The sequence below is a fragment of the Eutrigla gurnardus genome (genome assembly GCF_963514095.1).
Source record: "Eutrigla gurnardus genome assembly, chromosome: 9".
Classification (NCBI taxonomy): Eukaryota; Metazoa; Chordata; class Actinopteri; order Perciformes; family Triglidae; genus Eutrigla; species Eutrigla gurnardus.
Window position 1 is genome coordinate 9,105,692 of NC_139923.1, and position 72,089 is coordinate 9,177,780.

A 72,089-nucleotide genomic window follows, 5' to 3' on the forward strand; every position below is an offset into this window, starting at 1 on the left:
AACAACATGTGAACAAAGTGACGAGAATACTTTCTGAATGCACTGTGTGTGTGTGTGTGTGTGTGTGTGTGTGTGTGTGTGTGTGTGTGTGTGTGTATATATATATATATATATATATATATATACACACACACACATATACATAACATATATATTCAAGAAACCGTTCCTCATAAGAACCTTTAATTGTCACTTAAACCCTTAAAACATGAAAAAAGAATTGAAAACTTAACTCACAGACAAGACAAAGGCAACAAGTGGGAAACAAAAGTGTTCCAGCATCCAAAAACAAAAACACTGTCTTGTCAAACATTGTCCTAAAACATATAAAGAATATTTATATATATGATAAATCACGTGTGGTCATCCAAAGTAAAATATTCCGACAAGCTCGTCAACTGACTGACTAACACAACTGTCCCGTGGTTTTAATGCACATTCCTGTCGGCAGCTTTGTAAAGGAGCAAGAGGACGGCGGATCCGAGCGCACACAGTGCAACTATGGTCTGTGTCCTCATCCTCTGGTTGCCATGGGAACCAGGTTGAGGAAGCTGACAGCGATCTCCGGCCCCGTCCATCTGAGTAAGTAAAAAAAAAAATAGGATCACATGAGAAACACACACACACACACGGAGTCCTGTGGTCAGAGCAGCGTGACCTCATGCAGGAAGTGGAAGGGTAATTTTAACCTAATCCAGTCTGGATTGTGACTGGTGACTGTCTACTGGTCACACAGTTTCAGGGAAATATCAGCTCGGTCAGTACTGGGAGGGAATTAAACGGAGACCAGCTTAGAGGGTGAGGGCATGTCTGGTCCCGTCGCACCGCCACAGTGTGACTGGCAAAAAACCTGAGTCACCAAAACTTCCTTTGCCAAATCCTCCAGGATCCACCGGCCGAGTGGAGAGTCAGGTCGTGGTCACAGAGGAATAACGTGCTGCTTGTGAACACTCATCGAGTCCGAGGCTGAGAAAGTTCGAGGATACAACAAGTTTAACCTTCTGCTCTCTTCCAGTAAATGTGACTTTGGGAACTTGCAGTTTGGCAGAGAACCCAGATTTTTCACTTCCTGAGTCACCGACAAGGAAGTTCTTCGAGTATATGCTGGGAAGGCGTTATTCCCACAGGACATGAATGCAGCATAGATGACAAATTAAAAGACTATATATATATATATATATATATATTAAAAATATCAACTGACTGTTCCAAGCACAACTAAATAAACTACCATTCGTGTCTCACCATCGCTGAAGCTTCACTGAAAGTTGAAGCATTCGGCAATTTGCTGAGAAATAGTGGATTGTTGGGTTCAATTCTGGTTTAGGGGTCACGGTTCGGTGTGAAGGCTGTTGTTTTTTTTTGCATGTTATAAAATAAATACGACCTCACGTTTGCATACTGATTCAAAAACTTGTCTGTCAAAAGTTTTCGGAACAGGTTAAATTTTCTGCATTTTTCGAATCTGTCAAAAAGTGATAAATAGCTGTTTGAGCTATCGAGCAACAAACATCCAAAATATCAACAGCCGAGCTCGTCCACCTCGTTGCTCAAAGCACGAGGCTGTACGACAGACAAAGAAAGATGATGAAGATGAAGGACAGAGTGACGTACTGCAGCTACTGTTCAGGGTCAGTTGGATCGTGGAGATCCTCCTTTCTGATGTGGGTCCCAGTAGTGCTGCAAACTGGACCACCGACATCCTGAAGTCCCCCGTGACCTGATCGGGATCGTTGCAAAGCTCCCTGATCAGCAGGTGAAACTCCTTGTTCCTGGACCCATTATTTTCTTTTATCTTCTTAAGACGTGAGACGACAACAACATCTTCGTTGTTTTGCTTATCCCCCCACCGTTTTATCAGATTTATTCTGAACAGACAGCCGTGCAAATGTCAAAACTGCTAGAAAACATTTTAATCTCAGGGAACTATTTTCATGATAAAAATAAGGTACAAACTCCTCTGTATTACGCTGTATGAACACTGAACACTTTCCCAATGTCACGCCGGTGAGGTTTGTCTCGTCTTGGTTTTTGTCTTGTCATTTCCTGTTTTATTTTGAAAAATAACTCCCCTCTCGTTTCAGGTCACTTGCTCTTCCTCATGTGTTTCCTGGTCTGATGTCATCCCTGATCCCTGATTGTTTTCACCCGTTATCCCTCTGTGTATTTAAGTCTGCGTCTCCCCTTGTCTTGTGCCAGTTCGTTTCGTCTTTCGTCATGCCAAGATTCAGCCACGAGCCGTAGCCCTGCGAAGCTAAGTTTTTGTGTTTATTTGTTTCTAATCAGTTAATCCGTGAGTCCAAAACGCAAATTTGTGCCATTTGAAAAAAAATAGCTCAAGGCGTTCCAGAGCCTGCACGCCGAAACACCGTTACCTGAAACCAGAAGGCCGGCCTTAAGAGTAACGTCTGAGGCCGAACTCGCACTTGTGATCCTTGGATCTGCATTAAATGCATCACTCTCCGGACTGCCGACCCCTCCTGTCAGTCCCGTATAATTACAGATGTTGGTCTTTAACTTGTTGTTCTTAAGTGTGAGAAAAGAATAGTTTCTTTAGTGCAGTCCCAAAATCAACCCCCGGGTGTGTCACAGCTTGTGTGGTGGATCTCCTATCCCTGGCAGTGATGTGTGTGCTTTCGTTCCACAGACAAGGTTAGATTCTGTGTGTTTATGGGCCCCGGGCTCGGAGCCAGAAGGTCCAAATGGACTCTATTGGCCGTCAGATTCTTGTCTGACACAACGAAGGACCCCCCCCCCCCCACCTACCTACACTATAACCCACCTCACCCATACGTACCCCCACCTCCCCTCTTAAACTCCCTCACCCCGCCCTCCTGAGTCCTCTCCCCTCACCCTCCACCCCCTATCAGGCCCCTCATCCCTCCGCCTCATCGTCTGTGTGCTGACAGGTCGATGTCACAGCCGTGCTGACTTATGGGCTGTGAGGATTCTGCCTTGTCAGGAACGACTCTCTCCTCTTGGAATACGAACGCAAACACACACACACACGGCGTCAGGTGCACACTCCCGCACATACCTGTCGGAGCTCGCCAAGGATCGTATGCACCAACACCCAACATACTCTGTCCTGTTCCTGCTGCCTGTAATCCTCAGCAGGAGGAGCAGAGCTCTCAGGGTGGAAGACAGGAATTCAGATCGACCTGCCTGAAGTGCGAATGTGTTCGAGCCCGAATGATATCAGCAGCTTATCGCACACACATCAGTATGGGTGTCGACGGACGCAAGGATAAGTTGTACTAGCTGTATTTTTATGTATCGCTATGGCAACATGTTTCCATGTATATTAGAGGTGTAACGATTCATTCGATTAATCGATGAATCGATTGTCAGTCCTATAGATTCTACTAAATCGATCTGCTAAAATAAATAAATAGAATGAATCGTTTTGGCTTCACCAATAATCGATATAAATGCATTTAATCGGATGAATCGTGATTCTTACTTATGATTAATGTTTTAATACGTTTAAGATGCTCTCTCCCCTGCCAGCATGTAGTCTATTGAAAATGTTAAAAATAACTGAGCAATGTTTAATTACATTTTTGTATTCAGCATAAAATATTATGCAGGACTACTTTTATAGAATAAATATGTTATTTTTCACCTGTCAGAAGAATACAGATAGTCTCACTCGCATTATTGCATGTTTATTTCATGGATATAGAATTTTGATTACAAGTTACTGAATCGAATCGTGGTTTACAGAATCGAATCGAATCGTTACAAAAAAAAAAAATCATCCTTGAATCAAATCGCCAACTAGTGCATCTTTATTCGAATCGAAGTGAAGCCAAAGATTCACACCCCTAATGTATATGATTTTGTTGCTGCCGTTTGCATTCCCATCGTGGAACTTTAACTACAGGAACGCACCACGATCAACGAGCTACGTTCCGTTGTGTTGCAAAATGACAATAAATTATCCTCAAATTTTATTTGTGCCGTTCAAAACATGTATGTTTGACCTCTGAACCCTCGAGACCACTCATCCAAAACCACTTCACACTCAACACGGTGCTGCCATGACAGATATCTGTTTGGGACAAGGCTACTTCCTGGTGCATCCATTCCAGAAGTTACCTTGCGTATGCTTTACTTTAATATAATGCGACACCTATGGTCTCACTTTCTTCAACCTTCCCGTCTCATTTCACCATACAGGGTGCACACTAGGGCTGAAACGGTTCCCCGAACTGGATTACTAACAATCACTGATGAGTTTTATAATACATAATTATAATTATAATTATAAACATAATTTTTTTGATCAAAGCAAAAACTTAAACCAAAAATTAAATCTTTAAATTAATGTATCGCATCAATATCATATCAATAATGCAAATAGATGACGATAGCAAGTTAAAAGGATATCATTAGGGATGGGTAAAAATATCGATTCAGCAATGCATTGCGATTCTTTTCCCCGCAATTCAATATCGATTCAGCCATTTTCTGAATCGATTCAAGCCCCTGGCCAGTGGGGGCGCTGTGACCGACACCCTCGTGTGATTCGCGCTGTACGGACGGGGGCCGCACTAGACCAAACCATTACAATATGGCGACCGGAGTGAGCACAGCGTTCACACCGGCCGCGGAAGCGCCGCGAATAGACGCGTAGCGGAGCCCGCTTCCTTTCGGCGCCCGCTTCCTTTCGGTGCCCTTGTTAAGCGATAGTGTAGTTCACACCAGACGCGGAGCGCCGCGAATAGGCGGGGCCGTCCCGCGCCGTGAAGCGATCGTTTCGGCGTCTGCTCTATTTTTTGCGCGTGCCGCGAGCGAACGCGTCAGTTCTGGCAGGAAATCACACAAAGAGACACGAGACAATCCGGTCAATTTTCAAAATAAAAGCAATTTTCAAAATAAAATACCGCGATTGACAAATGCGGTCATATTTGTGTATCTCAACTCGCACTGGGAAACAGGAAGAGACAATACATTTAATAAATGTGAAGAGTAGATAAACAAATATGTGCATTTCAACGGTATATCTGCACTACTACTGTCTACTACCATAGCTTCCGCGGCCGGTGTGAACCCGTTACATGCACTGTAGTTCAGTGTTTAAGCAGTGTCCTGTTTTATCATGCCATGAGTTATACCACGGCTGTTCATAAGGCATGAAACTAAATAAATTATTTGAAAAAATGATCTGGTACTCTTACTTGTGTATTTCTACTTGATACTGAATCGATATCGAAGCATTTCAATCAATATCGAATCGAATCGATATTGAATCGAATCGTGCAAAGCTTAATTCATCCAGGGAATACCTGCAACAATACCCAGCCCTAGATATCATGCAGAATTTTGCAGATGCAGATGGTTTACATTGATTTTAAGATGGTTAGAATTATTTTTGGGGCGATGGTGAAAAAAAAATCTGAATGCCATAATGCACTAAAAGCACTGAATGGGTTAAACTTTGAGGTAAAAAAAATGAAGATGGAAAACCAAATCAATGTTCAATCTTATTTTATATTTTCAATATTTACTTTAATATATACTAACTCTGTATTTTTTATCAGAATACTGGAATAATCAATAGAATACTTGATAACTGAAATAACCGATAGCAGCAGACCTTCCGTACATAAATATGTAGCGATGATCTCAAGAGGTCACACTCAACACGGCAGCAATACATCTGTCAAGTGTTGAGAAAAGGACATCAAGATGTCTTCCTCACATAATTGAATGTGAGGTGAGACATCCAAGTCTGCTGTCATATCTACAATCTGCAATCATGTATTTTCCAAACTTGGCAGTGATTTATTTAAGTGCATGACACCGACGCGTTTATTTTTCACTTGAGCGGCTGAAAACGTGTGTGTGTGTGTGTTGACCTGGCAGAGCAGATGGCGTAGGCAGGTGACTTCCTTGTGCAGGTCTTTAGTCTGGACCACCAGCTTGCTGCAGACTGCCTGGGCCTCCTTCTTTGGGTCCAGAGAGAAGACCAGCTACATGGAGGACCAGAGAGACCCAGTTATGAATATAGCTATATATGTTTATTAACTCCCCTGATTCACCTCCCACATCCTAGTGTCACTTTTTTTAATATTCCGTTTTTATTCTAAGTCTTCATCAGTTGTGTCAGAGAGTGAGCATGACGAAAAGACACACACACACACACACACACACACACACACACACACACACACACACACACACACACACACACACACACACACACACACACACACACACACACACACACACACACACACACACACACACACACACACACACACACACAAAAATAGACACACACAGGCAGACAGACATTAGCTCTACAGAAAACAGCAGAATCGCTCGTTGGCCGACGTGAAGAAACGTCCGGTGTGAATAGAAGGCACCTGACCTTATCCCAGTCAGGTGACAGGAAGGGACACTGGGCAGATCTACAGCCACGGGGGCAGATCACACAACGAAGCATTGCTGTTTTTCTACAGAGGGGTGCGCCCGGCGTGAACTCCTCTCTTACTTCGTGCACCATGTTCAAATCAAGCAGAAAGCTCCTCGATTCAAGTATAAAAGTTTTACAGAAGTAACACATTCTTCATCTTCTTCCTTTGAAGCAGCGCGTGACCACATGACACGTGACCCCCGAGAACAAGTCCACCACTTCAGATGACGTCAGCATACCTGAGAGGACTGGCTGGGAAAGCGGCTGATGACATCATGAACCGCCTCCGTCAGGTAACAGCACTGCTGCCTCAAGCTTATCAGGAAGTTCAGCAGATCCTCACTTCTGCAAAACACGAGCAACTTAAATATAATACGTATTTATATATAACATACAATACATATACTGTGAATAAATGTTCATGCCTACAATGTAATGTGTATGCTGTATCAGATGAATGTTAGACAACTAATTACTTAGCTGATCAACACAAAATTAATTAACCATCACAATTTGAGGCATTTATCAAGAAAAAAAAGCTGAAACTTTTCTGCTTCCTTCTTCTCAAATGTGAGGATTTCACATTTTGAATGTTTTAAATCATTGTAGACATAAGATTTTTGGTTTGGGCACAACACGTAGTTTGAAGGTGTAACCTTGGAGTTTCATCCATCCATCAGCGTGTGAATGAGTTTGATTCAATCCTGATGGGTAAGTGACACCTTGCATGGCAGCGTCTGCCATCCGTGTATGAATGTGTGTGTGTGTGAATGGGGTGTAAAGAGCTTTGAGTGCCCAGAAGACTAGACAAGCTTTTTATAAAAGCAGGTCCAAATACCATTTAACTTGTTTTTCAAATGGCGATTAATATTTCAAAAGCCAAATCTCAGTCTGCACAAAATACGCTGTGTAAAGATGGCGAGGCACATAAATGCAACGCGTTGCTCTTCTGACAAGTCACACACCTAACGCTGCTGGAGCTTCAGGGTGGAGGTCAGTAGGTTTACCTTCTTTTAAAGTGATCCCTAAGACGACGTCTGCATGAAATAAGGCGAAGCCTGCTGAGGATGCCCACCGATGACAGGGCAGACAGATTGATAGTTTGGACCGAACTCTGTGTTAACATTCTCTATGCATTTTCCTAGAGACCACCTCACCAAACTCCAGAAAACCCGAGCAGGTGGCCAGGCCCTCGCTACGCCTCCTCCCTGTGCTAACCCCATGCTGTCATCCCTCCCTGAAAACATCCACCTTAAACGATCATTACTTACACCCGTCAGCCTCTCTTCCCTTCCCCGTTGGTCCCGTGGGATATTGATAGCTCTTATCTTAATGGTACATTTCCCGTGGTGAGGGGACTGGGCAGCCAGCCGTCCCGGCCCTCCTCACACTCTGTCAGAGGGGCGAGTAAACACTGTCAGTCAACTAGCGCTGCACCCTCACCTCCCTTCTGCCTGCTGTTAGTTTATCTAGGGAGCGGAGAGTGATGATGGGCCGCTGGTGGGAAGATTGTCGAAGGGATCTGTAGATGTTGTGTTATGTGGGAAGAAGATGCACGTCTGTGCTACTTTGTTGCAAAGCTTAATTCATCCAGGGAATACCTGCATACTGCCCCTTTTCCAGCAGCAAGTGCCTTGCTCAACGGTGGCTGCTGAGGAGAGGGGCGCACATTTACTTCCAGTGCACACGTTTCCTCAGTTTCAGATTCAGACCAGAATAAATAATAATAATAATAACAACAATAATAATAATAATACATTTGTGGTGCCTGGGCCGAGCCCTGCGGCCTTGGAGGTGCCGACTCAACAGCAACAGCTTCACATTCGGCGACAAGGTCACACTCAAGGTCACAGAGTCCGAAGAAGCCAGACGACGATACGTTATTAAAATCAAAGCACGCTGGCTGAAGACTTTGTCAAATCACAACACAGAATCTGCAACAAGGTAACACTTTGCCCACTAAACCTACATACATGTTACTGTCAGAATGCAAATCCAGTGGACAGGGTCTTCCATCCCCTGTCCATGGGCATCGTTCTCCACATGGCCTTTGGGAGGCACTTTGACAGAGACCAGACAACATTCAGGATTTTAGTGGTATTTGGGTGAATCTGGCACCAGTTTCCTCTTTTCTTCCAGAGCCATGAGCAAAGCATCCTCCAAGTCTTTTCAAATCCAGGACCTCCTAACAGTCGAGGTCCACACATCCCCACTCCGAGGCCCCGTCTCCCCTCTACCAGAAGCTGTTTTTTCCAGACCTCCCCACACTCCTCCAGCACACAGGTGTCTGCATTTGCAACCCTGCAAAGCTGCAGTCCTTTTGGCCCGTCAGATAACCGAGCTGGAAAGGCGACATGTTTAGCTTTTAGTGTTTCTGCCCTGATGAGCAGCTTCCTCTCACTAAAATGACCGAAGTTTCAGGATAAATGCAGCGTTGAGTTGCTGCAAAGTGGCATTTTAACTATGAATGGACAGACGTTTCCGTTAGTGTTCATTATAGTCTTCCGTATGATACTTTATTACAATTTGACATATTTTTCCCCACAGGACCCTGACACGTCAAGAAAATGTTTTAAGATGAATTCTATGTTTTCCATGTCTGAGTGTGAAATACGGACCCAGAAGGAGCTCTAAAGGAGGTCTGGTTGTGATGAAACCATCCATCCCTCTCGTTAACCTTCCCCTCTCTCTATTGGACTGTGTCTCATCCGGCCAGCGAGGGCGAGTGCAGCCAACCAGCCCATCTTTGCGGAGGATTCATGAAGTGATGGGGTGCGGCTTGATGTCTTTGTTTGGCCCCCGACACTGGCTCTCCTTTGCTCATTGCAACCTCCCATCGCCTCTCACCTTACAAATCATTACAGCTCCGCTTAAACCATTAGGGCCCAGCTCGGGGCCTGGCTACAGCGATGGAGGGGGGGAGCCAGGACAGCGAGATGCTCACTGGGCTGATGGACGACTTCCAGTGGAGGAGGACAGATGGAGCATTACGGGGAGATGGAGGAGGACTGGATGTGGGGGAGGGTTAAGGTGTGCAGCTGACAAGTGTTTAGAGTTTTGCTTCTATCGTCAACTTTGTTTTTGGCTTTGTGCAGTGTTTGTGGAATACCCTTTTTTTGGCAACTGACAGCTTGTCAGACATTTATAGCAGACTGAAACAAAGATTTTCAAATACTGTAAAGACGTTCAAACACTGTGATAAACGGTCTGTCAGCCTCATCTACGATGATACTTTGTTACGGTTACTGTAGACAGGAGAGGACAAGTGTGCAGAGAATGAAGCCTCAGATCATCTCAGATATTATTCAAACTGAGTCACAGTTTTCCTGTTGAGCTCAGGTGTTGATGGTCCCAGGTCTGCTGGACTTGAGGATGTGGTTCCCTACCCGCTGTCTGCCGTGTCCGGGAGGCTGATTTTGTCCAAGTCCACTTTGTCCAGCTGCATCTGCTGCAGGGCACTGAGCAACTTCTGTTGGTCTCCGGGGTCTGTGATACCAACCTGAACAAATGAAAAAAATATATATATTTTTTGTTCTCTTGTTATACACAGGTCTGTCACCATTTGTGTATTGGTGAAACCACCTCCTCGAGCGACATCCCAGCCTTAAAAACATATCAATGGGTTGCCACTCTGAGTCACGTAATATGGACGTGGCCGTGCGCGACGCGGGATTGAAGTCGCACATCTGTTTTGCGCACACTATAAATCTTGCAACCCAAGTTGGCCTCGGTGTTCCCCGCGTCACTCGTTTACTCGGGCGGGTGAGACGTGTGACTGCTTTTTTTCATCGTAGTTCAGCGGCTACCGCGGTGAAAATGTCCAAGCAGAAACGGCTACAATTGCCATCACACAAGTTAACGACGGGCACGTTGGATATGCTGGCTCGTTACCTTGAGCAGCAAGCTGCCATAGCAGCATCACCAGCCCAGAGATAAGACAAAACTCCCGAAGTATTGATACACTTGACAGCTGCGATGTCAGAGATGCTGAAGATGCTGTAGTTGCAGCATGTTGTTCATGACATACTTGGTCAGGCTCCGTTTGCACTATTTGCACTCTGTATTGACAAAGTAGAACTTTGATTTGGTTTTGCACATATTTACACTTGGAAAAAATAAATATTTAATTTAATTTATTTTATTTTGAATTTTTATACATTTTAGTTTCAGTTTAAATTTGTGAAAGAAGAAGTTTATTAAAAGATCATGCTTACATCATGCATGTAAAGAGTTATAATAAAATATTTCAAAATGCATGTGCAACTCTGTTAAATTAAAGTCTGTTGGTCCAGTCATATATTTTGTCATTGTAGTTTTCTTAAAATCTCGTCTCGTCTCGTTCTCGTGGACCCAATATCGTGTCTCGTCTCGTCTCGTGAGTGGAGTGTATCGTCACACCCCTAGTGCCCAGATATAGGTCTACAGATGTATGCGGATGACACAGTCATATATGCATCTGGTAAGACCTGTACTCTAGTGGCTGAGAAACTAAATGCTAATCTAGACAAAATAGCATCTTGGCTAGCACCGTCTTGCTTAACCTTGAACACTAAAAAGACAAACTCTCTCTGCTTCTCCATAAGAAAGCTAACTCTAACAAACCTTCTGAATATAAAAATTAATGAGGAGCTCATTGAACAAGTTTCTGAAGTATTTGGGCATAATCATCGACTATCAGTTAAACTTCAAAAGTCATATTAAAAAAATTTGTAAAACCCTTAAAGCAAATCTAGGCTGTTTTAAGATTATAAGAAAATGTTTAACTCTTAACTGTGCTTTTGTTTTCATGAATTCCATGATTCTCTCACATATATCTTATGGCTTGACCACATGGTCCCAGGCTCACCAGTCATCAATTAAGACTATAGAGTGTCTATATAATCGAGCCTTGAAAGTCTTGGACAAGAAGAGAATAAGATATCATCATTGCAAAATTCTGGACAAATATAAGATTTCAAATATAAGGTTTTTTAAATGCTTAAATACTGCTGCCCCCCGACTGCTCTGCAAGACTATTACAAGACTGCAAAGCGGTACCAGATCCGCCACCCGAGCAACATCAAAAGGCAATTGTAGTGTCCCATTCCGGAGAACATCTTTTGCCCAAACTGCCTTTTCAATTAAAAGGGACAAAACGATGGAACTCTTTAACAAACTCTCGTTCAGCAACAATCTTGTTCCCATACTTAGTTTTTACTATTTAGTTTTCATATTTAATTTGTGATCTGTCTGTGATATTATTATCATCATTATTAGCCTTTTTTTCTTCATTCTCTCCATTTTTTCTTATTTTTAATAAAGGTAAATCTGTATTATTGTTTTTAACTAACAGCCCAACTGGGGAAAAGTGTTGTGAATTAGCTTTGGCTATAAACACTATGATGCACACATCAGATGACTGTTCTAGATATCTATGTTTCTGTATCTGTCCCTACACAAATAAACCTTAATAATAATAATAATAATAAAATAATCCAGCGTGGGGAATAATACATTTGGATAAATGGCAACTACGTAATATTATATAATAACATGCTACAAACAAAATTCTGTGATATTGCAGAAGTAAGTGGGCCATTATAACTGACGTTTCAGAAATACTGAAGCGTGCTGCATTTAATGCACTCGACAAAGCCGACGTATATGTTGTCACTGCCCACGACTAATTTAAAATTGTTTCCTCCAAACTTGCTCAATGTTACTTCTCGATGTCTTTACATCTTCAAGCTCCATGTTGCACTTAAGCTACACAAACAGCACAGCAGCCCGGTGTGATGCCAGGCCTGAGGATAGTGGCGGGCCGGGTCGTGTCAATATGTCTGTAGCTGCTTCACTTATACTAAAGGTAATATGTAAAAATGAGTTTTTTTTCCACACAGTAGCACCGCAAGCATCGAAACACGGGGTGTGAGGGGCATTACCTCATCTGCATCTGCACCTTACATATACCACCAGTAGGGCTGTACGGTATGGACTAAAATTGATATCACGGTATGATTTGAGGCATAGACGGTAACGGTATTATATCGCGGTATTTTAATTTTTATCTTTTAGTTTCTATGTACAGTGTTTTCCCTAGAATTTTTTTCAGGCCCGGTGGTACCCACCGAAAAAACCCTAAACAGACAAGACGCGTGGGATGGTGTATTGGTGCAGTTGGATTAAGTCAGGTGGCACAGCAAGCAGTCTGCAATCCTGCAATTATTATATTTGCATTCAACATTTTTGTTCAACCTGAGTGTATTCAAGGTTTTCAAGGATTAAAGGAGAGAGTGACTTATTAAGGTGCCGGTTGATGGAAATGATCCAAAATTAGGGTCCGGAAAAATATGGCTGGAAAATGAGGAGCATCACATTAATAGCTACAGATACTTTTATACGTTATAAAACACTATAACGAGTGCATATATTGTCTTATTTTATCAAGTAAAATATAAGTTATAGGTTTACTCAACAGCCTGGTAGTTCATAGAAATTCAGGTAGAAATAGGTTAACTCAGAGTTCCACAGCTTATCAAAAACAATCCTTATTTTATTAGGCTGCCTATGGCTTGATGTTGTTTTTAAGGAGCGCCGTCTCTGCATATATTTCTCGACAACACTCGACCTGCATCAGCAAATGTGCGCACGAGCGGATCTGTGCGAGCAGGCAGCGCGAGGAAAGTGGATTTTGGACCGAGACACAGCGGCATTTTTCTTATAAATGCACCGGTCCGGTTCCGGTACCGGTCCGGTTCCGCTCACACCACGAGTCTGAAGAGTGCAACAGCTTGTCAAAATACAGTGTCAACTCCGTGTTTTCAAAGTAGAAAGCGACATCGTGGTGGTTGAACGAGGCGGAACAGCATCAGAACAACATCAAACGCGTAAAGTACACGAAGAAGAACGTAGCGGGAGCGCGCGGCGAGGATTGTTGCGGCCGTGCGTCTTGCGGAGCAAGTCTACTGTGCTGCGCGGAGGCGCTCCTAATGTAAATGATTATTGCACCAAACCATGTTCAGATAATGGAATGTGCACCCTTCTTTTTCACCAACTGCTCCTCTTCCTCGCGTGCTGCGCTTTCAGCCATATCTCCGTCTGTTAAGCCACTGCCGCTCTTTCGTGCATGTTGTACACATGGACATGTTTGTAAACAGTGTGATGCTTACGTGGGCTGCCTGGACGCATTGCGGTGATGTCTGTTAAGAAGTCTGTTATGTCTGTTATGTCTGTCGCAAAAGACGAGCGCTTTTGCGCTCGTCAAAATAAAAGGGGGAAAAAAGAAAGTGTTCATCTACTGGTCACACCGGTCCCACGGTAACGTCAAAATCCATACCGTAGCGAAATTCATACCGGTATACCTTCAGCACCGTTTATACCGTACACCCCTAACCACCAGACATTCAGTCAGTGTAATATCACACAGCTTCCTTCCCCCAACAGCTCCCCTCGCCTGGTCTCGGGCCTGAAGCCTGGCAGTGAGCAAAAAGAGCTGACGGACAGACAGATCTTAGCGTGATCCTCTACCTTCTCCAGGTCCTCCTTCTCCATGGTCAGCAGGTAGCTCCAGGTGATGTCATTTTCCTGTGCATGTATGTATGTGGAGAAAAAGAGAAAACATCACTCAGTAGTAGGGTTGGGCATCGTTTGGATTTTACCGATTCCGATCCCGATCCCGATCCTCTGTTTCGATTCCTGTTCTAAAAGATTCTCGATTCTGATTCTTTGAGGTGCAGGTCAACAGGTCCAATGTTGCCACAGTTACTTTGAAAAAGTAATCTGACTACTGACTTCTCCTTTAAAAAGTAACTTAGTTAAGTTACTGACTACTTGATTTTAAAAGTAACTAAGTTAGATTACAAGTTACTTTATTAGTTACATTCAACAGCTGCCGACTACCGATTTTGCCAATACTCACTTTATTGATGTGTTTTTTTAACGGTAACATCAACAATGTATCCACTGACATTTTAAGTTGCACTTGAAAACTATGTCCTGATAGAAAATACATGTTTTTTTATAAAAAAATAAAGACAGTCTTTCTTGACTTCACTTAACTTAAATAATTGTTTGCATATTGTAATGGCAGTAACATCATGAATGAACATTTTATAAATATTGAACCGGCATTAGAGCAGCAAGGATTGGTTTTATGAAACAAATGAGCACAGTCCTCAAGTATGAGCGGCGTGATGACGAAGGGAGGGGGCGGGGCCAGCAAGCAGCAAGACATTTCTCCACTAAATACTCTCAAGAGAGACTCCGCTCGCATTTCAGCACAGACTGAGTTAGCAGGAGCTCCGTGAAATCGAGAACTTGTCTTGTTTATTCACACCTTTTCACCGCCCCCGGCGGGATCTGCTCTTTTAATGTGGTTGTGCCATGCTGTGACTCTAAATGTTTTTTCAAGTTTGACGTTGTATTCTTGAAAGTAGACAACACTTTGTTGTTAACACAGAGTGTACAACGAACCTTTATGTTGCCATCTTTTGCTGAGATGAAGTTGAAATAATGCTTGTTTTTCCAGCTGGAAAATGTGTATCTCTCCCCCTCCATTGTTTACGTTTCTGCCGGAAAAGCCTAAAAAAGGATTGCAATTCCAACAGCTTCTTAACGGTTCCGGAACCGGAGGTTAGGAACTGGTTCCTATTTGGAACCGGATCTCGATGCCCAACCCTACTCAGTAGTCACCGAATCAAAACTTCTCCAGCTGAACCAGATGTGTGCCTGCATGAGGCAACGATCTACCTGCAGCCATCAAACCCATCAAACTCACATGTCAAACGGGGCCAAAAACTCGAGCTGACCCTCAGTTTGATTCGGGGGCCGAGCCAGTCGGGCACACCAGATCCACATCGAAGTGCGTGAGAGTGAAATATGTAAACTAGTCATCTCGAGACTTGTTCCAAATCAGCTAAATGTCATTCTGCCAATGATGTTGTAGCACGTTAAGGATTAATCTCGCCCACAGATCTAATACTGTGTGTAACAGCATGTTATCTCTGTGAGATGAGAAAACAGAACTCTCTCACATTACAAAAAGGCACTGAGCATACAAAAATATACATATTTGATAAAAGAAAACATTTGCAATTTTATTAGAGCATGCAATCGGTACTTACAGTCATGATGTCTGTGAGGTAGCCAAGTTCAAGGCCGTGCAGGAGGAGCTCCAGTTCATCAAGCTTGGTTGCACTGAAGGGCAGAGAGTTCACTAGTTACACAGAGTATGAGCCAGATGGGACTACGATTGCACTAAAACTCCAGGTGAAACTTTTTTCTCCAACATGGCGCGCTCCCTGGATGGTAGCATCATCGGGTCATCATTGACCAGATTTGTTGTTCACAATGTATTATGCATTATCAGGGTAAAAATAGGGGGCTAAAGTGACTTTATGGCATCTTTTTGGAGCGTAATTCATCAACAGATGCAGGACTGATTTATATGGGTGGGAAAAAACTCAATACAGCATAGAGTTGCAATATTTTGAGTGAACATTTTATATTAAGTATCAATCATTTATCATAAAGTATACATTTTGCCAACAAAAATTCAACATTTTCCTAACAATTGCTTTTTCAGTCCACTAGATGGTGCTGATTCTCCAGTTCAGGTCCAGTATTTTGAGGTCCAGTATTTTATTCAGGCATCTGACAAATGGGTAAAATATCTTGCATTGTTTTTCTTTGAGAAAAGATGAATTAATAAAATATTGAAATATGAATATTATCAGACACATTTTTGATATTTATTTTGGATAAATTAATCATTAAAAATCAGGAATTTCAAAAGTAATTGATAAAAACAATAATCACAGGTGCAGCTCTTCTTATTCGATAGAACATGTTGGAAAAAAGGTGATATATCGCAATATATGTTGTGGCAATACTCAGCATATCCCAAAATGCCAATAAGATCGTGTCATGACTGAAGCATCGTGATGGTGACTCTCATCCCTACGGATTTAAATGTATTACAAAGATTTCCTGAGTTGTTTACGTTTGATCATTATTCTGGAACCTGTAATGTTCATCTGTAGCACTTTTTTATTCCTCCGCCTATGTGTAAAAGTTATTTTTTCATATCATAGATAATGATAAAGTGACGCAAGTAATGTGCAGGGGTGCTGCACTGTACTGTAACTGGGCTGCGGTTATAATATATTTCTCATTATCGCAGGTAAGCCGAAATGTAATGTTCTGATCCTGATTCATCAAATTGCTTAAAACAATATATTAAATATTTGTCTGTTTCTGCTGCCAAAGCTAGAGGAGGAGAAGGACTTTAAATGATAAAAGTGGTAAAGTTTGAGTGCAGTGAGCATGTTAACACATTCTAGGTCGCCTCACATTTCCTTGGAGGATGGCGGTTCAGAGTCCTTCTTGAAGAACTTGCTGAGGGTTTCCTCCATGGAGCTGAAGGCCTCAATGGAAGAGATGTGGGATGAGGAGGCCAGGATCCTGCTCAGCTGTGAACAGATGCTGTGATTTAGAAATATTAGTCCAGTACTGCACAACTTTAACTGACCTTCACTGAACCATTTCCCACGAGATAACTAGACACTGACGATACGTGTAAGTACCAAACTGCATCATATAAAGCCCTTCAGGTACCTGTGTGTTGTTGAAGATCACAGCCAGGTCGGCTGGACTCTTGTCGGCCTTTGTCCTCAATGTTTTGTCGGCTCCGAGCTGGAGAAGCTTTAGCACCGCCTCCTTTCTGTCGTACTGCACTGCTAAGGATAAAGCCTGACAGGAAATATTATCAAGTCAAATGTATATAAAAAGTGTGATTGTATCTTTCAGAGCTACATCAATATCTGCAGGTTATGACTGAAGGAACCTGCCATGACAGTAACCGTGACGTACCGTGTACCCCTTGCCGTCTTGGACATTGATGTCGGCCCCGTGGGAGGCCAGCAGGTTGATGACCTTACTGTAGCCGTCCCTGGCCGCCATCATCAGGCAGGTCATCTGAGACCTGGGAGGGGGCAAGAGGGCAGGAGAGGAGTTGAAGAGCCGTGATAGAACAGGAGTGGCAATGAAAGATATGGAGGGACCACCAGGGGGCAGCACACACCATTACATTACAGGTAGCCGGCACTTTGATTCACTGTTTCTACTGTGACACAACACAAATAATCATACGTTAGAGGAAGAGTCACAAACAAGTTGAATCACTTGCAGGCTTGAAATGCTGCTCTAAAAAGGTTAAAGTGGAGCCAAAATTATTAATTGATTAAGTGGTTGACTGAGGGAAAAGTGATCGACTATTTTGATGATCGCTTCATCATTCTCTGGTTACAGCAGGTCCAAAGTGGCCTTTCTTTCTCTCATCACAGTAAACTGAATGTCTGAGTATTGGTGCATTTTCATATACTTTCTGACCACTTTGACCAGTTCTAAAAATAGTTACAGTCCTGAGCCCGGTTTCCCGAAGCCTTCTTAAAGCCTTCTTAACGCTACATCATTTGTAACCCCTACTTAGAGTTCCTACTTAACATTTTGCGTGTTTCCTGAAACGTTCTTTGCTACGAATCTCTTTCGTACGTCATATGTTGGTAAGAGTGGTCTGGAGCACTCTTAGAGCCTTCTTAGCTCTACCGTAGCGATGTTTCAGCTCCTGGCGCTAGTCGCCGCCACTGTACAGTAACCCAGAAACCCCCGCTGCGCATGGAACTGCACATTGCCAGTATTGTGTTTCACCAATGGTTTTACATCTTCACTACTCCAGCATATTACAATTAAAATCAGTCATAATAGAAAAAGGCTCCAACTCTAAAAAAGATGCATAGTTTGACACGTCCTTCACAACCTCCACTGGCTCCCCATCCCCCAGCGCATCAACTTCAAACTCCTCATCCTCACCTACAAAGCCCTCCATAACCTGGCTCCCCCCTACCTGTCTGAGCTCCTCCACCGGCACACACCCACCCGCACCCTTAGATCTGCTGATGCAAACCTCCTGTCCCCCCCCTGCAGGACAAGCTATCGGTCCTGGGGGGACAGGGCCTTCTCCGTTGCTGCTCCCACCCTCTGGAACTCCCTCCCAAAAAACATTAGAGACTCCCCCACACTCACTTCCTTCAAAAAATCTCTTAAAACTCACCTCTTCAACACTGCCTACAATCACTAACTCCCATCCCCCCCCCCCTTACATTGATTTTGTTTTTGTTTTGTTTATTGATTGTTGTTTTGTTTTGTTTTTTTCTATGTCAAAGCGTCTTTGGGTTTTAGAAAAGCCCTATATAAAACGAATGCATTATTATTATTATTATTAAGTCATTCATGAAGAAAATAATTGCTGGAAATACACAAGCACAAAATAAAATGCGCATGCATTTCATCACAAGGCTAAGCTTTACTTCAACCTCAGAAGTAGCCTAGGTATATTACAGTGTCATTTAATTAGCCGCATGTTCTCCCCGTGTAAGCGTGGGTTCTCTCCGGGTTCTCCGGCTTCCTCCCACAGTCCAAAGACATGCAGGATGGGGATAGGTTAATTGATGACTCTAAATTGCCCGTAGGTGTGAATGTGAGTGTGAATGGTTGTCTGTCTCTACATGTCGGCCCTGTGATAGACTGGCGTCCTGTCCAGGGTGAACCCTGCCTTCGCCCAATGACAGCTGGGATCGGCTCCAGCCCCCCCGTGACCCTGAATACAGGATAAGCGGTAGACAATGGATGGATGGATTTAATTAGCCCATTAGGCCTAGTCAATGTCAAGGCATGCACAATCCTGCAAGCAATTGCCAAGGGAAATTGGCACATCGTCAAACAATTAGGGTCTGAGTGGTTAAATGTCATAAATGGACGCCGGTGACGGTTGTGAACGGTGGCAAAACTGTGGCAGCGATACAACGTATCCTCGTACTGAACCAAAGACGTCGCCGTCCTCGGAGCCGTTTAGTTGGAATACATAATTTCATAAGGATCAACTTCAATCCCATGGATATATTGACCGACGCGGCTATATTGCATAATTTTCGACTACAACAAATATGCATGTAATTAAGGATTTAATTGGCTCAATCTCCTCCGCTGTTTCTATATTTTCTATATCTTTTTTTAAATCAGTATAGGCTATGGTAGTATGTTCGACCATGGTTAAATAAATGTTTAGACCTAGAAGGATTTATAGCAATGTTTTATTCGCAAACACTGCAATAGCCTACATTTTACAATATAGTGATGTCATGCCATGAAATGGAAAATCGAACTCTGAGCAATTGATTTCAGCACTTTCTTTCTGGACAGCGCCGTGTACGAACGACGTAAGGAGTGTTTCTTAAGAAGACTCCTAAGAGACCGTTCAGGAACCACGTCTATAGAAGTAAACAACTTTGGTAAGTGATAACGTAGGAGTCTTCGTAGCGCGCTAAGAGTGGACGTTATCGGGAAACCGGGGCCAGAGCCCTATTTGCACAGGACCAGAATTACCAGGGGACCTTGAGTGTGTGGATAAGCCAAGTCTGTATGTTTATTGTAATTAACTGACATTATCCCACCTGAGTGTGACGTTTTAAACTCTGCCTAACATCCGCTTATTTTAAAAATAAGCGGATAATAATAAAAATATTTGCAAAATGGTATTATTCTTTTTTTTTTTTATAAGGCTCCATAATTCTGAGCCAGGAAAGAGGGTTAAAACGTGCAAAAAATTACATTAAAGACATAATCTGACTGGACTGGATTAAGATCACAGACAACCTTTGGGTCTCTGAGCGGTAAACTTCAGGGCTACGTTTCAAGTCTACTAGATTTTCAGTGGACAACAATAAAGATAAGTAATCTGCTGCAGCAGGGACAGACCGTACGGAGCATCGTGTAACCGTATGCAAAACGTTTTGACGTGTCCTTCAACAGCCGACGATTGTGACACAAGGAGAGAGACCTGGTTTTAATGGCTTTGACCCGTCTCACCGATAGTCACTGCTCTGTTTACTTCCCATGTTTGTTTCTATCACGAACAAGCGCCGCTACAGTTCTTCGGTATCTTATCACTGCGGACTCAAACACGGAGGGTGAGAAAAATACACACATCTATAGAGGGCTGGGAAAGTCCAGGGACTATCCATCACTTCACTCGACGCTTTTACAGGAAGCTGTGTGTGTGTGTGTGTGTGTGTGTGAGAGAGTGTGAGAGAGAGAGAGTGTATGTGTGTGTGTGTGTGTGAAAGAGATGAACACAGTAAGAGGGACAGTGAATCCATGGTTCACATGTAAACAACAGAATAGGAATCAGTTAAATCGATTGACTGGTCTTTTAATACACAAACTGGACGACTACTAAATTCAACTTAACTCTTTCTACTGCAAATGTATACTGACTTTAATATGTCCTGCAAACTTCTCTCAATTTTAAATACTGTATGTTGAGACAATAGCACTGTTTGTGAGGAAAAGTTATCAGGCGGAGTGACTTGAGCATCAAAAATGAAGACACCTTTTGATCTTTTTTCAGTAACACTATGACAAAAATACCTGGACACATCATTGCTTATCAAGTAAATGGAATCCCAAATCAAACACGATACTTATAATATTTATAATTAGAATTTTTCAGCAATCCCCAGTATAGAAGAGATTGCTATGTCATTATTTGATTAGGGTCAAGCAATCACCAGGGGGCGACGGCGTGACTAAGCTCTGACCAGGCGGCAACCTTCAGGTCTGAAAAGTGAAGCCAACGCTGAAGTGCCTAACCTGTTATTCTCCCTGCTGCTAGAAAAAGTCTGAGATCTTCCATTTCAGCTCGTGAAAAATTGGAGCAAAAGCAAAAAGTGTTGCGTTTATATTACTGTTGAGTGTAGAAACACACAGCTGCTGTATCAGCTGTATGCAGACCTAAGTGGCAAAGGTTTAATGTGAGTAACCTTTGATTCATGAAGGAAGGTCTCCCATATCTCAGCGACCCACCATGCAAACCTGCGCATCCAGGAAACTGGTTGATCCGAGTTCAAATCATGCAAAGTATAGAAAAAGCAACGCAAATGTCTTGGAACACATTCAACACGTGTACGTGCAGCCCAGAGAGGCACATTTCTCAGCCTGAACGCAACTGCAGTCAACACAGATCAGATCAGTGAAAAGGGACACATGGAGGCAATGGACCCCACATCGTGTTCCTGCAGGACTTTGAGAGATGACAGAGAATGATTGTTTACACAACAACTGAGGAATGAGCAGCTGGTGTTAATCATCGGTTTGATACTCAGACGTAAGAGGCGATGAGGAGGAGGTGGTTTATCCTCTGCACCCACATGACCCTCAGATTCTTCTTGTGCTCTGGATGTTTAGGGACTGTTTGCGGCTCCTCCTCCTCGTCACCCCCCGTCATCTGCATCCTTCCGTGTCTCGTCACCTTAAATATTTTAGTCTGGGAAGGAACTGATCGATTTCAAGCGACTCCATGTGTGTCGTGCATAAAATGGCATAGTGGCGGTGACAGAGTGATGGGGGATTAGGGACTAAACGAGAAAACCACTGGGGGGCTGCATCCTGACGAACTCCCTTCATTCTTTTCAACAAGATGAAATCTTTTTGTCTTCCTCGAGAGGAAGCAAGCAGGTTTTATATCCTCTGGTTGCAAAGGCTGATGGATCCCAGACTCACAAGTACCTATATATATTTTGAAATAATAACTGAAATGCAAAGGAAACCTCTGTGTGTGGTCAACATGGCCGCTTAGGTCTGACACACTTCCATTGTCAGAAATATTACACTACGACAAATGGCAACTAAAATGTAAACATGCTACAAACAAAATTCCTTTATATTCCAGGACTTGGCCCCCAAAATGATCAAATCCGCTGACTTTCCCTGTCTGGAAAATTCTTTTAAAAATTCCCTAATATTCCAGAAATTCCCTGACTCATGGGAACTGTAAATAATGTTGACAATGTCCTACGCATATGCCTGAAGAATTCCTTTATATTTTAACAAAATTTAGCCTGGTTCTGTAACCTAGACGCCGAAGTCGCTTTTGGCCTATAAATGACCAAAAACACCAGATTGCATCCAAGTTCTTAAAAAAGCTTCTGAAATCCTCCTGCCTACGCCTCACACTCTGTGTGTTTGTTTGTCCGCCTGTCTGATACCAGTCTGTGCATGCACATGCCATAACAGGACGTTCCAAACAAAACACACAAATATACACATACACATAATGCTACCACATGGCAGCTCAACATAACAAGAGCCATCAAAGGGAATCTGATCCAGCACCTCTGTGTTTTTTTCCCCCTCCACTGTTCAAATCCAGTCTAGACTGTTTTCATTCGGCCAACGTCAATACAGGTTTGACAGTGCGCACTAAGCTGAAAATCCTATAAACATTTTGACCTGAAACATATCTGTCTGAACGTCCCCCCTCACCTGTCCACCATGTTGGGATCAGCATTTCTGGATAGCAGGATTCCAACACAGCGAGCAATTTTGTCTTCGCTGGCAGATGCTGTACAGCTGGCCATGAGCACCGTCCAATGATCTGTGGACAAGAACACACAGTGAGGTAATGCACCATCACAACTGGAAAATTACATTTTATAATCTTAAGTCGAGATAAAATGGAGATCACAGCCCTAGACACATTTTTATTAGGGGGGGGGGGGGGGATTCTCATGTTAATCGTGATATTTTATGTATATTCAGATATACATATCATCCCACCCCTTATATACACTATATTGCCAAAAGTATTCACTCATCCATCCAAATAATTTAAATCAGGTGTTCCAATCACTTCCATGGCCACAGGTGTGTAAAAGCAAGCACCTAGGCATGCAGATGTTTCTACAAACATCTGTGAAAGAATGGGACGCTCTGTGGAAGCGATTGGGAATGACAGCAACTACCAAAAAGTGGTAGACCAAGTAAAATGATGGAGCGGGGTCAAAGGATGCTGAGGCACATAGTGCACAGAGTTCACCAACTTTCTGCAGACCTCCAAACTTCATGTGGCCTTCAGATGAGCTCAAGAACAGCGTAGAGAGCTTCATGGAATGGGTTTCCATGGCCGAGCAGCCGCAGGCCGCCACTGGACTCTAGAGCAGTGGAGACGTTTTCTGGAGTGACCAATCACGCTTCTCCATCTGGCAATCTGATGGAGAGTCTGGGTACTTGTCTGACTGCATTGTGCCACGTGTAAAGTTTGGTGGAGGGGGATTATGGTGTGGGGTGTTTCTCAGGAGCTGGGCTTGGCCCCTTAGTTCCAGTGAAAGGAACTCTGAATGCTTCAGCATACCAAGAGATGTTGGACAATTCCATGCTCCCAACTTTGTGGAACAGTTTGGTAGAGGTGTAACGATTCATTCGATGAATCGATGAATCGATTATCAGTCCTATAGATTCTACTAAATCGATCTGCTAAAATAAATAAATAGAATTATCGATATAAATGCATTTAATGGGATGGATCGTGATTCTTACTTATGATTAATGTTTTAATACGTTTAAGATGCTCTCTCCCCTGCCAGCATGTAGTCTATTGAATAATGTTAAAAATCACTGAGCAATGTTTAATTGCATTTTTGTATTCAGCATAAAATATTATGCAGGGATACTTTTTCTAGAATAAATTTATTTATATTTTTCACCTTTCAGTAGAATACAGATAGTCTCACTCGCATTATTGCATGTTTATTTCATGGATATAGAATTTTGGTTACATATCGAATCGTTACAAAAGAAAAAAATCGTCCTTGAATTGAATCGCCAACTACTGTATCGTTAATCGAAGTGAAGCCAAAGATTCACACCCCTACAGTTTGGGGATGACCCCTTCCTGTTCCAACATGACTGTGCACCAGTGCACAAAGCAAGGTCCATAAAGACATGGAGGAGAGAGTTTGGGGTGGATGAACTTGACTGGCCTGCACAGAGTCCTGACCTCAACCCGATAGAACACCTTTGGGATGAATTAGAGTGGAGACTGAGAGCCAGGCCTTCCCTCCAACATCAGTGTGACCTCACAAATACACTTCTGGAAGAATGGTCAGAAAGTCCCATAAACACACTCCTAAACCTTGTGGAAAGCCTTCCAGAAGAGTTGAAGCTGTTATAGCTGCAAAGGGTGGACCGACGTCATATTAAACCCTATGGACTAAGAATGAACAAATACTTTTGGCAATATAGTGTGTATACAGAATCTTTCATTTTTTATATTTTTTTGTATCGACCTAATGAAGTATCGGTTCTTGTGAAATCCCTAGTTCTCACCATTTTCCCCACAGGTTGAAGGATATAGATATTAATGGTGATGATAAAAACCCAGTCTGAGTACTGTCCTAGTGTAGTTCAGCCTCATAGAGTGAAAACAAGGTAAAAAGTCTTCATGGTTAGTAATTGTACACTATTCACCAAAAGGAATTAGGGGTTAAATGAGTACCAGTTCTCAACACTATGAAGTCATACATCATGCTGTAACAAGGAAAAGTCTGAACGATGACCAGGTGATGGAGATGGATAACCGTTTATCTGGCATCAGGAAGTGTGGAGGCCTTTATGGGACCGAGTGACTTCAGAGAAGCGGTTTCCTTATCTTGTCCCGATAAGGCCGGTCTGAGACCCGTGGCAATACACCCACTTCCTGTTAAAGTCTTAAACCTGTGTGTATCACAGTGTGTATCCGAGCGTGTAATGGTGTGTGTTTCCTGCATGTATGTGTTTGTGTGTTTGTGTTTGTGCATACCTGAGTTCTCTACATCTGTATATGTGGGTTCCTGGGTCTTCGTGGCTGTACATGTTTGTACATATCTGTGTGTGTGTGTGTGTTTATTCTGTGTGTGGCTGTAAACCAAACTGCCTTGTTTGCACCCACAAAGAGATGGAGGGTAAATAAATCGGAGGCCTGAGAATCGGTGAGGGGTTATGACAGCAGCGCGGCGACCATCATCAATCACTCTCGCATTCCTCCGCTCGGCTTCGCCCGCTTTGACAAATGCCATTGGGACGTGACCACACGTCATCCCTTCCGTTTAATTACTTCCTTCACCTGCCTCGGGCATCAGATGCCGAGACCGTGCAGATTCGGTCACACGCACAGTTTAACTCGACTTTCTAGACTAAGAATTAATTGACATCAGATATCGAGAGCATGACCGGGTCTGGGGACGTCCGGGGGCACCAGGAGGGCTTTCAGTGGGTCCCCGGGGATATTAAAGGACCATACCTACCTAATTCTGACTTCTCTCTATCAGCAGAGGTTCCTCCTGTGTTCTCCTCTCCGTTTTAAACTCTGTTCACTGACGTCCATGTAGAAACGGTGTAAAAAAAATTCCACGAGAGTCTATGGGTTTAGATAACTCCAATATTAATAACAATCTGCCAACATCTCAAAGAATCAACATTACAGCTCCCTGGCAGGATACCTTTGATCACTGATCATTCAGTGCGTGATCAAGTTTAACTTGACTCCTTTGTGCATAACTGAACTCACTCTAACAGCAAACTAGTCACAGGTCACAATACGATCTTATTGCGATAGCCTACATAGTCCAATCCAGTTGACTTTACCCACGCACCAAAAAATAAATCAGCACCATCTAGTGGACTGAAAAAGCCATTGTTACCAAAAGGTTTAATTTGCATTTTCAATATAACTAGATAATATAATCAAAGATTGTGCATCAATACAATATTACCATGCAAAATATCGCTACCACTCCAACAAAGTGATTAATGTTTCTGGGGATCTGTAACTGCGTTTTTTCCCAACAGGATTCACGGTTTTATGTGTAAATAACTGCATGGAAGAACCCCCCCCCCATGCTCATTTCACCCAGACTAACCTTGATCCAACAGATGCCTTCAATTTCTCTTGCTCTGGGATGGGTGGGAGGGGGGGTGGGTCCATGCAACTAAAAACAACTCCAAGGATCAGCGGCGTGTTCCTACAAGAGTTCCTCTTTGGCGTCATCGCCATTAAGTAATGTCAGATGAAGCGTATTGGTGCAGAGGCCCGATTGGTCCCCTGGTCTTTTGGCTGCAGCAGGTGGGGAAATTGAAAAAAGGTGCCACTGGGAAGGACAGCTTGACACCAGCGCAACAGGGACCGTCAGGAGGATTAGGCATGGCTGTTTGCTATTCAAGCCTGGAAGGCAGCAATGTAATGGTGTTGCCTAATCAAACTATCCCTTAGTTTGCTTTTTCCCCCTGTAAGAAGTAGTGGGTGAGGGATCACACAGAGAGCTCAGTGAAGCCTAAACTTGCATATCATATCAACCACGATCCAACATAGAATGAGTCCAGGTTATTTCTGTTTCCACGGTGTGTTCTCAACAAAGAACGAAATATACTTTTTTATGAACCTACTTCATTTAAAAAAACAGGTCAATGTCTTTGCTGTGTTTTACTGTCATGCCAGTTTCTCGGCTCTCCTTTTCACACATCGTGTGTGGATTTGTAGACATTTTTACACAGAGATCCCATTATTATTTAAAAAACAAAACCTTAAAATGCTGCAAACACACTGTTTATACCGAATTTTAGTTTGCAACGGTGTCGACTTTTACAGAAGCATCCCAGCTTTGAGGAACCAGAGAGGCCACGACGTGCAACACAACGGCGTTGGTGTGATGTATTGAATAACTGTCATTAATACAATTCCCCCTAGCACACCAAAACACCAACGGAAATTAAACAGAGTTGAGTTTAATTTGCATGTCGTGCACATTTACACAACTCTTCAAGCAAAGTTGCAGTTAGGGATGCAAACAATTAATCGATTACCGATTAATTGTCGATAAGAAATTACTTGATTAAAATAAATTAATTGCAATTAATTGCGTTTTGAACACGTAATTCCCTGTAAATGGACTTAACTAGCGGCTCTAATGATAATCCTAAACAGGAGGGCAGCAGCGCGTATTATAAGGGGAAATCCTCGCGGCTGGTTTGGCTCATCAACGTTCTGTTTTCCCCCGTTGCCATGGCGAGATGTCCCCCGCGCCGCCCCCCCCCCCCCTCAGCTGGCCAGTTTGACGGCGCGTATAGCCCCGTTCACATATGTCGCTACTCGCCCGTCGCTCGCTTTCTCGCTGAATTATAATCGCTGGCAAAAAAAAAAAAACTGCCGCCGACGGCTAGTTTCAAGCCGCAACTCTGTGGAACTCTCTGTTGACGTCAACTGTCAATCATCTCTATTCTACATTCTGATTGGTACTCGCTTCACTCGCATCGCAGGAAGTTAAAGTTATTTTATCTCCGTCCCCGCCCACATCGCATCGCCTGTCCTGGCCACATTCCTAGAACACATTCACATCCATTGACAGCTGTCACTCAGAGATGGGCGAGTGGAGACGTATGTGAACGAGGCTTCAGTCAAAACCAAAACACCAAGGAAGGCTGAGGAATAGTCACCCACTTATATTAATGATAATAGTTATAATAAACTAATAGTTTAAAGGCTCAGCACTGTGTTTTAGTCATTTTTGTTTTCATCTTTTCTTGAATGCTTAAACTCCTCAACCCCATTTAGTATGTCAACATTTGTATCAGAACCAGCAGTTTGTAAGAAATTGGTCAGGAAACGACATGTCATATTTTGGTTCTCAAAATTCCCCAAATTATAAGCGGTAGACAATGGATGGATGGATGGAAATTCCCCAAATTGATGCATTAAAATGAAATTATTCAAAATATGATTTGCATTTTTCTTTATATCATAAGGAAGTTAGCATTTTATGTTACGTATACAGTAGATAGAACCTATTCAGAGGGAAATTCAGCTTCTCAGAAGAATTGCCGCTTATCAATTAATCGATCATCGATCGATAAGATGAAACAACTATCGATTAATGAATTACTCGATAATTTGCATCCCTAGTTGCAGTGCATCATGTACATGTTGATGTTGATGCAAACAATGACGGCCTTATGTGAACGACTGCTGGCTCTCTCCATTCTTCTTTGGATAAAGGTTCTGAGGCTTGTTAAATCCCCTGGTGGCGGGTCGGCCACATAACCAGGGCTTGAAGCAGGAAAAAATCCTGTGCCTGAAATTTTTTTATGCATTGGGGAGAAGAAAATTCTGAACATTTGCAATCTAAATGAATTAATCTGGTGCACTTTGAGAGTAAACCCACATTATAGTTTGAAACAACATTCAAAACACACACAGCCAGTATCACTAAGCATAAAGTCCGCTAGCTTAATGCTAACGTATAATACCTCAGAAATTAGCATCACCAAGGGCGTAACTTTGAGTTGAACATTGGGGTGGTTGAGATTTCCACCTGTGAAGCAGGTGTGTGTATATATATATATATATATATATTCTTTGGCCACCAGCCACTGCGGCAGGTTTGGGTTTACCAGCCCAGATATATAGTTTGTGCCTAAAATAAAGTTGACCGACTCAGAAAATGCATAAAAATGGGTCTTGAACGTGTACAAAATACACATTAAAGTGTGTGCAAGTGTTCTTGTTAGGACTCATGGTCCTTAATTGTCTCTAACTTTAAGTATTTTGTCCCGATTACAAATGGGTTTGTAGTGTTTCCCACAGGATCTTTGGAGACTATGGTGGGGGGATTGCGATCCTGTAGGGGGGTCCGGGGGCATGCCCCCCCGGGAGAAAATTTTGAATAATTTCATTTTAATGCATCAATTTGGTGAATTCTGAGAAACAAAATATGACATATCAATTACTGACCAATTTCTTACAAACTGCTGGTACTGATACAAATGTTGACATACTAAATGGGGTTGATGAGTTTAAGCATTCAAGAAAAGATGAGAACAAAAATGACTAAAACACAATTCGTTTATTATTATTATTATTATTATTAATAATGATAATAATAATGATAATAATAATAATAATAATAATAATAATAATAATAATAATAATAATAAAAGTGGGTGACTATTCCTCAGCCTTCCTTGGTGTTTTGGTTTTGACTGAAGCCTCGTTCACATACGTCGTCACTCGCCCATCTCTGAGAGACAGCTGTCAATGAATGTGAATGTGTTCTAGTGGAATGTGGACCAGGACAGGCGATGTGATGTGGTCGATCGGAGATAAAATAATTTTAACTTTCTGCGATGCGAGTGAAGCGAGTACCAATCACAATGTAGAATAGAGATGATCGACAGTTGCCGTCAACAGAGAGTTCCACAGATAGTTGTCGCTTGAAGTCGCCGCCGGCGGCAGTGAGTTTTTTTTGCCAGCGAGTAGAATTCAGCGAGAAAGCGAGTGACGGGCGAGTAGCGACGTATGTGAACGGGGCTATACGCGCACGCACTGTCGAACTCGCCGGCTGGGGGGGGGGGGGATTAACTAACTTTTGTTCAGTAACATGATTTGACTCGTGAGAGGTGGCACTGGAGCCCTAGCAGTAGCTACCTCCTGTTGGGAAGATACTTTTATTCTTTTGCTTTTTTTCGCGTGCTTTCTTCATACCACCGCTGATGCGGGGAGAGACCGGGAGAGACCGGAGAGACAGTAGAGAAGCGCAGGTCCGGCAAGGTGGGCGAAACCAAATCTCAGAGCGGGAGGGGGCACAGACAAACGTCACTATTTTTTACTGGTAAATTGAGAAAATCTACCACACTGTTGTGATTATAATGCTGAACATTCAATATCAATAATTGTGATATCATATTGGGTGGGTTGTGGTGGCTGGTTTGGATTATTGGGTGGGTTGCAACCCACCCATCCCCCCCATAAATTACGCCTGAAATCTAACAACTGTGGCAGTCGCATTAGTTTGTCTGAATGAAAAGTGTGCAGGGCTGCCTTTGGGCTGATGTTATCAATCGCTCTGGCTACGTTGTCCCGGTCCGAGGTGCCTGGAAACTTAAGGCCCGCCCTACTCTGCTCTGATTGGCTAGAACTCCTTGGTTACCTTGAGTACCATTGGTAGTTGGAACTATCACTTTAAACGACTGGTTACAGTTAAAAAAAAAAAAAAAAAAAACACTTCACCAAAATATTGCTACGCCGGATTTCCGGCACCGTGCCGGAGGTCTTCAAGCCCTGCATAACACGTCATGAAAGGTCACTTCCTGTTCCTGATTCCTGGCTTTCCTCATTCACACTGAGGTGCTCTCTCCTGGTACTCTGAGTACTGTGGGCCGCCAGTAAACTACGAAGTAAACCAACGAATAAAAGCAATGGAGGAACTTGGAGGAACTTGGATCCAGATGTCCCATTTCAGAGGCGTCATTTAGATACGTTTTTCTTCATGAGCAGTGACAAAAATAAAAACGTAGTGATCCATATTGGTCTGACCTTTGCTGAAGTTGGCACTGGCCCCTCTTTTCAGTAGCAGTTCGGCCAGGTCGTAATTGGCCAAACTGACAGCACACATCAGAGGAGTCCATTCGGATCCCAGCCTGGTCTCCACGTCCATGCCTGTCCACACCAAACACATCAGACTGAAGTGAGCCAATGAAATGACTTCATCAGAAGGAAATCTGCCCTCCAGCACACACATGCCTTCACAAAATAATATCAATTTTGAAATTCTTGTTTGAGTTCAGCAAACCCTGTTCTGGCAAGACTGTTAGGGTTGGGGGGAGAACAAAATCACAACCAGCCGCTTGACAAATGTTGGTCAAAAAACGATCACGATTGCCTTCATACAACAGGCCTCATCCAAGAACACTTAATTATTCTTATCTTGAACCTCTCTTAGTTCGTCCTCGCACTAGAGTTTAGAATTAAAGCTCTTATCTCGAAAAATCTTTTAAAAAGTATGTTGAATCTAGTAATTACAAATTAGCATAATCTAAAATGGTAACAGCATTGCTGTCAACAATGTGTTATTGGAGCAGTGCTGTACTGTGGATTTACTGTCTGTTATACTAAAATCATCTTTCAAAAGCAAAGCAGTCATGTGACAGTTCGAGAGGTATTAGACGGGCTGATATTATAGACCTACAGTAGGTGATGCTAAACCGTCGGGTGCAGCAGAGGGCGATACTTGACAGATAACTGCGTTATCAGAAAAATAGGTTAAAAAAATCAATCAGAAAAAAAAGAAAAAAGAAAATTGACATGCTATGATGACGACAAGTTTAACAGAATATGTATACATTTTTGCCAATTAATTACATTTGTCTTGGTTCTATTTTTTAATCTTAGATAAAGGTTGATATCATTTCAAAACGAATTAATCCAGATCAAAGCATCCTGGTTTCAGGTCAAATTATTGTTTTTCCCCCTGTGAAGAGATAATTGTAAGTCATTTGGAAATAATTTGGTAAATTGAATGGAATTTGGTAAATGCTTTCCTGAGTGGTCCTTGCATGACTCACAATATCTTTAAACTGCTATTTATAGCTAACTATGAAGTTGCTATGAATGAAGCAACAAATAACACTGATCACAAGTGCACACACGCCCACACAGTCAAGAAATTAATTGCTTAATAAGGGTCATACAGAAAATTAAGAGAGTACTTGCCATTGTCCAGCAGCTGTTGAACTTTCCCGATGTCGCCTTTACTGATGGCTTTTTTCAGCATGAACTCATTATCTTGTTTGTGTGGTACAACATCATCCTGATCCTGAAAATGAGAAATTAATTTAAAAACGAAAAATAATATACAATTAATTATGTGCAAACCTTGTCACTTGCATGTGTGAGGATACAGCAATATCTAAATATTATAGTAATGGTATTCATAATGATATATTATGATACTATTTATTGTGATTTCTTACTATAATAGCTAAAAGATTATAGTAATAAATACTAATAAATACAATTGTCCACAATCGTATATATTAAATTTGTACCAATATTCAGCAGAGAAATGTCCTGCTATAAAGGTGTGAGCAGCAGTTTTTTAAATGTCAAATGTGACTGTGAAAAACTGAGGTTAATTTGTGCATGTACAAAGACAACTATCTTCCCTATACTAGTATCTACTCACTAATATGACAGTAAATAATGTGTACAAATGTTCAAAGTTTCTGTGATAGCCATATGGCACAATTAATGTATCTAATGTAGTTCAGGGTCTGCAACTAGCAATTGTCTTCAGTATCACCATTGATTATTTTCTTAATTCCTCAGTTAATGTCTTCAGATTGCTTGATTTGTCCAAACAACACTCAGATATCCAGTAAGCTATCAAATGACAGAGAAAAGATTCAAATTGGGTACTTGCATCTGATAAGCTGGAAGCAGAGAATTAATGGCTCTTTTGATTAATTTTTTTTTTTTAAATGTTCTGGTCACCCCAACTCGGGGACGCTATATACACTCTTGATATACACCAATGATATTTATTGTTCTATGCATAATACATAGACTATATAGATAGTGTTATAGTTATTTTTTCCCATTCCGTCCGTGGCATTCTTGTAATTGACTTTACAAATTGGAAGTAGGACCTTCCGACTAGCACCGTATAGCACATAGAGGCACATTAAATTATCTCCGCCTGTGATCAGCTCCACCATCTCCAGAGACCATCGTGTACACTAGCTGAATGACTCAAATGATTTACTCATTAACAGATGTATTGAAGAGCCAACTGTCTGCGTGAAGAAACGCTGGTGGAGGTTGAAAAAAGAGCGGCAGTGACGTTCACGATGACTCTACCCTTCTCACGATTTTCACTATAAGCGCAGACATACCTATATAAATTACACTACTTGCTCATGAGTAACGACACTTTAATTTGCTCCTCTCGTTTCCATTTCGCTGCAACAAAAAAAACGAGCGACATTAGCTGACTCGTCACAAAAGCAACTAAAGCTATTCTAACTTGTTGTAGCTAGCTAGCGAACGCCATCTTGTTTTGCCCTTCCTGTTCGGGGAGAAAACAATTATGAAGCGGGTTTTTCTAGAGTCACCTTTATGGGGGGCGACTGTTTATCCGAGCAACACCCGATGTCCCACTCGTCGCTGCTGGCGTCGTCTTCGTCTCCCGCGGGGAATGCGTTATCCATCATGTTGGCCATTAGCTTAAGATAAATCTGTGTGGCAACGCAGGAAGTGACCTTGTAAGAAGCGCACCCCGCCACAGTGAGGCGCATAAAGGGGTGTTTCATGATGCCCTCACCGCAGCCCGCGGGAAGGCGGAGTTTAACCTCCAGACACGACAACCCAAACTGCTTTTATGACCTATGAGTTTTAAACTACGTGGTAAGCGATGTGTGTAACTTGATTATTCATTGCTGTGGTATTAAAACACTCCGTTTGTAGATCACTTTGTTCCAAACTATTGCTGCAATGTGCTAACATTATTATTAGCTTAGTAAGCTAACGGTGGCCTATTAATATTCAATCGCAGAGCTTTGACGCTTATACGAGCTCGTGAGCGCAAATTAAGGTTCGCTCACATTAGCAAGACAAATTGGCTAAAGTTAGCTTTGAATGTTTAGATGCTATCTTGGTACCGAAAACACAAAACAAAACGCCCAGATTGTTGTTTAATGACCTGGACGTTTGTTCACTGGAGGTTATGCAGGTTTTGCTTTCAGGATAAGGTTTATGGTAGTGAGCTAGTTAGTTAGTTAGCACTAGTATTTTATTTCCTCCTTCTTTTAAGTAAACTCATATGTAACGTTCATGCTTTTGGTTTTGTTTGTTTAAAAGGCCTCTGGAAAAGTTAAAGAGCAGCTTCAGGAGATATGGCAGGTGAGTGGTTGGGATCTTAATTTATTAAAACGATTTAAATATATGATGTTAGCGAATTTGTTTCCTAATTGTTATGCTGTCAGTAAATATGAAACATAATGTGAAGCTGGTTATGTAAGTATCTGCCTCATTAGTACAAATACTTCGTTACTGTACTACTGTACTGTAGAATTACACTGCAGGAGTTTTCAGGTAGCTGTACTTTACTTGAGTATGTATTTTATATTACAATTTAACTTTGTTACCCTTTCTTTTTTTTTTTAAATATAAAAAATAAATGTGTACTACTTTACAGCTGGGATCGGCTCAGCTCGGCTCATTCACCCATTATTGTATAGATAATTTAAATCCCCATAGAGTAAGTCATAGAACAAACCCAGAGTAAGTGCTATACACAATGCTGTAATAAGACAGCCAGTCCTTCAAAGTGTACTTTCTAAATTCTGTACATTTCAGAGCCTGTACTTTTTCACTTTTACTTGATTAAATAGGTTGAATCAGTACTTCTACTTTTACAAGAGTGTTTGTAATCTGTACTTCGACTTGAGTACAGAACGTCTGTTCTTTTGACACCTCCATGCTTGATTTACATCACATGTTCCTCACTTGCATGTTAACTTTGTTGTAACTTGTTCCTCATTGTTCTCATTAGTACATGGAGCTTTTGTGCCATCACATAACTGCCAGCATCAGCCCTGCCAAACATTAAACTGAGCTGTCCTCTAATCAACCAGGATAAGTGAAAACACTTGAGGACGTGCTGTGCCTTATTAACTATTTTATACTTGACATGCTAACATTATATGAAAAGTATTCAATATAAGTTATTCATCATTTATGTCAGTCTTGCATTGTGTTCCTACTGAGGCTCAATATTGCAGGTGCTTGGACACAAACCACTTTATATTTGAATGTATAAGAATAACTGACAGTCTTCTGAAATATCAGACTTTGGGACAACATCCTGTCTGGCTTCAAGGGACAGTAAATGCCCAGCAGAGGTCACTCTTACCTTAAGGCAAAGGCAAGCAACCTTCGTGTCCCTCAGCAATAATGACTCAAAAGTTCAGACAAATTGCTGACAGTCACCGGTCTGACTTTGTTAGTTTCTCCTCATCCCTCAGCTCCATCAGAGAGCTCAGGCCTTCATCCCATCTCTCAGACACGATCACAAGGTCCAAATAACCCTTTTAAGAAAGAGGCACACTTCTCTGTTAAATTCACTCAATCCCTCGCCCAGCCTCTAGTCAGATTTGGTCAACACGCCACATTGGTATTCTGTATATTCAGATTTTTATAGGCACTGTTTTATAGAAGCAGTGTGCTGGTTGAGCATTCCATCTGTTTTATTCAACTTAATTCACTGCTTTCAAATGCATTTCAACAACAAATTGGACTTAAGATATTTCATATCCTGTTTCATGTTTGCCCTACAGATAATTTCTTATATTGCACTGAGGAATGCCCCCCCTTGGTCGTTCTTCTTATACCTACAGGGCACACAAGTGTTTTTCTTTTTCAGTGTGTTTTCTGACACTGAGAGTGGTGGAGTTGTAGTTGGGGAAATTCAATGACACACATCATACCAGTGTCACTTTCCGTGCAGAGTTTGATCATGTGTTGAAACCTGGTCTCTTTTACACGACTTAAAAGTAAGGATTACTTGCTTTCCTGCTGCAAGTAAAATGCCACTCCTGGTTAGTAAATTAGTAGATCTGGCAAGTGGTTTAAAAAAAAAAACCCTCTGGAAGTGAGACATTTCACTTCCTTCTCATCACATGTTCAGTATCGATCGGGCACTCGTGAGAAAATGACAGCAAGTAAAGACAGAGTTCATGAGCTCAAGGAAGCATTTCAATTATTAGTTGGGTGGTGTTAAGTGATGCAAGCAAAATTAGCAGATTTATTTTACGTAAATGATGATTAAACATGACAGTTAACTTTATTCTTATTCGATAACTGCAAAGAAAAAAACAATTTGTAGAGGGGCAAGTGAAAATTTACTTTGGGCAAGTAGATTTCTGACCCATTTGCCTGGATATCCACAATAAACCACGTCTAATAAAAAATACTATTCAATTAAAAAAACCTTATTTCTTCCCGGCGGGGCAATTAAGGGCACAGAGAGTAGCTGTACAACAATCAAATGTACAGATTAAAATGAAGAAACAGCATCAGTCCAAATGTTTAGTGCAAATAAGTAAACAAGATAAGATGTATGAATATAAACTGTTAACGTATCCTGATGTCTCATAGCTGTGGAGGCAATACCATGACTCTATAGCGGGGGGACTGTAATATTCCTGTCTTCCAACAGATTTAACCAGCCTGTGTCTCACTCTTGAACAGCTGAAGTGCTGATAGCGAAGATAAGACATGGTTTGTGTGTCGGGATACTCTGCAACTAGAAGCTTCCCACATCTCCAGGTGCTATCTCTGTTCCCTTCAGGAATGTCTGGAGGTTTTGATCCTCCCTCTTCTGAAACTGATTAAAAATAAAGTGTGAGATAGAAGTTTCAAGTTATGTTTTCAGACCTTGCTATTTTGTGAATGATAGTGAGGCAGCAGAGTGCGGTAAAATAACAAAGTTCGACGTCCAAGTTTTCTTCACTTGTCCAGTTGGGCTAGTGGGTCAGAAGTCTACTTGCCCAAAGCAAAATTTCACTTGCCACAAATTGTACAAATTGTTTTATTATGCATGAACAAAGATCAAAGTAAACTTTCATCTTTTAATCTTTGATTTATCCATATGAATGTGCAGTTTTACAAACGCCACTCAACTGAACTTATGTTTCGAAGATAAAAGCTTCAGCTCCTAAACTTTTTCTTAACCTGATGCATTTTCTTGCAGGTCCCTGATTTTCTTTCTTATGTTGTCCTGTAATTGTTTTTATCGCTTGAATTGTGGTTGTATTTCTGTAAACTGTAACGTAGCTCTCAACAGTGACAAGAAGGGAGAAGGCTCATTCCTTCACATTTAATTCTCTTTTCTTTTTTTCTTTTTTTTTAAGGGAGTTGCTAGATTTACTAGCCCAATGTTGAATGTTACATGCCCCGGGGAATAAAACCTGCAGCAGCTTCTGGGATGAGCTTTCCAGCTCTGTTATGTTTATCTGGCATGGTTCCCACGGGTATGGACATTTCTGGATTATCTGGGAATTTCTGGAATATTGAGGAATTTCTGTAAATGTCTGAAATATCAGGGAATTTTAAAGTATTTTCCAGACAGGGAAAGTCAGGGGATTTTATCTTTTTTTTTTAGAACAAGTCATGGAAAAAGAGGGATAGTTGTTGCATGTTTACATTTTAGTTCCCATTTCATCAAAATGTAATATTCCCCACACTTTTCTTTATCGGGTTATTTTGCGAGTTTCCCCTATTTCCTGTCTGGTTGTTATAGTTACTTGTTATTTCAACACAAGTTTACCCCTCATCAACAACAGATAATGGTGATGATTAGTAATGCATTTGTTTGGGACCACTTGCCATTTGGTTTATACATATGTTATGTTTTTTTTCTAAATGCCACTGACCCCTAAAGAACCCACGGGGTTTAGGAGTTTAGGATGTGAGTTTAGGATGTGAATGGGCTGTAATCGGATGTAAACCTGGGTTAAGGACAAAAACCAAAGACAAATCCTACATAAAAATCTGTCTTTCTTCTGAATTAAAGCGGAAGAAGATATCCCATATTGACCCGTGGACCCACATTGTTTCCTTCTGTATACAGATCGGATCAGCTGGCTTCAACACCTCCTCAGCGTGTTGTCACAATACGCGACTTGGGGGCCCGTCGGCGTGGAAGTGACGTGCGTCTCCTGCGAGGTTTGGCGAGCCCATAAAGGATGGACTGTCCTCGGTGTCCCGTCACACCGAAGCAGAGGGCGAGAGACCGTCTCGCGCTTCTCGGGAGGAAGAGGAATATCCACGGTGACAACATATCTACCGGAGGCACAAAGTGGAGGGGGCAGGGGTGATACAATCCGGGAACACCGTCCAGTAACAGTGGGAGAGGAGAAGGGTGAGGAGAGGAGGGGTTGGGGGGAGACACACAAATGTGAGGGACGCGCGCGGATCGGACTCAGGAGCAGAGAAACCAAACTGGCGGCGCACTTAGGATGCAGAAGTCACCAGTGGAAGATGCAAACTTCCTCTCCAAGTTCTTCTTCTGGTAAGAGCCGTCTCCAACACTGCAGTAGGGCCACTTTGTGGAGCCGCGTCACGGTGCACATGCAGCTCCTCTGTTGGGGGGAAGTGTGTGACGGTTAATTGTTATTCCGGGTTTAATGGCGACTCGTGTCCGACATAGGGGCGTTAAACGTCGGGCAGGTGAGACGCTGATACCCAAGGAAGCGCTGGGATGGCGATGAAGTGCCGTTTTACTGCCACGGACCCTGCACGTGTCTCACTTCGTTTCAGAAGGAGAGAACGATATGTGCCACTACCGTGCGTAAAAGGCGCACCTGACCCGCTTTGAAACCGTGCGCAAAACGAGTCGTGTTGCGGTAAGGCAAGTTCTAGAAAGGGAGTAGACGCCATTGAGCGTTTCATAAGTCGTCAATGTTTGTATTATTATTGCTAACGCCATTAAATCATTTTCAGTACCGTTTGAAAATAAATGTCACCCTCATCAGAATTCCTATGGTTAAATCCTGTTTGTAACTTTTGAATCACTTCTGCGGTTTTCAGTTCCCTCCCCTCACAATAATTAGAGTTCCCAAAGAAAGAAGCAGACTTTAAAAAAAGTCCAATGATGTAATGTGAGCTACAGTGTGTCACCTGGCTGGGATGGTTTAGTCACAAGTCCAGTTCACAAACATCTGACTGTGTGTTCCTTCTCTGTCATTAGTCTGACCGTGAAGCCGAAGGGATTACGTTCTATTACAAGTAGCACCAGTTTACAGACGCTCAATCACGGGCTTGTAGGCCAAAGGGTTCTAACTGATGGCACACAAATAAAATGATTTAATCTTTCAAATATCTTCACCTCATTAAAAAATCAGCTCGATATTGGATGGTGATTTCTCTGCATGTTGGACTACTACCTGTGAGCACGTTGTTTGAGTGCGCATTTTCTTTGCTGTGGCTTCAAACGTGTGATAGCAACACTGTTGTCTAATGTGGTCTCGGTGCAGGTGGGTGACACCGCTGCTGAGGAAGGGCTTCAGGAAGAAGTTGGAGCTGACGGACGTATACAAGGCTCCTTCTTTTGATCTGGCAGACAACCTCTCCGAGAGGCTCGAAAGGTTAGTGGACTTGGAGTAGTCTGCTCCTATATGCTACCACCTGCTTCATTGCTTGTCACAGTTGGTCCTAAGATGTTGGGTCCATAGCATGATAGCAGAGGTGTCAAAAGTACACACGTTCTAAACTCAGAAGTACAGATGCTTGTGTTTAAAATACTGTGGTAGAAGTACATTCAACTTCTTTACTCAAACTAAGAAGTTTCCCTATGAAGGACATTTCTACTGGATGTTTTTTTTTTTTTTTTTTTTTGCAAGGCTATCTGAATCTCACATATAATTAATAAATACAATTATAATATAAACACAAAAAAGTAACTACCTGTTTTGGAAAATGTGAGGAGTAGAAAGTACAGATATTATTTTTTAAATGTAGGGACAAAAAGTAAAAATAAAATGTCAGGAAAATAAATACTCAAGATACCTGAAAATTCTACTCAAGTACAGTTAGGAAGTATTTGTAATTTGTTAGCTGAAAATTCTACAGTAAAGAAGCATTTGTACTTCATTACCTGAAAATTCTACCTAATTACAGTAATTAAATATTTCTACTTTGTAACCTTAACATTCTACTTAAGTACAATAATGCAGTATTTGTACTTTCCCTTAACATTCTACTTAATTACAGTAATATAGAATGTAAAGAAAGCATGTGGAACATTAGATAAAGGTTGTATTTTACTGTGGAGGGTTGTACTATTATCTAATTATGTAAATCAAAAGTTACCATTAACTTGAGATTCACCTGTTTGTGGTTGAAGATAATGTTGAAGTGAAGATGTTACTGTTGTTAGCTAAACAAAAACAATATGAATACTTTAACGTATTCAATGCATCTTCAGTGAAGTTTGCCACAAGCAAACAAGTCATCAATCTAAAACGGCAATAATAAACACCCGGTTTTGGTGTAAATCTAAAAGGCTTTGAGAGTCACCATTTCTACTACTACTGATAACATTTTTTATTATTTGTTCATTTATAAAGTGCTGACAAAGTGCTAAATTAATACATTTCGTGGCGTAGGCGAATAAAATTAGGGAAATTAACAAGATATGTTGAAAATAAAACGGTGCTAAAATTACTATTGACGTGAATACTTTTACAAAAAGATACCTTTTGAGAAGGGATTTCAGAGATGTTACTGAATCCGCGAAGCCTTGGAGCCTCAAGCGAGGAGTTCCATTGAACCGAGGGGCCCTGACCGTAGATGCTCGTTTTTACACCAATCTTCAGTTATCACACTCCGGGGCAGAAAACTGACCAACATGTAACACAGCAACAAGTCACTGAACTAAAAACTTCAACAATAGCTCTGTTCCATTCAAGTAGCCCAGTAAGCCCATTCAGAGGCATGCATGTTATAACTAAAAAATGAAATGTAGCCATGACATTTGACATGAATTAGGTTTTAGCTGGTTGTAAGGCATTCTGGGCTTCTTCAAATGATGAAAACATGCACAGAAATGGTCTTCAACCATCTACAAACACCTGTTCTCTGCACAATGTGTAAGTAAGGCGTACATGACCAGCTTACAGGAAGTAAAATACAATTAAAAGGAGGAAGAATTCATAGATCAACAACCCAGAATCTGCACCCTTGTGTTTTCTTCTTCTGTGCCCTTTCACAGTTGTTGATGGTCGTCACCCTGCCGCTTGGAGTCCAGGTAAAATATGGGCTGGCACTAAAACAGGGCTAAACATTAAACATAAACAAAACCGTGTGTGCAAAACAAACAAACAACCAGGAAGTTACCCCCCCCCTTGCCTCCGAGTAATATAACATGGTAGCACATGCAGGTTGGAAGACTCTACATAAGTTTCTCTCTCAACTTGTTGAATAATATTAAATGTTTTGTATGTTTTGTTCATTTCATAAGGTTGCCTGAATGAGAACCCAAATCACTGGCTAAATACTGGCTAAAAGTGTCTTCAATTGCAATGCTGCGTTGTGAAAGGGCAATTCAACCCACAATTAAATAAGGAAGTGTTGGTGTACGCCGTGATGTCACCGTCTGTCATACCAACTGGATCATCATCACCAGATCTTATGTCTAGTTTTACTTAATTTTAATCAAACTAATTATGTATTTTTGCATTTTTCAACATCCCCCTTTTTTCTTCCTCCTTTCGTCAAATGGCACTTTTTTTGTTGTTTTTTTCCATCCTTATGTTGCTCCCTTCCATTCATCCCCGTCTCTTCTTTCTCCTCAACATCCTTTCTTTTACTCTTCTCATAGCACCGGGCAAATGCCACATCTTTTACACATTTTTGTTTTCTCAAAAAAGAAAGAGAGATTTAATACTTATGTGTCTTTTTTTCTTTTTAACTGTGCCCAACAAAGTAAAGAGCAGTGTCCCACCTTGGCCCCGCCTCCCGGTTACCCGGGGCCCGCGTCACGATGAACGATGCCAACAAGCCGGTACGCGGGTGTTAAAAAGTCGACCTTTTAGAAAAGTGGCCCGGTGCCCAGCGGGTGATGAATGAGCAGCGGTGGGTGATTTTTGCTCTCATTATTCCGATCAGCCGAACACCGAAGGCTTCTGGGAATGTGAACTTTACCGTCCATTAAAGAGGAGTGTGAACTGTCAGCCCTTTAATCACCCTCAGTTCAGATCAGTTCACTGAGCTTTTCTGGAAAAGGATTTCCCTATTGTAGTGAAAAGATGATATTGTATCAACAAGAGCTGGAAAGCAATATAAGTAAAGAAATTGTGTTTTAACGTTAAAATGTGACCATGTAAAATAAGTACCAGCCTACATGTGTTGTGAAATGCTACATTGCCATGGTCTGTGATTGTATTACAAAATATTGCAAAACGTTACCAAATATATATATAAAAATCTCCGTGCCATACGTAGGCGTTGAGGTGCTGGTATAACTCAGTCTTTCTGCTACTTTTAGGATCCAGACAAAAATCTTTAGTGACGTAGTCAAGGGGCAATATGAACATTTCTTCCATGATTATCCCGGCCAAATTAATTGTGATTCACGGTATTATCCTAATAATCACCAAGATGCGTTTAAAATGGCATTTAAACATATCACTTAACATTTGTTAAGAAACCATTATTATAATTTTGGATAACAGAGAAAACACACAACTTTTTTAGTGAACATCCTTTTTTCCTGAAAAACTCAATCAAATAATCTTAAATAAGATGATCTGAAATCATTAGGTCTCCCTCCATAAATAAAGGATAAATCATTTTTTATTTCTTTATTTAGTGTCTCTATTTTTCATGAGATCACAAGTAAGACCGTTTTTTAACTCATGACAATATTTCTGGTTATCCCAATAATGAAATTCACCATACATTTAAATTATGTCGGTATCTGTGCCGATACTGATCTGCCAGATCAAACAAGTGCATCCCAAACTCGGTGAGTGCCTTCAGTTTTTAGGGCTAGCTAGAGACCATTATTATTTAACTTCAGGATATCAATATCTATGATGGGAAAACACTTTAGACCTTATCATCTTGTTCGTCTCCCCTCCGTCCTTCTCTTTCTCCAACCATCCTCTCTTCCCCACTTCTTCTCCAATCACTCACTCTTGGACCAGTCGGCCAAATCTCCCCGGTTATAAATGACCCTTGCAGAACAACGCCGCTACTTAGTGCAGCTGGGACCGCCTGCCAGGGCAGCTTGTGGGAAGTTGGGTTCGGTTGTGTCAAGGGCAACATACTTAAAGCTAGATAGGACATTTTTTTTTTAAATATTTCAAATGATCTAGCAACATTTATATTTGCCCTATTTTCTCAATTAAATCCCATCAAAAAGCAATAATACTGATACATCTTTAAATTAGAAGAAGGAATAAACAAATGTTACTTGTAATGTAATTTTACATGTAAAGACTCCCCAACGATGTTTCCAATGAGGTGAAAATAGAGAAACCTATGCACCACTAGCTTCTCGTCTGTGACTCACTCACCAGCCAAAGTTAAGAAAGACAGCTGTTTTCAAACAGAACAGCCCTACTGGCTGGTGGATGTGCTATTCTCCCAGTTAAACTGTGTTGTAACTATGTCCTCCCTGCAGAGAATGGGACCGAGAGGTGGTGTCAGCCAAGAACAAACCCAGGCTGATGAGAGCGCTGGCCCGATGCTTCCTCGGCCCTTTTGCCTTCTTTGGCGTCCTCCTCTACCTCGGGGTGAGTCTGTCCCAGACCTCAAAACGTCATCCATACAACAGGAAAAGCAGCAAGGCATCTGAATTGTAACTCTACTATAACCAGAAATTGTTTTGTATTTTTTTACACTATTGAATAGAAATTTGAATCCCACTATATAAATGCTGCAACAATAAGATTATATAAAACATTGTAGTCACAGAATTATTGTTATTTTGTCACATTAAAACAAATACAAGAGTGTTTTCACGTATTGTCCTCTTAAAGTTGACAATGAAAGACTCAGCTTTTTCTCATTCATTCCCTCTAAATTATCTATTTTATATTCATGTAAAAACTGGGTTTATACTTGCTTTATTTCAAATTTGAACACATCATGATAACGTTAATAAGTATCACCCAATGCTATTTGTTGCTGAATAGAGCCTGAATGCATCACGATGTAGTGCGACCTCCGTGAATGTGGTTAGCTGTTAGCTCCGTTATTTAGCCATTTAGAGCCCCGGTGCCATGACGTTCGCTAATCACAGGCATGTCTCACCATAGTGTCGCAAACCGTCTCTCTGGCCCGGACTCATGGGGAAGGTGCCGGCGACGGCAGCCGGTTCGTCAGTTAGTGCAGTTGATGAGGTGGCTGCCATGACGACAAGAATGCCTGTTAGATGTTAAAGAGGCTGTGTGTGTGTGGGGGGGGAGCTCAGGGGAATCGAGGGATGTTTCTGGTTGTTCCAAATGTGGATTCCTAATTATATTAAGTGTTCTAAAGAAATGCTTTGAATCTCCTGATGGTCTATATAGAGTGTGTCACAATACCAGGCAGGGTAATGCACTATTGTATGTTAAAGGTGAAGAGTGACTAGAAGTTGCCTGTTACCTGTTCCAGGGGCCTGATTTTTTTTTTATTAATATAAAATCTGATTAAATCTATCATCATCTCTTCTCCCGTTGTCCCTCGTCTTGGCGCAGGAGGCTTCCAAGACGGTGCAGCCTCAGCTCCTGGGCCGCATCATCGCTTCCTTTGACCCGTTCCACGCTCCGGAGCGAAACCAGGGATACTTCCTGGCCCTGGGCCTCTGCCTCCTCTTCACCGCCCGCTTCCTGCTGTTGCAACCCGCCATCTTCGGCCTGCATCACCTGGGCATGCAGATCCGCATCGCCCTTTTCAGTCTCATATACAAGAAGGTTGAAACCATTTTCTACATCTTACATTTCCCTTTTGTAAATATCTGCTGTATGTCTGGAACATGTTGTTACCATGGCGACACAAAAAAATAATCTTATCGCTTTAAAATGTTGTGAAGCGTAAAGTCAGTGACACTACGGCCCCATGCTGTTCTCTGATTACACGTGTATCAAATACACTTGCTACTTGAAGTCATTGCTGTAACAAACCAGTTGTTGGGACAAAACAAAACGGCCCAGCTGATAAGATGGTGAGCATGTGTCAGCCTTTTGTCCTGCTGTTCTTTTTAAGATCAGATGACTGGACGTTCCACTGGCAGCCGCGAGAGGTGTGGCCGCCCGGTGTCAACGCGCCGCATGTCATTGGGTTCCTTTCATCAACCGATTGATTTCGTCTTTTGCTTCAACTGAGCCCTGACCTTTTGACCTTTTTCAGACCTTGAAGCTGTCCAGCCGAGTCTTGGATAAGATTAGCACTGGTCAGCTGGTCAGTCTGATGTCTACCCACCTCAACAAGCTGGATGAGGTAAGAAAACCCATCTAACTTGCAAAGAATAGGTTGTTCTTTCCATTTAACCACATCGCCTCGTTTTCACTGCAATATACAATACATCACTTTAGTGGAAACAGCACAATCACGGCTAGAAGATATGAGAACTCAAAAATGTCTTTCTATTTGGAAGTCAACCAGAGACATAAGCTCCAAGTAATACTATATACCGGCTTGAAGAAGGTATGTGGGGGGTATGGATGTGTGTATGTTCAATTACCTTTCATATATCAAACTATTTGTATGTATTTCACATCTGTCAAAACTCAATAAAAATATTTGTGAGAAAGGAAGTCGTACAGAGGCTTAATTACAAAATGAGATTTCAATGTGAATGCTATGCAGGGCAGCCGTGGCTCAGAGCTAAAGCAACTAATCGGAGGATCATCACTTGGGCTCAACCCCAAATTGATCCAGAAGGCTGTGTGCGAGTGTGTTTGTGTGCAGTGTATTGTGTAATGTGTGAATGCGTGTGCGAGTGGTGAGCAGACTAGAATTTATATATGATAGATATATATATATATAATACGTGTATGTGTATGTACGGTGGCCCTGAAGGGCAAACGGCAACGACATTAACAAAAACACAACGACAAAAAGAAAAACACAATGACATGAACAAAAACACAATGAAAAAAGAAAAACGCAACAACATAAACAAAAACACGGCATTAACAAAAACACAATGACAAAAAAAACACGCCATTAACAAAAACACGACATTAACAAAAACACGACATTAACAAAAACACAACAACATTAACAAAAACACAACCACATTAACAAAAGCACAACCACAAAAAGAAAAACACAACAACATTAACAAAAACACAACCACATTAACAAAAGCACAACCACAAAAAGAAAAACACAACAACATTAACAAAAACACAACCACATTAACAAAAACACAACCACAAAAAGAAAAACACAACAACATTAACAAAAACACAACCACATTAACAAAAACACGACATTAAAAAAAACACAACCTCAAAAACAAAAACACAACAACATTAACAAAAACACAACAACATTAACAAAAACACAACCACATTAACAAAAGCACAACCACAAAAAGAAAAACACAACAACATTAACAAAAACACAACCACATTAACAAAAACACAACCACAAAAAGAAAAACACAACAACATTAACAAAAACACAACCACATTAACAAAAACACGACATTAAAAAAAACACAACCTCAAAAACAAAAACACAACAACATTCACAAAAACACAACCACATTAACAAAAACACAATAACATTAACAAAAACACAACCACATAAAAAAACACAACCACATTAAAAAAAGCACAACCACAAAAAGAAAAGCACAACAACATTAACAAAAACACAACCACATTAACAAAAACACGACAACATTAACAAAAACACAACCACATTAACAAAAACACGACATTAAAAAAACACAACCACAAAAACAAAAACACAACAACATTAACAAAAACACAACCACATTAACAAAAACACAATAACATTAACAAAAACACATTTCATATAGTGGACATAATGCAGATTATTTGCAGAGCTTTTAAGATTTTTTTGCCAACGGGAGTTTTCTGAAAAAGGACATTTCTTTATTGAAATAGCCGCTTATATTTACTGTTTAATATGTGAAATATGATTAAAATCATATGCCTTAGTCTACGTATTTGTGCAATATTTTGATGCTTAATTTTCAGCTGAAGTCAGTTTCTTTTTGTGCGTGGGGGATTACTCCTACATAAAAAATATTATTTGTTCATTGCGCTACTTTGAGATCTACGGGAGTCAAATCCCTGTCGCCTGCCCCGAGGCAGCGTTGCTAACCATTACACCACAGTGTCACTCTGCATGGCTGAAAATAAAGACTTATCACCTTTAGACCAATCGACTGTTTCATTTAGTTATACATTTAGTCATTTAGTTATACTCTAATAACGCTCTCCCGGTTGCCATGGTGAATTGTAGTATCGGAGCTCCATTGATGATGGCTTTGTAGAGTCGGCAGGCACGCGTGTAACTCAGAACTGCTGTTCTAGAACCGAAAACACAGAGTTGCCCATCTTAGAGTTGGTTGACTCAGAGTTCAGGGTTAGATTCAGAGTTTGTTGAACCTGCTTTCTGGAACGGGCCCCTGAAGTCCACCTGGGGCCCGTTCCAGAAAGCAGGCTCAACCAACTCTGAGGGTTCAACCAACTCTGAACCCTGAACTCTGAGTCAACCAACTCTGAGATGGGCAACTCTGAGTTTATGGTTCCAGAACATCAGTTCTGAATTAGTTCAATCAACTAAAAGAAAGAAAGTGAGAGAAATTGGAGCAGCTTCATACCGCACTTGTTCTTGTTTTAATGTGAATCCGAACTTTTAGTCCTGTTGCTTTTATCTTGTGTTGTATTTTATCTGTGTGTTTTGTGATTTCTGTGTCATGTATGTGTAGTAACTTTTCTGCTGCTGTCTTGGCCAGGCTTCCCTTGAAAAAGAGGCCATTGTGTCTCAATGGGACAGACCTGGTTAAATAAAGGCAAAATAAAAAAATAAAAAATAAAACTCTGAGAATGTAAACTAATAATAACTGAATGAAACAGTCGATTGATCTACAGGTGATAAGTCTTTATTTTCAGCCTTGCAGAGCGACACTGGTAACCCTGCCTACGGTGCAGGCGTAGTTCACTCCCGTAGTTCACAAAGTAGCACAATTAATTAATTATCTTTTTCATTTAGGTGTAATCCCACAGGCACAAAAATAAAGTGGCTTTAGATGAAAATTAAGCATAAGAATATTGCACAAATACAAAGACTAAGGCATATGGTTTTAATCATATTTCATATATTAAACAGTAAATATAAATGGCTATTTCAACAAAGAAATGTCCTTGAACATAAGAAAAATCCCGTTCGCAAAAACTAAAGAGCTCTGCAAAGAATCTGGATTATATCTGCGATATGAAATGTTGAAAATGTCGGAGAATATTGTTTAGGTATGTGATTGGTAGGAAAAACTACCAAAATCCTCTCCCGACATAAAGCTGCTAGAATCACGTTTATTTCCATATCAATTAAGTTGACGAAGAAAGGACGGCAATTTTTTTCAGAGTTGGTTCAGATTCTGGAAAAAGGCGGAGACATGTAAGAGAAACTCTGGGTATGTTGAAGCAAACCTGCCAGCGATCAGGTTAGATTCTATGGTACTATGGTAACTGACTTAAAGGTTGAGTTACCTCTCTTTCTGGAACGGAAAACACAGAGTAGGCCTTTCCCTCTTCTCAGGGTTAACAAACTCAGAGTTTCAGGGACCTGCTTTCTGGAACAGGCCCCTGGACCCGATCGGGATCGTTGAAAATGTAAATAAAAATGAGGGGCAATTACAGGACAATAGATCTGGAACAATGCACACATACATTGTATACAAACAAACTTACAATCCGGTGTGTGTGTGTGTGTGTGTGTGTGTGTGTGTGTGTGTGTGTGTGTGTGTGTGTGTGTGTGTGTGTGTGTGTGTGTGTGTGTGTGTGTGTGTGTGTGTGTGTGTGTGTGTGTGAACACTGTCCTCTGTCTTGCCCTGGGTCACACTGAGGCGTTGAATGTAGAAACACTCTGCAACCTGCTTTGAGACAATTATCACCAGGCTTGAATATGACTTGGCCAATGCACCGCTCTCTCCTTGTAAGGACTGGTGGGTGTTACCTGGCCTGGCCTGGCCTGGCCGTGTGTATGTGTGTGTGTGTGTGTGTGTGTGTGTGTGTGTGTGTGTGTGTGTGTGTGTGTGTGTGTGTGAATTGATTCCCTTGTATGTGTGTGGATGAAAGGGAGCTTATTGCAGGTGAGATCTGAGTGTTTCTCATCTTACAGTACAGCAGAGGTTCATCAACACAGTGCTGACTGGATGAATGTGGATTCCTTAAAACAGAGAGTTTGTTTGAATCGTTACATCTTTTCTTTCTGTTTTTCTTGACTAATTGCCCCCTTACTTTATGTGATTGCATACTTGTCATTTTATTCATTCATCCGTTGCGCTGCAAATCTTTCATGACCAATATGTGGGGAAAGGTGATTGTAAAAACATTCAAATAATTTGGTGCCCCTGCAAAAAGGCCCTGGTAAACCCTGGACACACATGATGGAAATGAAGGTACGTTGACATCAGTGTGCAACAGTGGTCAAGATGACTCTTTCGGTCCAGGAGTATTAGATTAAAAGATTTGCCATTGTCAATTTAATACGCACAGAAAATGTATAGTATGTGTTTTACTATCGAATATTCACTCCTTGGGCAGGCAGCATCCGGTTCTGAAAAGTGAAGCCAAAGCTGGTGTGCTTTAAACTGTTATTCTCTCTGCTGGACAACTGTACTGTACTGTACAATAACCCTCAATACGGTTACCATAACAACCCCTCTCTGTATGTTGAGTTTATTTGTTGCACGCTGAGTTAATTGTTTGCCTTTTGATGTCAGTCACCTTCTCAAGTAAACAGCACCACAGAAAGTCACATTCCAGTCGCCCGAAGTTCACTGATGTCATCTTTTTGTGCCATCTATGTTAACAGAGCTTGGGTCTGGCCCACTTTGTGTGGATCACCCCCCTGCAGTGTATACTGTGTGTGGGTCTGATCTGGGAGCTGATTGAGGTGAATGGCTTTTGTGCGCTGGCAGCCTTGACACTGCTGGGCATCATCCAGGCCTGGCTCTCCCAGAAGATGGGGCCGCACCGGTGAGGCAACACTACCACGCATCCACTCTTATTATGGGAAATGGATATCAGATATTACCACCATACCATTTGTAACGTCTTGTTTAAGAAGTGGGTTTTTGGCAACTTAGGTGCTTGTCACATCTAGACATATCCTTACATACATACATTTTAATGCAGTTACATTCATATTCACATATTGATATTTATTTTCATAAATCATGTCAAGCTGCATGTTTAAATACGCATGTTCACACTTGGATTTGTGCATCGGTGATGTGAACACGTGTCCTGTGAAGGGTGTTGCGAGGAGGCATGATCAACCGCCGCCTGGCCCTGACCTCGGAGATCGTGGAGAACATCCACTCAGTGAAGGCGTACGGTTGGGAGGAGGTGATGGAGACCATCATCAAGAATATCAGGCAGTAAGACACCAGACATGTATCACAAAAGGAACATTTCCGGATGTTATTTTCTTTTCTTTTAATACCCACATTTCACAAACAAACACTGGATCTTCTGGTCATTTAAGCTCATGAAAAAAGATGACACAAAGTTGTAAAAGCATCATAAAGGTGGGTTTTAGCAAGTTTAAGGCCATTTGAAAAGTAGTGTTGAGGGAAAGAAAATTTTGTGTGAAACAGCATCACTCTGCTTGTAAAGCTGGGTGAAGTATACAACCCCTGATCTTTGAAGTCATCCATATTTCTAGTATTCTTTTATACACTATATGTACATATTGATGATTTGTCTTTACGACAAGATGCATGATATTTTCTCAATCAAACAAATAAGTTGTTCCAGATGCTTTTAAGGTTTTTCCTCCCCGGCGTATTTTGGATTCACAGGTGTTAGAAGTTATGAGCTTTATTGAGACAGAGGGCTATTAAGTCCCGCCAACACAATCATTCTCTCTCCAAGTACTTGTTTGGCATTCAGGTGTCTCCTTTTTCATCTGCTAGCAAACAACAGAAAGATGGCTAAAAGCCGCTTTGTACTAGAAAAAGGTAAAGAAACCAGTCGTTTTTATAAGCTGAAAAACTGAGAAGACCAAGAAGGATCCTGACACTCGGTATGCCCCATATTTCAACAGTAAGCATTATGTCCAACAATAGCTTACTAGCAGCAAACTTGTCCGATCATCATTATTGTCTCCAACCGCACCCATGGTAGACAAAGGGTGCTGAATTTCCAGCTTGTTTGGACCGGTGGCCAATCAGTGCAACTGCAGGTATAGAAACACTCTTAACTTTACAATAAATGCAGTGTAGGAAGTAGGAAAAATAAACAAGTAGAGGAGAGAAGGCCAACATCAGTCGAGTCTTCAACCATTCAATAGAAATGGATCGACCTGGTGCTAAGATTTGAGTGAGAGATGATAAAACATGTGGTTGACCAGCAGAACCGCACTGGCGTCACCGGTCCTCTGTCAGAGCCGGAATGAGGATTGCTGTAATCGGCCAGTTCAATAAACATATGGGGAACAGTTCTGGTATCGTGGTGCAGAAATATTTTTTGATAACTGTCAGAGCGACTATCAAAGCTAACACGGAGCCACCGAGACTTCACGTGTACCCGATAACAGCATCCTGAAAAATGTGACATGCTGTTAACCAAAATGCCTTTTCGGATGTTCCTTGAAACCAAACAAACAGTTCCTGTAATGCTCAGAAGTGAATTTCAGATAATTAAACAGAAGCCGTCTTTCATTCAAGTCAACAAATCGTCGATGAAGCTTTATTGTATTGCATTATGTATCTGCATATGAAATGTGAACATGATCCTCCCTTTCCCTCCGTCCCGCTTCCCCTCCCTCCTCAGGGACGAGATGACGCTGACGAGGAAGATCGGTTCCCTGCGTTACTTCTACAGCGCCTCGTACTTCTTCTCCGCCATCTTGGTCATCGTGTCTGCCATCGTGCCGCACGCGCTCAGTAAGGGCATCATCCTGCGCCGTATCTTCACCACGGCCTCCTACTGCATGGTGCTGCGGATGACGCTCACCCGCCAGCTGCCGGGATCCATCCAGATGTGGTATGACACACTGGCCCTGGTCAAGAAGATCGAGGTGGGTTCAGAGGAGGTGAGACATGCACCCCCAACAGTGATGTCATTCAACACATTCAATCCCGATTCTTTTTTCTTGCCAGGAGTTCTTGATGAAGGAAGAGTACAGAGTGCTGGAGTACAACCTGACCAACAGTGACCTGGAGCTGGTCAACGTCTCTGCTTCCTGGGATGAGGTTGGTTCATCACAACTGAATGTGTTTTTCACTGTCACTGAACATTTAGTCTGTTGAGTACTGTATGTCTAGAAGTATGAGTTCTTGTGCGATTGTGTGTGGCCTCTTACTTTTAGTGATCCATTGAGCAAACAAATAGGAATACTTCTGGGCTTTCTCTGAAGTTGTGGCCAGGTTCACCATCCGTGTTTTCTGGCGGGTGTAGTCCTCGCTCTTTCAACTGGGAAATGATTTAGTTTTGTCCTTAAATTCCGGGTGCTTTGTAATCAGATGTGGCTTTAGCTTGGCTGGCTTCATGGCTCGTTCGCTAGCTTCTGAAAACCAAACTTAAAACTGTCGTCATATTTTCTCTATTTTGCTAGTTTGGTCTCAGCGTCACTTGACGATGTGGACTGACTCAAATATTTCTCCATGTTGCCAGTGAGCTAGCTGGCTAATAGGCCTCTGCCAAGCAAAGCAGCAGCAGGAGTGAAGTGTGATTGACAGATTGACGTGATCATCATATCAGAGTTTCTATTGGCCCAACGTTAACGTGGATGAGAGTAATGGACACAATGATATAGCACAATTTTATAATTTATAGCAAATTATTTTGCGGACCCCCTGGCTATGGGTTGCGGACCCCCAGGGGTCCCTGGAACCCACTTTGAGAACCTCTGGTCTAGAGGTTTTGTTTGCATCAAAAATTCAAATATTTATAACTTTTTAGACTTTTATGGATGACGTCATCTGCAGGGCAGTTAAGACTAACATCCTACTCTATAAATGAAAAAGGAAACATATAGACTGCATGGACCTCTTACAACAGACTACAACTGTGTGTTGTAAGAGATTTAAAATCCCCTTGAAACCTGCAGAAACCACACTGAGAACAGATGCCCCTGGCTTCATTAAATACTACGACAATTTTGTCAAATTCCACATAACAAATAGCTAAGCTAAGCATAACAAAATCAAAGCCTGAACCGATTGAAATGTTCAGCTTTGTTGGTCTTTAATACCACAAAGAGGAGTTGAGATAAATAGTAAGATAAGTAGATTGGCTGGCAGTTCATATATGTACTCTTGGTAATAAGTACACATATCTTGCCATATGTCAACCAGTAAGGACCAACAAGTATGTATGTTTGTGTATGTAAAAAGAAAAGACTGAAAATGTGTTATCTAACTCTCAAATGTCAATATCGGTATCGGTGTATGATATTAGCCCCAGAAACCCAGTGCTGGTCAGGTTATAGTTAATTTGCTGTAAGAGAGAAGTTAAAAACTCCCTAATCTGACTCCACAGTGCGTTACAGGTGTAGTGGTTAATTCCTCATGATTACTGGTAGTGGGAAGGATAATCTCATCTATAGGCATAGGCGGTAAACTTCATCTAACAGGTGCAATCAATCGACCATCCGATACCGTGAGAAAACCAATGTCCAGCTGAGTTGTTTCTCTCCCCTTCACTTTGCATAATTAATCATCCCGTTGCCGTCACCAAACTTTGCCTTTGCTGGGAACACTCTGAATCTCCCCTTTGAGATCAGCGGTTGGTGTTCATCACCTAATTCCCAGATTCTCCTCTTGCCGGCTCCTCTTCCTGGAATGTGCCATTCTGCGATGAATGGGCGGGGTGTTGCCTTTCTTTACTGCTGACAGCGTCGGACGTCAGCTCATTAGAATAAGAATCACACAGGCCGACCTATACAAACCAGCAAGTCCCGGCATTAGAGGAACGGTGACCCATAAAATGTCACAGGGGGTCAGTGATTAAGCCGACAAGTCGAACAGAGTTCCCTTTTTCTGTCGGTGATGTGTTGCCCATTAATCTTTAAACAGTCGGGTACAGACGAGGTGAAATAAGGCCATTGTGAGACTTCTTCACGTGTCTTTGGAGAATCTCTTGTTTCTCACAGCAGTTTGGCCTGAAAACACTCGGCTCTGCAGCAGGACATGACGTAGACTAGATGTAAAAACACAAATCCAGTACATGCCATGCACACATAGGATGATGTGTGTTTAAGCAGAATGTTAGTGCAGCGTAAAAATAATCACGGGACACTCTGGCCTAATAGAGTATAATGTAGCAGGTTGCAGCACAGTGAAGTGTAGTCTTGTGGACTACAGTATAGAAAAGCATTGTTTTTTTTTTCAAAGTGGAAAATCTGCAAGCTTCATGAAGAATATTACAGATAATGTATAATCTGTATTAAAATACAATAGCCTAAACTAAACAGAGTATTTCAAACTGTGGACCTGATTCTCTGGACATTTTCCGGAGTTCATATTAGAAACCGGCAAGAAACTCTTCATTGCAGGCAAGGTTTATTAATGTGTGTCAAAACTGAATGTATAACTGACTAAAGTGTGTCAAAATTCAAAAGATTATACAGTATTTATGGACAGCTTCAAGACTTAAAAACTTGACATTTTCACTCCTTGTATCAAAATAGTGTTGTAGCCTAGAAATCAAGGAGATCTGGGTGGATCTCTTGACGGACTAAAAATAGTAGAGACAACTTTGAGCAATCTTGGATAATAAATATCCATTATTTATGATGATTAATCAATCAAAGATAAATGATTATCCTTATTTTGGAGCGAGAATGATCCAACTTGATTTTGAACTGCGCCGCAGGGCATCGGTGAGCTGTTTGAGAAGATCAAGCAAGAGAACAAAGCCAACGGACACCTGAACGGGGACGCTGGGCTCTTCTTCACCAACCTCTACATCACACCAGTCCTCAAAAACATCAGCCTGTACCTGGAGAAGGGCAAGATGCTGGCGGTGGCGGGATCCACCGGCTCGGGGAAAGTAGGTCGAAGAAATCGCCTCACGCAAAAGTGTGTGGTAGAGCAAAGTCTGAGCGCATTTTTCCTCCCAGAGTTCCCTGCTCATGATGATCCTGGGAGAGTTGGTGCCATCGGAGGGTAAAATCCGACACAGCGGCCGCGTCTCCTTCTCATCGCAGACTTCCTGGATCATGCCGGGGACGATCCGAGACAACATCCTGTTTGGACTGACCTACGATGAGTACCGCTACACATCCGTCATCAAGGCCTGCCAGCTGGAGGAGGTACTTACACTCTATCATGTCATCCAGTCTCTTTCTTCTTTACATCTTCTGGTCTGCAGATGAAGTAGATGTTCCTGCTCATGCATGCAGCACAGATCGTCTGCTGTTTCTTCCTAACATTAATAACGTTATCTGTCATAGCAGACGGTTTTCAAGGCGGTAATTAACCGAGCCAGAAATCATCTCAAAACACAGCAAAACCATCCAATCAATATGGTGGGTCAGAGAGCTCATATCATCCCAAACATATACATGTAAACTACTAAATGTACTAGGGATGGTTCTCAATATAATATTGAACCGTATGGTACAGCATGCACGGTTCAATACACAATACTTGTGAATTGAGGTATTTTCGGTTTTGCAATAGAATAATTCGTGTAATTTCAAGTTTCCATCCTTGTATTTCTCTCTAAATTGGCTATGTCAAAGATTTAGAGGAGCACTTGAACGCAGCATGTGTTCATATGCTGCAATGGGGACGCCTCCATGCTGAGTAAATATCCAATGTCCTGGAAGCAGGACGGCTGAGCGGGTAACACCGTCAGTTAAAAACTGTTGTCTCTTGTTGAAGCCTTCCAACAAGCCGATTCTAATGGTGCAGAAAACACAAGTGCAGTGGGGACGATTATTGCTAAAGATTTGTAGCCCTTCCATCACCTTATCAAAACGCTCGATCTTTTCAGAACTAACGTAATTCCCGACTTCTATAAAACAACAGAAAGGCATCGATGTGGAACTGGCTAAAGCACCGAGCGTAGCACTGACCACGGATAGTTGGACCTCTCGGGCAACAGAGAGTTATCTCACTGTGACAGTCTGCTATATGTCGGAGTGGAGATGAAGAGCAGAACTCCAAACCCGTCCCCTGTATGGAAGTCATATATAGGCTACTGTAGTACAGATATTTTTTATTTAAAACAGTGATTTTATGTTTTAAATATGTACATATTTCAAATAGGTACACCAGTCACCAAGGCTAAGAAGCACATTTGCATTTGAAAATGCACAAAACATTTTTTTTACATATTTATTTATTTTATTATACAATACACTTGAATGTGTCTCAATGTAAAAAAAAATCTTAGCATATAAGCAAAATAAAGAAAACATCTTTGAATATATACTGTAAATAGCATGAATTTCTCCTTGCACACAAAATGTGTACCAAAACAGAACCAAAACCGTAACCCAAGAACCGAGGTACATATTGAACCTTGGGCTGTATATGTAGTACATATGTATATGGAGTACAAGCGTAGTGAACAGACTGATGGACCACATGACTGTTCAAAACACACAAACAAATTTGTTGTGCACAAGCTCACCAGATATGGGCGTTTGGAAGACACTAAGGGCGCGTTTACAAGCCGTGATCCATATGGCGATTCCAAATCTGAGTGACATTTATACTACTATAATTCTCTATGGCCCAACATCAAGCAAACTTCGGACTTCAAGTCAGTCCTGTCCCGCTCAGGTTAACCCATCATGTACCTTTGTCCATCTCAACAAATGGTTTTGGTTCACTTCCTGCATCGGGGACTGGATTTTGTCCTCACTGCAGTCAAACCGCACTATGGTTTGCTTGGAAAACTGCCTGCTAGAGGTGGTCTAGGACCGGTTATTTGGGTCCGCCACTACTAACTGCGTTCACAACTGCCCAAAAAAACTGCACCAGTTATCGATTTAACAGATTAAACTTTTACTTGACACAACATTGCATGGAAGTCAGGGACAGTGCCTAAGGAGTGGCAGACCGGGGTGGTGGTCCCCCTGTTCGAAAAGGGGGACCAGAGAGAGTGTACCAATTACAGGGATATCACTCAGCCTCCCTGGTAAAGTCTACTCCTGCTGGAAAGGAGGGTTCGGCCGATTGTCGAACCTCTGATTGAAGACTAACAATGCAGGTTCTGTCCTGGCCCTGGAACAACGGACCAGCTCTTTACTCTTGCAAGGATCCTGGAGTGGCTCTAGGAATGTGCCCATCCAGTCTACATGTGTTTTGTGGACATGGAGAAGGTGTATGACCGGGTCCCCTGGGATATTTTGTGGGAGGTGTTGCAGGAGTATGGGGTGAGGGGTTCACTTCTTAGGGCCCTCCAATCTCTGTACTCCCAAAGCGAGAGTTGTGTTCGGGTACTCAGCAGTGAGTCAAACTTGTTTCCAGTGGGGGTTGGCCTCCACCAGGGCTGCACTTTGTCACCAATCCTGTTCATGATATCCATGGACAGGATATCGAGGCGTAGTCGGGGGGAGGAGGGTTTGCAGTTCGGTGTGCTGCGGATCGAATCGCTGCTTTTTGCAGATGATGTGGTCCTGCTGGCATCACCGGTCTGTGACATCCAGCACTCACTGGATCAATTCGCAGCCGAATGTGAAGCGAGGATCAGCACCTCTAAATCTGAGGCCATGGTGCTCAGCAGGAAACTGGTGGTGCGTCGAAGGAGACAGCTGAGGTGGTTCGGGCATCTGGTAAGGATGCCCCCTGGGCGCCTCCCTAAGGAGGTGTTTCAGGCGCGACCAGCTGGGAGGAGGCCACGGGGAAGACCCAGGACTAGGTGGAGAAGTTATATCACCAGGCCTGAGAACACCTCTGGATCCCCCAGTCAGAGATGAGATGAACTTTTACCTGTGAAAGCAACCTTATGATTATGGACCGAAGTTGATCACAGTGTGGTGATTAAAACAAAGCCAGAGCAGAAAACTCAGAGTGTCAGTGAACATGTTGAGTCACAGTCAAACACAGTAGCAGCATGTATTTCTATTAATGTTTCCCAAAATATTACTTTTAGGTGCAAATACCTCACAGCAGTTTTGTCCAGTAAATTCACCTTTGTCAGCTTTTTCTCTGTCGTCGGACTGATGCTCGGTTGTCTGTTTGAAGCCTCTGCAAGGCTTCCATAAGGTTCAGGTTTCCCCCCCAGTCCACACTTACACCCATTATGTCCCTCACACACACAAAGACACACGTGGTTGCACATTCTCTGTCCCTTACACACACACACACACACACACACACACACACACTCAACGCTAACTCAATAAGCCTCAGTGTTGAGTGATGGGCCCATCAGCAGAATAATGTCTCCTCTGTTGCCATGGAAATCTCACATTATGTCACTGGGATGCAATATGAGCTCGTTGGTTCCCAGTGACAGACGTTTACAAAATGGACAAACAATCAGATCTGTGGGCCTGTACAACTGTATTATCACACATCGGTTATGTTATCTTAAATGTTTCACAAATGAAAGTAAAGCAGGTATTTATTATAACACCCCGATATATTCCACATGTATACACACTTATTCCCAATTATTCAAACAAAAAGACAGCATGTCAACGGACATAAATTCTCTTTAAGATTTAGATTTTGACACAGTTGTGGTACGTTATTGTGTATCCTTCCACAACCATTTACAAAATGGTGAGGTTTTTGTTTGTAAACATAAAGTTTGTGCATCATTTTTGAATTATGTTGACATTTAAAATAAACTATTAGTGTTATTTACACTGAAATCAATGCAGCTCCTCACGCAGAGGCTAACAGCTGCGGTGCCTCGGTGGTTTTGACAAAAACACAACGTGTTGTCACAGCAAACAAAGCCGCTTTGCAATATTGATGCCTCACTGTACTGTAAAAGAAAACAGCCTCCATTTTGTCTTTGAGGAGAGGCGTTAAAGAGATAACAAAACAAAAAGTGTGAAGTGTCTCTATATTGTATGGAAAGGACAGGAAAGACAGGACGTCATCCTGTGTGCTTTGATTTGGGAGTGTCAAGGCTGACGGGAAAGACGTACATTTCGTTAAGACGCCTCTAAACAGCAGCTCGCCGTCTAACAGCGTCGGGCCGAGGTGTTGTTGGATGCAGGCAAGCAGTGCTTTAAGTAATGTGCTACTTTTTTAGTCTGGCATTACAGAAGGTTCATTTTAAAATCTGACTGTTTTTATATTTGACCTCATTTAAAAAAGGCCCTTTGCAGGAAACATGATTCAAATTATTTCCATCTAAAGGCACAATCTAAATATATTTTTTTTATCAAATCCATTGAAGGCAGTCTCTCATAACTGAAGATTGAGCTTCTCAGGAATATATGCATTTTATGTTTCCTGAAATGATCATGATTAAAAATGTTGGCATCTTGTTCACACTGCAAACATTAAAATGTCATAATTAACTAACTACACTGTGCACTAAAACCTGGAATGTGGACTAAAACTAGCTTCTCATCTCATCTGAGCTATGACTAGACACGGTGCTGTATCGTGGACTTGGTCTCGTGGACTTGGTCTCGTGGACAGCTATACAGCTCTCACGGTTGGCGCTTCTCTGCGAGTGTTTTGAGTAATACTCGTATATAGAGCTACCACATATAGCCAGTAGAGGCGCTAGTGGACCAGCAGACTAATGTTAAACACCATAGAACATAATGGACTTCCTGCGGAAGCTGTAACCATGGTAACAGCGTAGGTTATGTATTTCCACTACTGGGACAGACGAGGAAAGGAAAATGTTATACATTTCTCAAAGAGCCGACTTATTTGCTGCTAACATCTGATTCCACCGACTCAGTGAACTAACGCACTTCAAAGAACAGACACGCTTGGAAAGGGAGGGGTAAGCAAAGGGTGGTTGCAATCTGCAACCTCACCACTAGATGCCACTAAAGCCTATACACACTGTTCCTTTTAAATGTAATCAAATAAGGGATCAATACAAATAAAAAATATGTGATTCAAATAATGTAAGTAAATAAATAATAGAATAAACCTTTCTTAATCTTATTAATAGGTATGTTTTAAGTTTACATTTAAAGATTCACAGCAGCTGTCAGATCCTCAGGCAAACCAGTTCCAGCGGCTCAGACCATAACAGCTTAAAACTGACCAGAGGAGCCAGGGGGGCCGTACCTTTTTCAATAACAGGTTCAATAAATAATAAAATATATGTGAAAACTGACAGGCAACCAATGTCACAACTTTAAAACAGGAGAATTCATAAATAATAAGATGCTAGGCAGCACGAGCTCTGTAGAAATCTTTCCAAATGATTAAGCTGCCTCATCAATCACTTCAAGAGCCTAGAAATGGATTAAAAATAGAGAGTAGACGTGAGGGAAATCGCCACAGCAACCGTGGCAGTCAGAATCAAGGGCTACAGCTGATCCCTCCAGACAGAGGCGAGGTGTTTAGTGGGGCACCTCGCCATTGTTGCCCCCCTGAAGCACCAGACAGACTGACCGTGGGTGGTCTTCCACACTGTAAACTCATCTTTTTGCCTCCACCTTGCTGGCCGGCTGCCTCTTTGTTCACAGGGGAGACGCACAACATGTCTTTTTACTGCGCTGCCTTATTGTTACAAGCTGTTAAACAACCTGTTAACTTGATCCCCCTATGCACTCTGGTCAGGACGGCGGAAGCTGCCACTAAAAAGGTAGGAAGCTTTAACGATGATACACTTGTGCTGTCACTTCATCCCTGTTGGTGTGGGCGTCTTGTTTCATCGTCAATTACCACCGAACACCAGTTCACGTCCCGACCTGTGACATCCTCCTTGTGTCTGATCCCATCTGTGGTTTGTGCTGTTTGCGTGTTCACAACTCGGACAATCAGTCACTGATCATATGGACGTCTATTACTTGAATTAGCAGGTAAAAGTCATGTACAGGACTGTCTTGGTGCTGTCGCATGCTGAGATAAAAAACTAGAATTTATTTTAGAAAGAAGAAATCATATTTATTCATTTATTTATTCACTGGAACACATCAGATTCCCCAAATCATCCGTTGCACTAAACATTTTCACAAACATCTTGTTAATAAAAACTATTTTTTCTCAGACAAAAGTTTGCGTGAGGCCCCCGTTAGTTTAACATAAAACTTTGCACAAGGACAGCAGACCCTCATGCAGACCGAGGACGGTTCAACCTGAACAGTAGACGTCACGCTTCAACCATTCCAGCTCTCTTGTCGGCAGCAGACACAAACAGAACTTTTGTTATGCCGCCTTGCCTTGCACATTGCAAACACAATACACAGTTCTGATCTTTATTTTCATTGACACGTTTAATCAGCTGGACATTTTGCACATTTAGAACTTCTGCTTCAAGACCGTCCACCCTTTTTATCCTAATGGCTCGTTACTTAATATGTTGTTTACACTCCAATACTATCAGAATTTAACTGATTCTATATGTAGCATTTAGCACATTGGTAGTGCAGCTCACATCCTGTTTATTCATAATTTAGGCATTTAAGGGACATGGCAAAATATGCAAATGTAGTAGAAGTGTCTTATATATTTTACAGTATATAAATATATATTGTATTTTGGATGTTTTCTTACCTACTAATCTTAAAATGTATTGTTACATGACAAACAATGCTTTTGCCTGGTCTGTCCTGCTTTTAAAGGGCCAATGCGTAGCATTTAGGGCAATCTATTGGCAGAAATGTAATATGATATTACAAGGTGTGTAAAGAATTATGTTTTTGTTACCGTAGAATGAGCTGTTCGCAGGATATTTACATAGGGGGCGGATCTTCGTCACAGACTGGCGATGTTGCACCGCCATGTTTCTGCAGTAGCCCAGATCGTACGAACTAAAGCCTGGCCTCTAGATGGCGCCATTACTGTGGTCACGTCTGCCACTGTAGTTCCACGCTTGCACATGGGGAGAAGTTCCTCACGCTCATCGCTACACTGCAAAAACAGCCCTTCTAGAAAGAAGTAAAATATTCTCATATTCAATCAAATTATCTTGTATCAAGCAAAAAAATCTGCCAATGGGGTAAGCTTTTTTTGCTTGACAAGCAAAACTTAAAATAAGCCCAAATTTCTTAGCTCCGAAAGACTAAAATGAGACTTTAAACTAGACAGAAAATCTTAAACTAATCCAAATTCTTCTAAAACAAGCAATGAAAAAAACACTAATTCAAGATTAAATTACTCAAAATTAGAATTTAAGTCTCTTTACTAATTTAAGAAATTACACCTTAATCTGGGATTGATAATGAGCATAAAAGTAGTTAAAATAAGACATAATTTCTCAGTTAATTTTTTTTATTTATTTTTTTTATGGCTGGAGTACCATGCAAGCCTTTTTTATTTTCATTATGAGAGAGACAGTGTGGAAATGCGCGAAGGAGATTGCCGGGCCGGGAGTCGAACCACTGATCTCCGCGTCGAGGCTGAGCCTCCGTACATGGGGCGGCTGCCTTATCCACTGCGCCACCGGCTGAGCCTCCATACATGGGGCGGCTACCTTATCCACTGCGCCACCGACCGCCCCAGTTCATTTTTTGTTATTAACTTTGCATTGCTCAATTCAACATCCAAAAAAAATAAGGGCACTTCTGCATTCCAGATCCATCATAATCAAACAGATTGAAAAGCCAGTTTTGATTTGAACCTCACTATCAAAATAATAATACATCAGTTATTGTAGCAGCATAGCAACTAAACATCATGTTGCAGCTGGTTTGCAGCATAATATCCCATATGGTTTTCAATCTCACCAAGCAACTGTCCTGTAATGAAAATGAAAATATTAATAATAAAAACTTTTGTCCTTGTTTCATGGCATTCTTGAATTGAGATGTTGTGCAAATGGTCTTACTCTTAAAATAAGGTAAATAATCTTGGTGCCCCGCTGGGTTTGATCGTAAAACATTTTTATACTCTTTTTCTGGTTCATTCTAGCTCAAAATTAGCTGGAATATCTTATCAAGAAAAAGTAAGGCAAACTTTCTTAAAATTAGATATTTTTTCTAATGCAAAACTTGCTTGACAAGATTAATATTCTTTTTGGACAAAAAATAAGACTTATTTTCTTGATACAAGGCTTTTTTTACTTTCTTGAAATTCCATTTTTGCAGTGTAGAAGTCACCAAACCCTCCACACTTGGCCCTTTAATGTGTTTCTTCCAGCCTCTCAGTTATCTCACACTTCCTCTTGCTGTTGTATAAAAGGTGATCATGCTTGTGTTTGACCCACTGACCTCTCGTTCTCCATTCTAGGACTTTGCCTTCCTGCCTGAGAAAGACAAGACGTTCCTCGTGGAAGGAGGTGTGACCCTCAGCGGCGGTCAAAGAGCTCGCCTCAGCCTGGCCAGGTACTTCCTGTCACTATATATATATATATATATATATTCCCCCTGATATCACATATCACTTTCAACATCTACTAAATACCATTTACACGTATCTGGGATTTGATGTCTTTGGCTGGTGCTTCAAATGACAGTATTTGTTCCCATAATCTCAACCAGCCAAAGCTGATCGTCGTCACCCGTCGTTCTTATCTTCAGTAACTATTGTGTTTTATGGCCACAGACTTCCGTAGAGCTTTATCACTCCATTAAATCACAGCAGTCAGACACTCATATTCCCATGCATTAATGATTGGTTTAGTGTCTCGGCATCAATTTGTGGCCACTCATTGTTTTTTTTAAGCTTCTGCAGTCACTTTTAAATATTAACTGGAATTGATTTATTCGTGCAGCGACCCAACTTCCTTATTTACACCATTTTGATCTCTTTGCTTGTCCCTCGCTTTCAGTTTTCCCTTTATTCCCTTTCCCTGACACACACCAGATAAAACACATATTTATTAAAAACTAACTTTACACTGGGCACCTGGTATGTTTACAAAATGTGTGGGATACTGAAAAAACTTAACTGTCAGACAGCCTTTCAGAAGGAAATCTAAAGCAGTAATCTGCTCTCTTCAAAGCCACGAGACTCCATTGACAAAAACAGTAATTTCACCTTGCAGGACATGGGAGACCAGCTGATTTGTTTGTGTTATTGTGCGACTTCGATGAGAACTAACCCTTTTAAAGCACAGGAGGTAGTCCAGTAACTTCCATGTCCTGCCAGGTAAAATTAGCGTTTATGTCATAGGAGTTTTGTGGCTTTGAAGGAAGCCACAAAGTGTCTGACGGCAAGATAAAGTGGTGAAAATATTGTAAATATAGCATCCAAAAATACATCTTGTCTGTTTCTACAAGCCGGCCATGAGTCGTGTGTGTGTTTCCTCCCTCAGGGCGGTGTATAAAGATGCAGACCTCTACCTGCTGGATGCACCCTTCACCCACCTGGACATCGTGACGGAGAAAGAGATCTTTGAGAAGTGTGTATCCCAACAGAGACTCTTTCATGTGGAGGAGGTGGGGCGGGCTGAGCTGAAAGTTTTTAAGTTCAAGGTCAAGGTTATCTCTTGTTGTCTCAGACACAGTCGGGTCGGCTGTGGTGAGTTACGGCTGCTTCATCACACTGTAACCTTCTCAGGAAGTGGGAGTGGGGCAAAACGGGAATTATCCTTTGATGAAATGTGGACTTTGGCAATCGTTCAGGAGGGAGAGAGCAGGCAAAAACATTTTGGTTATCTAGTCAAAGCCTGAGCATAGTGGTGGTAATAAATACACACAGTAGCTTGTTCATTTAGACTTCTGTTATTCTTTGATATAGTTATTATTATCAGTTATTATTTCATATACCGTAGATGACCAAATAATCGCCCGCGTGCAAATACGCGCCTGTGCTCTAATAGCCGCCGGGGGTCCGACCTCATTTTGCATAATAAACGCCGGTTCAATTAAACGCCCGGGCGATTAAGTGTTTACCATAGTCTTGCACAGAAAACAAAAGTTTTTTTTTAACAGCACTTCACCGGCTCTCACCTCTTCTGTCAGTCAGCCCCTCCTCTCGCTCTCTCTCTCTCTCTCGCATGCAGGCGCGCGCACACACACACACACACACAGACACACAAACACAGGCGCGCTAGACTGAGGGATATAGGGATATAGATAAATGCGCTAATATACAGTGTTGAAATTACCGCGATCGACCCCCCCTTCCGTTATCATTCATAACACTGCTCTGATCAGCTCCCTGTGTCGCGGTAACACAGACAAACTGTCTTTGTATTTATTGTCTGATGTCAATAAAGATGCGTCGGGGGGAAAAAGTAGTTTTGTTCCAGTGGTGCTATGGTGCTATGGTGAGCTCCTTCTTCTTTGCATGATGGTCTGGTGCTGCTCATTGCAAAAATAAATTGTAGCCTGTTGCAAATACGCGCCTGGTTCTTATAAACGCCTGGGCTCCAAGTCGATTTAGCATATTAAACGCCCGGGCTAGTAAATGGTCATCTACGGTATATATATATATAAAACAAGACAATGTATGTAAAAGTTGACACAGACTGACATTTCATATCTCTTTCCAACCTCCCCTTTCTTCTGCTCAGATGCGTCTGTAAACTTATGGCCTCCAAGTCGCGCATCGTGGTCACCAGCAAGTTGGACCATCTGAAGCGAGCCGACAGGATCCTGCTGCTGCACAACGGCGACTGCTACTTCTACGGCACCTTCTCGGAGCTGCAGGCCAAGCGCCCCGACTTCAGCTCGCTCCTCCTCGGCATGCAGGCTTACGACAACATCAACGCAGAGCGCCGCAGCTCCATTCTCACAGAAACGCTGCGCAGGGTCTCAGTCGACGAAACTGCCGGCTTCCGAGGCCCGGAGACGCTTCGCCAGTCTTTCCGTCAGCCGGCGCCTCCAAAAATCGTCCCCGGATCCCAAGGCCATCCCGGAGGTGACGGCTACCCAGAAAAACGCAAACAGTCCCTCATCCTCAACCCCCTGGCGGCCGCTCGCAAGTTCTCCTTCATCGGGAACTCCCAACAGACTGCAAATGCTCCTCCGTCCACGGTGATGGAGGACGGGGTCCGTGAACTCTCCGAGAGGAAGTTCTCGGTGGTGCCCGAGGACGATCAGGTAGAGGAGGTGCTCCCCAGGGGGAACGTGTACCATCACGGGCTGCAGCACCTCAACGGACAGCGGCGCCAGTCCGTCCTGGCGTTCATCACCAACTCTCAGGGCCAGGAGCGCCGGGAACAGATTCAGATGCAGTCGTCCTTCAGGAAAAAGCTGTCCATCACGCCGCAGTGTGACCTGGTGTCTGAGCTGGACATCTACGCCCGCCGCCTGTCCAAAGACAGCGTCTATGACATCAGCGACGATGTGGACGAGGAAGACATGGAGGTAGGCTTTGTTTCTAATGAGTAGACACGTTACACCCTACAACGACATGTACTTAATTGCAAATTAAAGTTATTATGACGAACTTTAATTGCTTATGAAACAAATTCAATTTATTATAAAGCAAGCTTACAAAGAAAAACAAGTTTAAAGGTTAAAAGCAAGAGTGAAAATGTGAGTTTTGAGGGCTGTCTTGTAGGATGGAAGAGTGTTGGCATTGGGGATATGGCTTGGTAGGGCATTCTAGAGGGAGGAGGGCAGCTATAGCAAAGGCTCTGACACCCCAGGTCCAGAACTTAGTTTAATACTGAGGCCTCTATATGACTTTCATAACTAAAGAGACCATCAGTAAGAAGATTGGTGATATAGTTAATCTCAGTCCATCCATCCATTGTCTACCGCTTATCCTGTATTCAGGGTCGCGGGGGGGCTGGAGCCGATCCCAGCTATCATTGGGTGAAGGCAGGGTTCACCTGGGCTATCTATCACAGGGCCGACATGTAGAGACAGACCGGTAACCAGTCTATCACAGGGCTGACATGTAGAGACAGACAGGTAACCAGTCTATCACAGGGCTGACATGTAGAGACAGACAAGTAACCAGTCTATCACAGGGCTGACATGTAGAGACAGACAGGTAACCAGTCTATCACAGGGAGACATGTAGAGACAGACAGGTAACCAGTCTATCACAGGGCTGACATGTAGAGACAGACAGGTAACCAGTCTATCACAGGGAGACATGTAGAGACAGACAGGTAACCAGTCTATCACAGGGCTGACATGTAGAGACAGACAGGTAACCAGTCTATCACAGGGCCGACATGTAGAGACAGACAGGTAACCAGTCTATCACAGGGAGACATGTAGAGACAGACAGGTAACCAGTCTATCACAGGGAGACATGTAGAGACAGACAGGTAACCAGTCTATCACAGGGAGACATGTAGAGACAGACAGGTAACCATTCTATCACAGGGCAGACATGTAGACAGACAGGTGACCAGTCTATCACAGGGAGACATGTAGAGACAGACAGGTAACCAGTGTATCACAGGGAGACATGTAGACAGACAGGTAACCAGTCTATCACAGGGCTGACATGTAGACAGACAGGTGACCAGTCTATCACAGGGAGACATGTAGAGACAGACACGTAACCAGTGTATCACAGGGAGACATGTAGACAGACAGGTAACCAGTCTATCACAGGGCTGACATGTAGAGACAGACAGGTAACCAGTCTATCACAGGGCTGACATGTAGAGACAGACAGGTAAACATTCTATCACAGGGAGACATGTAGAGACAGACAGGTAACCAGTCTATCACAGGGCTGACATGTAGAGACAGACAGGTAACCAGTCTATCACAGGGCCGACATGTAGAGACAGACAGGTAACCAGTCTATCACAGGGAGACATGTAGAGACAGACAGGTAACCAGTCTATCACAGGGAGACATGTAGAGACAGACAGGTAACCAGTCTATCACAGGGCTGACATGTAGACAGACAGGTGACCAGTCTATCACAGGGAGACATGTAGAGACAGACAGGTAACCAGTGTATCACAGGGAGACATGTAGACAGACAGGTAACCAGTCTATCACAGGGCTGACATGTAGAGACAGACAGGTAACCATTCTATCACAGGGAGACATGTAGAGACAGACAGGTAACCAGTCTATCACAGGGCCGACATGTAGACAGACAGGTAACCAGTCTATCACAGGGCCGACATGTAGAGACAGACAGGTAACCAGTCTATCACAGGGCCGACATGTAGAGACAGACAGGTAACCAGTCTATCACAGGGTCGACATGTAGAGACAGACAGGTAACCAGTCTATCACAGGACCGACATGTAGAGACAGACAGGTAACCAGTCTATCACAGGACCGACATGTAGAGACAGACAGGTAACCAGTCTATCACAGGGAGACATGTAGAGACAGACAGGTAACCTGCCTATCACAGGACCGACATGTAGAGACAGACAGGTAACCAGTATATCACAGGACCGACATGTAGAGACAGACAGGTAACCAGTCTATCACAGGGAGACATGTAGAGACAGACAGGTAACCAGTCTATCACAGGACTGACATGTAGAGACAGACAGGTAACCAGTCTATCACAGGGCTGACATGTAGAGACAGACAGGTAACCAGTCTATCACAGGGCCGACATGTAGAGACAGACAAGTAACCAGTCTATCACAGGGCTGACATGTAGAGACAGACAGGTAACCTGTCTATCACAGGGCTGACATGTAGAGACAGACAGGTAACCAGTCTATCACAGGGCTGACATGTAGAGACAGACAAGTAACCAGTCTATCACAGGGCTGACATGTAGAGACAGACAGGTAACCTGTCTATCACAGGGCTGACATGTAGAGACAGACAGGTAACCAGTCTATCACAGGGCAGACATGTAGAGACAGACAAGTAACCAGTCTATCACAGGGAGACATGTAGAGACAGACAGGTAACCAGTCTATCACAGGGCAGACATGTAGAGACAGACAAGTAACCAGTCTATCACAGGGAGACATGTAGAGACAGACAGGTAACCAGTCTATCACAGGGAGACATGTAGAGACAGACAGGTAACCAGTCTATCACAGGGCTGACATGTAGAGACAGACAAGTAACCAGTCTATCACAGGGCTGACATGTAGAGACAGACAAGTAACCAGTCTATCACAGGGAGACATGTAGAGACAGACAGGTAACCAGTCTATCACAGGGAGACATGTAGAGACAGACAGGTAACCAGTCTATCACAGGGCTGACATGTAGAGACAGACAAGTAACCAGTCTATCACAGGGCTGACATGTAGAGACAGACAAGTAACCAGTCTATCACAGGGAGACATGTAGAGACAGACAGGTAACCAGTCTATCACAGGGCTGATATTTACATATATAAATCATCCTCTACGTGCACGTAGAGCCTGTTGTTTGTTTTGCAAAAATAGACAGCGCCCAGATCATCCTGTCCAATCAGCATGCAGGGCTGTGTTCATGCACACACACAGAGCCCCTCCCCCCTCGGGTCGTACCACTTTCACAGGGGAGAGGCGGAGGGAAGTAGCAACAAGCTTCCAATTCCTCGGTTAAAAACTGAAACGTGGAGGTCCAAAACAACCAAGGAAAAGAAAACACCGGTGGAAAAGAAGGGAAAAAGAAAGATTGCGACTATTATTGGGTCAAATTCCAGCGAAATTACAGGAAATCATGCAGATTCACCAGAAACCCCTTTAGCTTAGACTCCTTTGAGCTCTGGCGAGAAGTGCTGGGCCCTCTGGAGGGAAGGGTGACACAGGAGAGCCGGACCCAGGACTGTGCAGACCCTGCAGTAAAATGGGAGGTTTTCACAAGGGGATTTTGGTGCTTTGAACCAGCAGTATGAAACACAAATGAAGGTTCCTCATAGTAACTTTAACAATTGTCTGCATGTGCGAGTCCGTATGGTAAAAGTGTTTCTGTGTTCTTCACAGCAATGCTTTGCAGATGAACGCGAGAACATCTTTGAAACTACCTCATGGAGCACATACCTGCGCTACGTCACCACCAACAGGAGCTTAGTCTACGTCCTCATCTTTATTGTCTTTGTCTTCATCATTGAGGTAAAAATCAACATTTTGAAGTTGTTGTTGATTTTTTACGGTTGTGAATAAAAAAAAACAATAAATGAACGTTCTCTCCACTGACAGGTTTCTGGTTCAGTCATTGGAATTTACCTCATTACTGAGTAAGTGTCATGTTACTTGAGACTAAAGCATCAAAAGACATTCGTGTTCCTGTCTGCATTTGTACGATTTGCCCCCCACAAAAACACCAAATATCGATATAGGAGATCCTTTATATTTTCAGTTGCTGTAGACATTTATAACAAACATGTTGAAGATGGTTAATGAGGATCATTTTTCTTTTGTAAAATTAAGCTTTTGTAGTAATATGTTTAACAATACAATATATATATACAGGTGATTTGTATGTTTAACATGTGTTAAAATAATTTGAATACTAATAAGATATTTAGTGCTTTTAAAAGTTGGATTCCTTGTGGGTGAGCAGTTCAGTGTTTGTTGTATGTATAAAGTATAAATACTTTTGCTGACCATGCGTCATATCTCAGTCATTCCACCTGTTTTTGAACTGATTTGTACTTTTGCATGTGTCTATTGTCTGGCTAAAATTCAGTCTGCTCTGTACTATCAGCGAAATCTGGAGGGACGGCGCCAACCCGTCATCGCCAAACTACATCGACGAGCAGCACCCGAACGCCTCGTCCACCCCGACGCACCTTGCGGTCATCGTCACGCCGACCAGTGCATACTACATCATCTACATCTACGTGGCCACGTCGGAGAGCGTGCTGGCCCTGGGATTCTTCCGGGGTCTCCCATTAGTGCACACGCTACTCACCGTGTCCAAGAGGCTCCACGAGCAGATGCTCAGCGCCGTGCTGCGAGCCCCCATGGCCATGCTCAACACCATGAAGACCGGTGACCTTCTCACTTTGCTTCCTTCATATTCATTTGTTACATTGAGCTTCTTTCTAAGTGTCTCTCCTCTTCCAGGCCGTATCATGAACAGATTCACCAAGGACATGGCCGCCATAGACGACATGCTGCCTCTGGTGCTATTCGACCTCATACAGGTATTTAATACAATCGATGAAGGTTTCAAGGTTCATTCATCACATACTCGACATATCTTTACGTTGTGCAGTTAAATGCTTGTTTGCCTCCACAGTTACTGTACTTGAAATATATATATATAGTATGTACAACAATAAAATGTAGAGTATAAGACAAAGATACGATGAAACACTATATTACCAAAAGTATTCCCTCGCCAAATAATTGAAATCAGGTGTTCCAATCACTTCCATGGCCACAGGTGTATAAAAGCTAAACTTTCTGCAGAGTCGATCACTACAGATCCAAACTTCATGTGGCCTTCAGATTAGCTCAAGAACAGCGTAGAGAGCTTCATGGAATAGGTTTCCATGGCGATCAGCTGCATCCAAACCGTACATCAGCAAGTGCAATGCAAAGCGTCGGATGCAGTGGTGTAAAGCACGCCGCCACTGGACTCTAGAGGAGTGGAGACGTTCTCTGGAGTGACCAATCATGCTTCTCCATCTGGCAATCTGATGGACGAGTCTGGGTTTGGCGGTTGCCAGGACAACGGTACTTGTCTGACTGCATTGTGCCACGTGTAAAGTTTGGTGGAGGGGGATTATGGTGTGGGGTGTTTTTCAGGAGCTAGGCTTGGCCCCTTAGTTCCAGTGAAAGGAACTCTGAATGCTTCAGCATACCAAGAGATGTTGGACAATTCCATGCTCCCAACTTTGTGGAACAGTTTGGGGATGACCCTTCCTGTTCCAACATGACTGTGCACCAGTGATCAAAGCAAGGTCCATAAAGACATGGAGGAGAGAGTTTGGTGTGGATGAACTTGACTGGCCTGCACAGAGTCCTGACCTCAACCCCATAGAACACTTTTGGGATGAATTAGAGTGGAGACTGAGAGCCAGGCCTTCCCGTCCAACATCAGTGTGTGAACTCACAAATGGAGTTCCAGCAGACACGTTTGAAAACCGCCTGACAGATTTGGTGAGATTTTAGACATTACTCAGAGTAGATTGAGACGGAAAGGAAGTGGAATAGCAAGAGCATAATTTTTCCAAACAATCAATACAAGCCACAGATCTGTTATATATGTCTGTCACGACCGGACTTTTAATGGCATTCACATAAGCAGTGTTGCGTGAATTTCACTCTATGTGTTTCCCTCCTCCACAAGCGTGAGGAACAACTAGCACAACTACCTAAAACAGGACATTCTACCTATATTGTTCAGGGGGACACATTTTCCCCTTCCCTTTTTTTTTCCTTCTTTTGTTTCTGA

General features: G+C 42.3%; 2 protein-coding genes across 2 annotated transcripts in view; one reads left to right on the plus strand and one right to left on the minus strand.

Moving 5' to 3' along the window:
• Positions 1–284: 284 nt before the first annotated feature.
• Positions 285–33,322, minus strand: asz1 (ankyrin repeat, SAM and basic leucine zipper domain containing 1; the record flags this gene model as incomplete). Its single annotated transcript, XM_084016801.1, has 13 exons — positions 285–578; positions 5,865–5,978; positions 6,664–6,769; positions 9,811–9,923; positions 13,931–13,987; positions 15,526–15,598; positions 16,754–16,872; positions 17,018–17,152; positions 17,273–17,384; positions 22,781–22,892; positions 30,639–30,761; positions 31,815–31,917; positions 33,215–33,322. 13 exons carry the CDS (start codon positions 33,320–33,322, stop codon positions 429–431), a joined length of 1,425 nt encoding a protein of 474 aa, XP_083872927.1. The 3' UTR covers positions 285–428.
• Positions 33,323–38,012: 4,690 nt separating this feature from the next.
• Positions 38,013–72,089, plus strand: part of cftr (CF transmembrane conductance regulator) — a 49,415-nt gene continuing 15,338 nt past the window's right edge. The window contains exons 1-18 of the mRNA XM_084016795.1: positions 38,013–38,172; positions 39,137–39,247; positions 43,288–43,399; positions 44,345–44,560; positions 44,997–45,086; positions 49,668–49,831; positions 50,110–50,235; positions 51,632–51,878; positions 51,961–52,053; positions 54,677–54,853; positions 54,924–55,115; positions 63,139–63,233; positions 64,166–64,252; positions 65,369–66,164; positions 69,668–69,796; positions 69,884–69,921; positions 70,392–70,678; positions 70,754–70,833. Coding sequence (XP_083872921.1) covers positions 38,120–38,172; positions 39,137–39,247; positions 43,288–43,399; positions 44,345–44,560; positions 44,997–45,086; positions 49,668–49,831; positions 50,110–50,235; positions 51,632–51,878; positions 51,961–52,053; positions 54,677–54,853; positions 54,924–55,115; positions 63,139–63,233; positions 64,166–64,252; positions 65,369–66,164; positions 69,668–69,796; positions 69,884–69,921; positions 70,392–70,678; positions 70,754–70,833 — 3,093 coding nt within the window. The 5' untranslated portion in view covers positions 38,013–38,119. The remainder of the gene's footprint in view (positions 38,173–39,136; positions 39,248–43,287; positions 43,400–44,344; positions 44,561–44,996; positions 45,087–49,667; positions 49,832–50,109; positions 50,236–51,631; positions 51,879–51,960; positions 52,054–54,676; positions 54,854–54,923; positions 55,116–63,138; positions 63,234–64,165; positions 64,253–65,368; positions 66,165–69,667; positions 69,797–69,883; positions 69,922–70,391; positions 70,679–70,753; positions 70,834–72,089) is intronic.